General features: G+C 48.2%; 1 protein-coding gene and 1 long non-coding RNA gene across 2 annotated transcripts; one reads left to right on the forward strand and one right to left on the reverse strand.

Moving 5' to 3' along the window:
- The first annotated feature begins 386 nt into the window (after positions 1 to 386).
- LOC128314123 (uncharacterized) lies at positions 387 to 17,273 on the forward strand. Its single transcript, XR_008295564.1, has 3 exons — positions 387 to 729; positions 13,464 to 13,631; positions 15,833 to 17,273. It is a non-coding gene; the product is annotated as an uncharacterized LOC128314123 (long non-coding RNA).
- Positions 17,274 to 67,799: 50,526 nt separating this feature from the next.
- TNP1 (transition protein 1) lies at positions 67,800 to 68,389 on the reverse strand. Its single transcript, XM_015066613.3, has 2 exons — positions 68,210 to 68,389; positions 67,800 to 68,002 (listed from the first exon to the last, which is right to left on the reverse strand). The coding sequence occupies exons 1-2, from the start codon at positions 68,346 to 68,348 to the stop codon at positions 67,974 to 67,976; spliced, it is 168 nt and encodes a 55-aa protein (XP_014922099.1). The 5' UTR covers positions 68,349 to 68,389; the 3' UTR covers positions 67,800 to 67,973.
- Positions 68,390 to 71,179: the final 2,790 nt, after the last annotated feature.

Consider the following 71,179-nt stretch of genomic DNA (forward strand, 5'->3'; position numbering starts at 1 on the left):
GCCGGGGAGAGACGCCCAGATGGAGAACAAGAAGGCATGTTCTGGAAGGGTTCCAGGATCCCGTCAACATTGGCAGAAGGAAGGGCCCAAACTTCTCCTGAGCTGGATGGATGAGCAGCCTTGTAGAATGTCCTACCTGGGTCACAGGTGAGCCTGGGAACCGGGAGCTGAGTACCCTGTGTGTGCTCTTATGTGACTCAATAGCAGAATTCTCTGGGCCATGTGACCTGCCTGCTTCTCTGCTTCGACATATTGTTTTCTTTTCCCTTGGCTTCTGTTTTCTCTTGACAAAAGTTACTTTTGCTCATTCCAACTTTTTCTTGGCTGACCTAAGGAGAAAGGGGATTGCTGAGGCCAATGGGGGAGGGGAGGTCGGAGGCTCCACGTGGCTAGGCAGCAGCCAGCGCAGCTTGACAGAAGAAGGAGCTGGGAGCAAACAGTCATAGACTCGGGAGGGGGCAGGCCCGGTGGGCTGACCACGGAGCCTTTCCTATTTGAGGCTCTAATTCACAGGATACAGCAGCAGAAAAAAATAGCACATCCATGGCCTCCTGCTGATGTAATGTCACTGGATCAACAGAGCAGTCATACTTGTACAATCACACAGGCACAGACCCAGCGTGCGGGGCAAAGGAACCTCGATTCGGTTCAAGAAGCAATTATCGATCACCTTCCAGCAGAGACTAGACCCTGGGATACAGAGACAAGCTGGTGATCTAGCCGAGGCATGTAAATAACACTTCCTTCAGCACAACAGGGAAAGTGTTGAATGCGATACAGAGGTGGCTTGAATTAGTTTCCTACAGCTGCTGTTAACTAAGCACCAAAATCTGGATGGGTTATATGACAGAAGTGTATTCTCTCACAGTTCTGGAGTCTAGAAGTCTGAAATCAAGGTATCGGCAGGACCATGCTCTCTGAGGGCTCCAGAGGAGAACCTTTCCTTGCTTCTTCTAGCTTTTGGTGTTCACCAACAATCCCTGGCACCCTTTGGCTTCTAGATGCACCACTCCAGTCACGTGGCCATCTTCTCTCTGTGTCTCCACCTTGTCTTTCCTCAGTATGCGTCTGTCTCCGTTCCAAATTTCCCCTCTTTATAAGTACACCAGTTGCACTGGGTCATGACCCAACTGAGTGACCTCATCTTGACTCAATTACCTCTGCAAAGACCCTCTTGTCCAAAAGGTCACATTCTGAGTACTGGGGGTGAGGACTTCAGCATATGTTTGTTGTGGGGGCATAATTCAATCCATAACATTACCCAAGGAGGGAGTGGCTACCACAAGGTGTTGGGTACACGATGGGTGGAAACTTAGCGAAGGGTTCCCAGAGAGATGAACGTAGAAGAAGGCATCCTAGGTGGGCAGAACAGCACAGGCAAGGAGACATCAAAATAAAAACTCGGGATTCAGGGCAAGAAGGAAGTGATACCTCTTGGGATCCTGCTGTGTTCAAGTGTAGATACCGTCACTCCATTGAATTCTGACCGCATTGCCATTATTATCCCATCTGACAGAAAGCTGATGTGTGGAGACAGGAAATGACTGGTCAAGAGTCAGATTATAGTGTGATACTATGTGTGATGCTATAGTGGAGACAAGAACCCTTGCTTTGCACCGTATGTCCAGTGGCTTACTAATAGCACAAAGCTGGAGAGAGCCCTCAGGCCATGACCCACAGACGGAAGAATGTTTGGGGACAGTGCATTTTCTCAGGAGTGCCTGATATCATTGCTTTCAGGTGGGAGCCGACTCCACTGGGGAACTGCTCCTGGGCCAGCATCACAGGAAGGCCTTGGGCTGATGTCTGAATCTCCAGGGAAAGCAGCTGGCCTCCTGGAGGCTTATGGATCCAGGCAATAGCCATGGAAATGGGGCTGAGTGATCATGCCCCATAGCAGAACTCGGCTCAGTCTATATCCTTGGGTGGGGCAATCCCTGCTCCTATCATTTTCCGTGTGTCCAAGGCCTTAAGTAAAACGTGAAGCAACCAGGAAGCTCTGAATCTCCTGCCTCTGTGTCTTGCCCAGGTGCTCACTCCCACCTGCTGCGTCTAAAGTCTTAATAAATACTCACTGAGTTGCACTGAACAATCCAAGCTCCCCAAAGAGCTAGTGGGAAGGTCTCAGCCTTTGGAGGTGGAATACTGTGTTTGAACTTGGGTCCTCTCACTTACTGTGTGATCTCGGCCAAGCCAGGTCTGGCCCTCAGTTTCCCTATCTAGACGTTGGCATAACAATACTAACTGACAAGGGTGTAGTGGGTTTTGAATAAGATCACAAATGCTTTGCTAATGTTAAAATGCCGTGTACATGCAAGTTATTCATCGTAGTTAATACATTTCGGATTCTTCATGGAACTAAATCAGATAATCTCCCTCTGCCGTTCTTTTTCTCTCAAATAGGACCCTCAGAACAGAGGTCTACAAACTATGGTCCATGTGCCATGGCTGTCCTGTCTCTTGTTTTTGTACAGCCCATGAGCTGAGAATGATTTTCACATTCACAAATAGTTGGGGGAAAAAAATCCAAAGAAGAAGAACATTTGAACGTTTTATGAACTTTGAACTTCCATGTCCATCGATAAAGCTTTATCAGAATACGGCCCTGCCTATTCATTTATGAATGTGTCTGCTTTTGCACCACAGCAGCAGAGGTGAGCAGCTTCCTCGGGGGCCGTGTGGCATGCAAAAGCCCAAAGTATTTACTACCTGGTGTTTCACAAGAGTTTGCTGACCCCTTCCATAGAACAACGAAGCAAAGCAAATAAAAATTCTGAGCTAGAGCCCAATCTTTTAACATTCAAATCTGCAGTGTCCTTTTGCAGTCCTCAAGTCTTTGGGTCTCTGGGTCGCTCATATAGACCTGCCTCCCAAGGATGGCTCCTGGCCTGGGCAGGGTTGACAAACTGCGCAGGAGAGCCTGGGTGCAGGGTGGCCTACGACCTCTCCCTCCAGACCCGAGGGGCTGAGGAGGAAGGCTTGCCCCTTGGGAGACGTGCAGGTGCCTGGTCCAGAGCCCCACATACCCCATCCTGCCTGTTGCATTTGAGCCACTGAGGTTGCCCCACGTCAGCTGGTGGAGGGTCTGCCTGGTGACAGGTCTTCCATTTAGATATAATCACCTTTTTATACTCATGTAGCTTTCTGAATGCGTCTCCCCACCTGGGGCTTTCCCTGATGATTGAAAAGGGCTGAACCAACAAATGGTATTATCTCCTCTGAATGATCTCCGTTTATCACCTGGAGGAGCCCAGAAACTTCCACCTTAGCTTCTCTTTGTTGCAGCAACAGGTGCTCAGGAAGCCGGTGGGGGTGGGCGAGGGGGAGGCCTGCTTTAAACACCGGAACGGAAGGGGCAAGAGGAGGAAGGCTGTGGAATGCTCTTTGGGGAGATCTTTAGACACAGGATCAGCTTCACTATTCCAGAGAGAGCTGGCACAGAATCTTTGCGGGACTCGGGGTGGGGGGGTGACAGGTGACACCCCAGTCTTGTGAGGTTCTGAAAAATGTTCTATGATGGACCTGAGTGCTTTAGACAAAGTAAGGATACTAAAGAATGTTCCTTAAAAATTTTGAGGAAAAAAGATTCCATGGGAAGATTTGTTTTTCTTTATATGTTTCAGTTCTGTATAAATATTGCTGACTTGAGCCCGTTTTGAGACCATATTGTCTACCTAGTCCCATCTGATGAGAGCCCAAGAGACTCCATGATTCCGAAGTGCCAATTTTTTATTTTTTTAATGTTTTTTTAATAAAAAACTTTAAAAAAATTTTTTAATATAATTTATTGTCAAATTGGTTTCCATACAACACCCAGTGCTCATCCCAACAGGTGCCCTCCTCAATGTTAAAGGTATGAAACTGTTTAAACATACTACAAAATCTGGTATTGAGAAGTGTAGAACGAAAGTTTAGAAGAAGCAGTTTGGGTCAGGGATGGGCTAACTTTTTACGGAAATAGTGTAGGCTTGTGGGCATAGGATCTGTGCCGTAATTCTTTGACTCTGCTGTTGTACAAAGGCGGTCATAGATGGTATGTAAATGAAGGATCATGGCTGCACTCCAGTAAAACTTTATTTAGAAAAACAGGTGGTGCCCCAGATTTGGCCACGGCTTTAGTTTGCTGACCCCTGGTATGGAGTTTTAGCTGCTTTTTATTAGCACTTTCTGCTTTTTCCTCTTGGAAGCTTCCTGTTAGAAGGCACAGAGAATAAGTCAGTGGGATAACAGCAGGAGGAGCCCTTAAGGGGCCTAACGTGAGCTAGTTAGGAGTAGGCAGAAATGAGAAGAGGGGAAGGATATCTAGAGTGCAGGTGAGGTGGCGATTGCCAGCAGAAGGAAGAGGAGGAGCCAAGCAGAAGGAAGAGGAGGAGCCAAGCAGAAGGAAGAGGAAGAGCCAGGAAGGGAGGAGCTAGGTCCCTGGTGTGGCAGAGCATCTGAATACAGATGCTGACTCTGGAGCGGGGAGGGAGGAAGGTATCTGGTTCCTCGCTCTGTCTACGATCCTAAGCCACCTCCCTCTTCCAGCCTCCACAAGGCTCACTTCTGCTATGGTTCCTGGCCTTTTTGGCCATCCCTGAAGTCTCCTGGGATTTCTGTGTCTTTTATCCTGTCTGCATCCTTCACGTTAATCCCCAGTCTCTGCTCTCGCAAAATCCTTCAAAACTCTGCTACAATAGCCCTGGCTCCGTGATACCTTCTGAGACTCTTGACATTCAGAATGAACCAGCCCTTCTCTTTGCTTCTCTGGTCCTGGTATGTACCTCTACCAGCTCCAAATCCCATGACAGTGCAACTTATGTTTATGGCTTCCTCACTGCTTCCTTATGAGCTTTCTGTGTGCGTATTCTACCTATCTTTACAGTTACAGTGGATAGGTGGGGGGAAAACGCTTGTCAGAGAAAGAAAGAGAGAGAGAAGGAAAGGAAAAATAAGAGAAAGAAAAAAAGGAAAGAAACAGGTGTAAGATGCAGTTAATTCCAAACTACTCCATCCAGACTTTGATACATACTGTGAAATCCGCTTATCATTTGGACCTACAGTGTTCAAATGTTTACATTCTTTCACTTTTGCCCCCAATAAATACAATATCTTAAATAAAAAACCCTATTCGGTCCACTGCTATCCTGCATGGCCTTCCGATTGCTTTGTTCACGATGCCACCCCCCCCTCTTTTTTCACCCCAGGAAGTGATACTGTTTTTGAATAAGGGGACAGCATTGTAATGTGCAGTCTACAAGTGTATATTGTATGTAGTATATTGCAGGGGGATAGTCATAAATGGTAGAATTTCCATAACTCGTCCGGGACAGAAGGGAGATTTGTTGGTTCCTGTAACCAAAGCAAAGCGGGGTGGCGGGGTGGGGGGGAGGAAGTGTGAAGCCGGCCTGAAGGACAACTGGGAATGGGAAAAAGAGAAGAGAGCAGGACTCACTGTCCCTTATGTTGGTTTCTGCCCATGTGCCAACCTTCACACCTGCCATCTTTACCCCAAGGAAGAACTGCCTTTTTTTCCTGAGGTCTAATTCAAAAAGTCTTAGGGAGGCATCGGTGCACCTTGGATGATGTGCCTAACCTGTGACTGGGGAGCAGTTTTTCATAATTGGTAGCTCTTGGTAGAATGTAACTGTCATGAGGTGGGAGCAAGATACCTCCGAAGGAAGGCGGATGCATTTCTTGCAAGTGGGAAGGAGGTGTGCCAGGCAGATACAATAAGAGACACCTCTTCAGTTTCTTCCCTTCCTCCGTGCTTGGGCCCCAGCCGGGCAGAAACACTTGTGGACGGATGGGAGCCATTTTTCTTCCTCTGATCTCTTGTCCAAAATTTACCTCCAGCCTGGGACTGTCAAAACCCTTTTCCAGAGTAAATGCATCCCCTCAACCTTGATGGAATAAGGACCCTCCTTTTTCACAGACTTTGCAGGATAGAAACACTGCCATCAACTTTGCTCCTCCTTTTCTCATGTCTAAGCATGAAATAAGCGGGTCCCAGCCGTCCACCAGCCACTCAGCACACGTATGTCTGACGCCTCAAAAAAAAATAATAAAGTGACTTTCTGAAGAGCAGATTTAGGCTTACAGCAAAATTCGGTGGAGAGTCCGGAGCTCGCATTCAGCACTTATGTTTCACAAGCTGTTGTGCAACCAGTGTTTATTGGCGTTCTCTTATTTTTCTGCCCAACGGCGCTGCGTGGTAGGGACTCGGTGTCACCTGCACTTTTCCATAGGCGGTGCGGGGGGACGGGGCTTAGAAAGCCAAAGGGGCTTGGTCAAGGCCTCGCAGCTCTTGTGCGGCCAATCCGGGGTGTTGCTGTGTGCTCCGGTGGGGCGCTTTCAAAGAGCAGAAGGTTCCAAGGTGGGAAGGTCTGCCCCTTTAATGGCAGAATTCTCCTCAGCCCTGTTAGACGTTGGGAGAGATAGTGGAGGTCTTCAAAGGGCTTTGAGGACCTCCCTGAACTCAGCAAACAGCCCAGCTTCTGTCTGTCCGAGTCTGGGCAAGTCCTCAAACTTGTGTCTCCATGGTGTCCCTGGGAGCGAGTTTGGCAATTCAGTTAAGTGATGGGGGTCTCCCATGTGGCCCCCTCCCCACCAGGGATGCAGACGCTCTGACCCCTCCACACCCGGTTCATTGTCACCAAACGGCAAAGTCCCGGGCGGGCACAGCCGTGCCGGGTGTGAGGGGGAGGGTGGCTGGCAGGGCTCTCCACGTGCCTCCGGTCTGTCTCTTCCAGGACCAGTTCCCATGCCCAAAGGCGTCTCGTGGCTCGGCCCCTGAGGCCCGCAGGGTTACAGTTCCAGTTTCTTCTTTCTTTGGCTTCAGCACCTCCCAGCTCTGGTCTCTGGGGGTTAGGGTGTATGTGGCTGGGAAGTGGAGACCGGGGCAAGGGAGGGGGCAGTCGAGTGGAGTGGGTGGCTGGTAATATTTTCCAGTTCTTTCTAAAGTGTCTGCCTTCCCTTAACGGACACGGAAGTGAGCCAGCCGGCTGACTGCTCCTGCTGCAGGATTGGTTACTGCTGACATCATCTGGGCAGCCAGACTGGGGCTGGGGCTGGGGGAGGAGGGAGAAACTGAGCAGGGATTAATCCAGCCCTGAGTGAATGGATAGACAAAGGCGGTGGTGATCAGGTAACTCTTTTCCCAAGCACAGGCCTCGGGGAGGTGGAGGGGAGCCAAGGAGTCACATCAGTGCCTGCGTGGGGGTGCTCCCCAGCTGCTCTGCCCTTCACCCAGATTTCAGTTCCAGACGGTTCCACTCCGCGCCACTCCATCCTACCAGCCTTGGTTGAGAATCCCGAATGCCTCCGGGACATACGGCTGGAGGAATGACAGAGAGAGATCCAGGACTACCAGCCCCGTAGGCACCCCATTTCCTGGCGAGGCCCGGAGCTGTGCATCAGTTAGCTTTTGCCGCATGGTAAACCAGCCCGCAGTCCGCGGTTCACGGCATCGCCCCTTTGTTGCTGCTTCTGAGTCTGCGCAGCAGCTGGGCGGGCCTGCTGACTCGGCCGGGGCTCTGTGCGTCTCCCCTGGGCTTGCTCCTGTGTCCGTGGGCCGGCTGGTGTGTCAGCGGGCCGGTTGGTGATGCCGTGCACAACGGGAGCCCTTCTCCACATGCTCTCATCCTCTCATCCTCTCCCGGCCTAACTCAGGCTTAGTCATGTGCAGGGGCAGGCTTCCAAAAAAGTGAGGGGCAGAAGGCAAAGCCTCTTGAGGCCCAGGCTTGGAACACACATAACGCTGCTTCTGGTCACATTCTCCTAAATGGCTAAAGCCAGTTATAAGTCCAGGCCGGATTCAAGGGGTGAGGGGTGGGGCCCCGCCTCTTGATGGGAGGAAGGGCAGAGAATTACAGACACTTTTGTACTCTGCTCTAGATACAGGCGCTCTTATTATGCACAAAAGACTGATGGTGCTTGATTACTGCTCTTATCACAGAGCTTCCCTGCTCCTGCAGGGTGGAGGGGGGAAGAGTGGATTCTGACAGCCGAGGGTGAGCTGGGAGGGAGCTTAGAGAAAACTTCACAGGGAAGGGAGACTTGAAGGATGAATAGTATTTCAACAGTAGCAAAACCCCACGCCCATTCCTCTCTTCCTTTTCTATTGCATTCTTCTAGCCGAAATCCGGCCTGGGGTTGCCACCAGTTGCCCCCTGATCTGTTCGCAGGGATCCTGTCAGTGACCCTGTGGGAGTATCATCTCTGCCTCCTACGACTGGAGACAAGAAAAGCCCTAGCCAGCCAGTGATTAGAAGAAGGGAGGTTCTTTTACTCATGTTTTAGTCAAATTGCGACATTGCTCTCCTCTCTCTGTCCTCTTCTTAACGTCCCTCCTTATTTCTCTCTCTTTCTCCCATGGTGACTTCTAACAGGTACAGATCACTGGACATCAGCAAGCAAAAAGATAAGCCAACATTGCTTTCATTAGATAGCCAGTGGAAAAGAAAGAAGTCCATTTCTCTCATTTGGGGCTGGGATCGTGGTCATGCGCACTGTCCCATGTCCTGGCATGGGTACTCGATAAATTGCTTAGCTCAGTGCCCAGGGTGGAGTAGGTGGCTCAGTACAGGGGTGGGGGGCCTCAGAAGCAGAAGCAATGGCAACTATTGTGGCTAATGTCTTTGGAGATGGAAACTTTTGAGCAGACCTCTACTGTCTTAGAATTTTCTGGCAGGCTCTACCAGTATGATTGGTAAAAACAAAGACACAAATAAACAACTTTCTGTTTTGGCGCATGCTTGGGAAACTCCTGTCCCTTGAGATAAAGAAGAAAAAAAATCTCCAAAGGAAAGTCAGTCTGGGGTTGTACTCCTAGGGTGAAATCTACCCTTGGAGAAATCCTTGGGTCTCCCCTCCTTCTGTAGGCGGGTGATCTGAGCCATCTTCGAGCCAGCTGGAGAAGGGGGGAGGGCAGATGAGGGTGAAGCCTTTTTTGAGACCAGGACTGTTCCTCTGCAAAGAAAGGGGTGGTGCCCTCCCATCCTGCTCTGTCATTTCTCTGCCTTCGGCGTTTCCAGTGGCCTTGTGCTCTTCTTGGATACTGATCTTGGGGTGGGCTGGGGTCTTTGGTGGGGCTTCTGTTCAGTCTGTTCCCAGTCTGGAAGACATGGCCAAGAGTAGGATGTGAGATGGGAAGCCGAGGCAGCTCTGGCGACCTCCGTTCTTATAAGGCTATCATTTCCTTTTACATCGCATGTAGTGTCTAAATCTGAAATCTCCCATCCAGGTACTAACCAGGCCCGACCCTGCTTAGCTTCCGAGATCAGACGAGATTGGGCACGTTCAGGGTGGTGTGGCCATAGACCTAAATCTGAAATCTTATGGTTGCAAAAAGCAGAAAAGTAATTTTAGTTAGCATACAGGACACCTGGGTGGCTCAGTCGGTTAGGCGGCCGACTTGGGCTCAGGTCACAATCTCGTGGTCTGTGAGTTCGAGCCCCATGTCGGGTTCTGTGCTGACAGCTCAGAGCCTGAAGCTTATTTCGGATTCGGTGCCTCCCTCTCTCTCTGCCCCTCCCCTGCTTGCTCTCTGTCTCTCCTTCTCCCCAAAATAATAAACATAAAAAAAAATCTTTAATTAGCATAGACAAATGAGACATTTATTCCAGAATTGGGCAGGATGCCAAGGTGCCCCTAGAGATGAAGGAAGAATTGTAGGCATTGGGACTGCTTCTTGTTGCCGTTTGTCCATCTCTGCTTCGTGCTTCTCTCTGACTTTTGGTTAATTGTGACCAATTCCCAGGGCTTTCTCCTCCTGGGAAGTACATGACCACCAATGATCCCTGCTTAGCAACCTCTGCAGGAAGAGGGTGATTTTTTTCCCCCTTACCATATTCTTTGTTCAATCCCAGGGAAGGATTCTGTTTCCCTGCTTGGTTTAGGGACCACTGTTGCCTGAACATGAGCCCCTCTTCCTGGTCATGTCCTCATCCCTTCTAAGTAGGGCTTAAGGTTTTGTCATCATGAGATAGAGGGTGAGAATGTTTGCTGAACAGACAACCAATACGTACTCTCACAGACACAAAACAGTAGGTGATGTACTAATTTTGTCATTGCCAACAGAGCCCACAATGGCCGTCTACTTTGTGAGGACTGATCGGTATAACCCAACCGTTGTCATTCCTGCCTCCATCATCAGTGGCAGGTTTAGGTACAAGGCTGCCGTGTAATTTTGGCCACGGGAGTATAAGGAGGCATCAACTGGACCACTTCCGAGAAAGGTTCTCAGTTCTGAGGAAGGATGATCTCTTCTACAGGCCACTAACTGGTCTGCAGGGGATCCCTGGAGCTGTTGGACCAGGTTGCAGCTGTAAGGACCCCATCAAGGTTAAGGCTGAGATGCCAAGGATGATGGAGCAGAGTGGAGCCAGGTCCTTGAGGAGCTGATTGAGCCAGTGAATCAACTAACCTTGTAGCCACCCCTCCCCAAGGGCATTTTGCTTACGAGAGAGTACATTTTTTCTTAGTGTTTAAGCCAGTGGTTTTCAAAGTATGGTCCCTGGCTTAGAAACATCAGCACCTCTTGGGAATTTGTTAGAAATGCAAATTGTTGAATCTCACCCAGACTTACTGAATCAGAACCTCTGGAGTCAATCCCAGCATTTAGGTTTTAAGGAGCTCTCTAGGGGATGCTGATGCTGGCTGAAGTTTGGGAACCACCATTTAAGCATTCGAGGCCGGATTGGAAGGGGATTTGGTGCTGTTATTTGCCACCAAAATATTCTAATCGGGATTTTCCTCACAGCAAGGGTCTGGAGAGGACTTATGGTCAGTCTCATTGCACCGTCTTATTTCACACCTCGGGCTGAGCTTAGAAAGGACCCATAAAAAAAAAATAAAAAAAAATAAAAAAAAGAAAGGACCCATAAGCAAGGCGTGTAGTCTTTTGGCTCTGATGCTGTTCCTGAAGTCTGGGTCACTCCTGCTGTGAAGCCCTTAATCTTGTCACTTGTACTACATTGTAAGACATCTTGACTTTCCCTTACTTTGCTTTGGGGGCCACATAGGGTGAATTACATGGACCCTCCCCAGTGTCTACAATCTCAATATGCCTGCGTCCATCATGAAACAGGTGGCACACTGGAGCCAGGCATTTATTCATGTATTTTTAAGTGTTCATTTATTTTTGAGAGACAGAGAGAGAACACAAGCAGGGGAGGGGTAGAGAGAGAGGGAGACACAGAATTTAAAGCAGGCTCTAGGTTCCGAGCTGTCAGCACAGAGCCTTACATGGGGCTCGAACCCACGAACCATGAGATCATGACCTGAGCTGAGGTCGAACGTGTACTGACTGAGCCACCCAAGCGCCCCTGGAACCAGGCATTTAGAAGAGGGTTTAATAAAGGGACTATTTTTAAGGCCTGGGAAGGACAAAGGGAACCCAACCAGGGACAGCTCAAGGCCCCAGGGCTGGTAACAGTATCACAACCCTTAGGCAAAGAGAGAGAGAGAGAGAGAGAGAGAGAAAGAGAGTGAGAGAGAGAGAGAGATAGCAATTACTGGACCCCAGAGAGGGTAGCTGTAGTGGGTTGGAAGGTGCTCCCCTTCCCACCAAAGATTCATCCATATCCCAATCCCTGGAACCTTATGAATGTTACTTTATTTGGAAAGAGTCTTTACATGTCTAATTACGTTAAGGGTCTCAAGATGAGGGGGTTATCCTGGATTATCCTCATGGGTCCTAAATCCAATGACAAGCATGTATAAAGGAAAGGCAGAGGAAGTCTAAGGCAGACAGAAGAGGAGACAGAGGAAAGGAGGAGGCAATGTGGCCACAGAGGCAGAGATTCGAGCGATGGGGCCACAAGTCAGGGAATGCTGACAGCTGCCAGAGGAGAGAGTCTCCCTGAGAGCCCCCTGAAGAAGCGTGGCCCTCCTGACACCTTGGTTCCAGACTGGTTTCTGACCTGCAGAATGGCGAGAGAATATATTTCTATTGTTTTAAACCTCTCCGTTTGTAGTGATTTGTTACAACAGTCCCAGGAAAGGAACGCCTTGCACAGTAGCTCTGCGGCAAGGACCGCATGACACCTGTAGAGGATCCCGGTCAACCTGGGACAGGGCAGCAAGGAGAGAGCCGGGGTGAACACTCAGACTCTGCTTCCTTCATTCTCTGACCTCCAGAGGGTGCCTCCACTGGCCAAATCTGGACGAAAGCTCCAAGGCGCGGTAGCCCCTTGATGTGGGCCAGCGGGGTTGGCCTCCTGGGACTCAAGCACATGGAGAAGGTTGGAGAGAGGGTCAGGAGGGCCAAGTGGAAGCTTCCAGCATGCACGTTATTGCAGGAGAAGCACAACCAAATTGGAATCTTTGGACAGGCTTGGAAGGGTAAGGTGCAAACATTTACATACCGTAAACGTGGCAAGAATTAGTGCCTTGTGGAAGTTTAATCGACAACGACGTCGATGACAACAACAGCAATGAAATCTGCCTGGACGGCCAGAAGAGTGGACATCCCAGTGATGTTGAAGTAGCAGAAGATGGTCTGATGCTCTGGAGGGGAGGAAGTGACACCTTGTACACATCCCTGCTTGCATGGTAACCAAGATGCTGGAGGGATAAGGGCATGGAAGGAGTGTGAACAGCAGGTGTTTAAGAGGAGTGGGGAAACAGGGTGAGGAGAGGAGGAATTGGGGATCTACTATGCGACCCAAGCAAGACTTTGACATTTTTGCAAATTCTGACATTATGGTTCAATCAGTACTAGGGTCACGGTTGCCCCCTGTAAGACCCTCACCATTCCTTCTGCTGACAAGGGCGGACATCCTCATAAGACCTAGCCTCGAAACCTTGGAGGGTCCTGATTCCCAGAAAAGCACGGGGGGTGATTCTGTGTCATTTGGAGGTAGAGACACAGAGCTCAGAGGGCAGATGTTGGGTTGGGTGAATTAGGGGAACCTGAAACATGTCCTAGCTTCATTGTCCCAGAAGGAAGTTGCTAGGCAGGGTCTGGGGACAGGGCTGACCTCAGATCTATCCCAGCCACTGCCCTCTGTGACCCTAGGCAATGTATTTTGTCTGTTCTGTGCTTCAGTACAAAGGGAAGAATGAGACTCCCTCCTTCCATCTTGAAGAGACTTTGAAAAGAACAAATAATGGTAAACAGACCGAGGGGAATAAATAAATAACAACCAGTGATTTACCAAACAGCACACAATTATCTAATTACAGAGCAGGGAAGCAAAAGAAAAGCCTAGGGAGGTGGAGATACAGACAGCATGAAGGTGTGGGCTGCCGAGGGACTAGAAGGAACGAAGATTTATTAGCAGGAGAGACAACCTTACCCCTCTTTCCCTCCTCTCAACCGTGTTTGCTTCTGACTTCTAGATAGTCAAGGGGGGAGGGCGGTCTACACGGTTTCTTCACCCCGATGTGGGAGGAATGGGCCTGAGGGATTGTTCTCTAAGATGTGAACTGTTAGAAGCTGGCACCTTGTGATACTTCTCCGTGTACCTTGCGAGGCACAGGCATCATCGACGACGACCGTGGACCAAGTTGCCAAGGGAACTTGGCAGTCATTTGCCGAGTACTCCTGAGCCAGACTGGTGGGCATGTGTCCCCTAGAAGCCCTGTAGCCTGAGGAGAAGTTCTCGTGTGGTGTCTGTTTCATCGTGATCAGGACCCGTCTCTGGAAGGTACAGAACACCAGTGGGTTCCCTGTAGTCTTTGCATTTGGAGCGTGTGTGTGTGTGTGTGTGTGTGTGTGTGTGTGTGTGTCTGAAGGTGTCTGTGCCTGCATGTGATGCTGGGCCAGCGAGGTGGGTGAACTTCCAAGCACGAGATGGGGCCTGGCCTGGAGGCAAGGGCATGTACATGTGGGTGTGAGCCGACCCAGAGTCCAGGCCCAGGGACTCTGGGGGCCTGTCGCCTGCAGGGCTCATTATAGAGGAGACCAGGTGCTTGGAGTGTCCCCAAAGCAATACAGAGTGCACTGTCATGGGTTTGAAAAATATTCCTGTGAGAGATATAAATAAAGACTCCAAGCTCAAAGCCAGGGCTTTAGAAAGCCATCCTTAAACACAGGATAATTTATAGCCACTGCGATCCTGTCCCGGGGATGACTCAGCTCTCTTAGCCCAAGCAGGCCCAGCCTGCTCCAGTAACCTTTGGGTTTGGCTGAAAGGGAAGAGCTAAAGCAGGCTCCAAGGAGCCCAATGGGCTAACCACCCGGCTACCGGACGGCTCCTGCGGGGCTCTCTTCTCTTCCTTTCTGGCCAACTCCAGGGACGATATGGATGACCAGATCCTGGAAGCTGCGAAACAGGATAGGTGTGGGCGTTTCCAGCTGGCTGGCTCTTTGCAAGCCTCTGAAACAGATTCCTGTCCACCTCTGGGATCCGGTGGGTCCTGCTGCCCCCTGCCTGGGCCCACCTTCCAGCCATTGGCCCCACCCCTGGGAGGGGGCCGAGCTCCGAACACAGACCTGCTTCAAGCTGGAGTCATTCTTGGACTCAGAGATCCTTGAGCCCCGTAGAAAGAACCGAAACGAGAGTGCGTTTCCTTTTTATTTAAAAAATAATTTACCCAAGTCAAGTGCCAAAAAACAAAAAGGGCGGAGGAGAGGGGCAGATGGTGACGGACTTTAACATGGAGGTGAATTTGTGGAGGGAGGCAGTCAGAAATGAATTGGGTTTGTTTAAAAATTCTCCCTGCCCGGCACCGCTGCCCCCCCTCCCCTTCATTATATTTTTAGCCGACTCTTCGGCCAACCACGTCTGAGGAGACAAATGCAAGTACAGAGGGTGCTTATCGAGACCAAAGGGTGGTTTTTTTTTTTTTTCTTTCTTTCTTTCTTTCTTTTTTTCTTCTCCTTTTTCCTTCAAAACCTTCCAGGAGTGCGGAAAGGACTGGAAGTGCTTGAAGGTCTTTTCAGCCACATGCCTCACCCCAACTTGGAGCTCAAGAACATTTTTATGCCAAGGCCCATGTGCTTGGCTGTCCAAGTGCAGAAAAAAAGATCATCATTCCGGGCTATTTCAAAAATAGTTTAGCTCTTTGATTTAATTGCTAAACAGTCCTGAATCGAGTTTTCTCTGCTGTTAGCAGATGGATCAGTGCAATTGGCCTAATTTTAACCCAGGTCCCTGCATGTTGTCGGCATGCAGAAATTGTCGCATATACAAATCATTCTTAAATTCATAACCAAGTGTCTTTATTCAACATGCATTTATGAAGCCACTGTGTGTGTGTGTGTGTGTGTGTGCGTGTGTGCATGCTTCTATGTGTGTGTGTGAGCAAACAGGTTTGTTAAATATCTAAATGAGGAGGGGCTAGTGTTTGGGTGTGGGGTGTGACCCTCAGTGTGGTCAAGGGGCCTGACCTCTGGGCAGGGCAGTGGCCTTGATGCCTACCTCTGCTGTGTGCCAGATTTACTGCTAAATTATTATCCAGGAGGCGTGGCACTGGGCCAGGCCCCAGGTATTTCTTGCCGTACATGATGTATGTTTGTGATAGGCAAGGTTTTCTTAATTTCATGTGTGATAAATAAATACCTTTTAAAGAGAAGGAAATGTCTCCTTCCAAGAGGGAAGTTTCAAGTCAGCCAAGTTAAAACACACACACACACACACACACACACACATCCACGCACACCCCACATCTACACAAACTGACCTCATAAATGCTACAAAGCAGAGCACCTTGGTGGCCGCATAACTCAACCCAAAGAATTGTGGCCTGGCCTCACCTGGGCTCTCTGTAAGCACATGGGGTTTTCTTCTGACCCCTAGCTTGGTCTTCTGAAGTCTGTCTTCTGTTCCTTGTTCTCTTGCTGACTGTTCCTTCTGGGGGTTGTTTTTCACCTAACCTCAGTTTCTAAAGGTTCCTGTTCTTGCAGCTACCTGTTTTTCCACATTATCAAAATAAAGAAGATGACTGCCATCCTTTCATATGCACAGTCGGTCAGCCACGTGGACTGGTTAGACACACACAGGTTGATCAGCACATAGAGATCAATCAGCTCATATGGATTGATCAGTGCATAGAGACTGATCAGACCGCTGTATTTTATGGGAAGGAAACAGACTACAGAAGAAGTGAAGAGATACTCAAGGTCACATGGCTATTAGGTAGCAGCAACCTGGCCACTTATATTATGGAGGACCGATCTACGATAATTGTCAAATCAGAGTTACAGAGAAAATGCCACAAACTTTCCAATTAGGAACCCGGAAGTGGTGCTGGGGCGGAGTCAAGTTGATCTTCCTGCCCTTTTGATAGCCAAACGCTCTGCTTGGATCAACATTGGTTCACCTTCCAGTGGCTTCTTCTACTCAACTTGGGATTACACACCCTGTGTTCAGAGTTCATAGACCTGGCTGGGCTTGCTGAAGAGCATCTGCTCTCTGCAGTTCTGCGAAACCAGACAGAAGATTCTGGCCTAGCACACCTTGGTTCTGAAGGATAAGGGGAGGCCCTTTGGTGACAAGACCAGTCTTGGATTTCTGGTTTCTCTGAGAGAGAGAGAGAGAGAGAGAGAGAGAGGGAGGCAGAGGCCCTCTCTGCTGGGTTTACAAAGTGACCCCAGAAGCCCTGTTAGCACACACATGTTGCTCACCTGTAGTTCTTGGTTAAACCATCCAAAGATACAGGACACCATTTTGGGTGCAACAGGGGACTCACGGGGCCAAAACAGATACAAACCTTCCGTCCCATGGGTTAGGATTGGGAGAAAGACAAATACCTGAGAGTATCTGCTGCTCATATGAAAGGGACTATGTGTACACACACGGGTGATGGGATGGCCTTTGGCCAAAAGCAACACAACTCTGACCTGACAGACTTGTAAGATGGGCTGCTCACGTATACCTCAGCCCACGCTGAGGTCACGGGGACCTGTACACCTGACGGTCCTGGGAAAGGAAGGTCTGTAGTCTCTGGAGAAAATTCAGTGGGGCACAGAAGGAGAGGAGGAGGAGAGGGGCGGGGAGGGAGAGGCCCACCTTGCAAATCCCTCCTCCACCCCTCCCTCCCTTCCCCCACCTCCCTCCACCCCCACTTCAAGACAGAAGAGCCAAGGGCATGGGCCAGCCAACTCTGTGGCCTGTTTATACCCTGTAACCAGAGCCTGTTGCCGCCCAGGCTGCCTGACAGCTGCAGTGATAAGGGGACGGCTGTCGCTTCGAGAGGATGGCCTGTACTGGCGTCCATCTCGGGAGCAGCTTATCCCGATCATTTTCCCAAGCCGGGGGGTGGGAGTGGGAACAGGTGCGGCTGGCTTCCAGCTACCGCTCGGGGGCGGTCTTCCCGAATCCGAATCCGGGTGAGCTGGGAGGCCTGTATTGCTTTCTCTCCAAACCCCCTGCCTCCCCGTGGGGTTGCTTTCCACAGGGTCAAAGGAGGTGAGAGAGGAGTTCTGCGTGTTTTGTTGGTTTGTTTTCCTCCCTCTTTATCTTTGTCATCACAGAAACAGGAAAGAACACGTGGTGAAGCTCTGGGCAGGCAGAGTTCTAGAAACCGCTGCCAAATGCATCCGTCAGGCCGGGGTGCTGCTTCCCATGCCCACCGCCAGACCGTCCCCGCAGAGGCCAGCCTCGTCCTCCTCCCCATCTCGGTCCCCTCAGCCCTCCGAGGCCCCCCCCTCCCCCCCCCCCCCCCCCCGCCAGCCTGGGCTCCCTTGCAGGAAGCCTGTGGCAGTGAGCTGTCCCTGCCGGATCTGGTGATGCCACACGTTCTTGACACAGGGCTCAGCCAGTTGTGCGTCCTGACCCTTGTGGGTCGGTCGGTCTCTCTCCAGCCTCCAGGCCTCCTCCCTCCTCCATTACCTATGCCTCTAGCAGCTTCCTCGGACTACCCAGCCCCCGGTCCTGGGGGTGCACATCCACGCCTCTCAAGTGAGAGATTTGCAGATGGTCAACATGTTCCTTCCTTTGGTCTCCTGCTCCTCTCCCACTTGGGCGGGGACATGAGGGGCAGATTTTGCTCAACCTGGGATGGCCCACGACCTGGGACACTCAGGGTTGCCTGCCAAAGAGCTCTTTTGCTGTTCCTCCCTGTCCCTTCTCTGATGGCATTCGTGGCCGGAGTGGGGATGGAGCCCGAGGAGGCTGGCTGGGTTTGCTCAACAGCCGCCTCAGAAAAGAAAAAGTGAAGGCCAGGCTACAGGAGGTGGGAAAAACAGCAAAAAAACAAGGTCTTTACCCTTAAATCTGAGCTCAGGTCCACACATGGCCAGTGGCCAGTTGTGGGACCTCAGTTTTCTCATCATTTAAAATTGTTTTTAATGTTCATTTATTTTTGAGAGAGACAGAGCGTGAGCAGGGGAGGGGCAGAGCGAGCGAGCGAGACACAGAATCCGAAGCGGGCCCAGGCTCTGAGCGGTCAGTGCAGAACCCGACTTGGGGCTCGAGCTCACAAACCGCGAGATCGTGACCTGAGCCGAAGTCGGTCGCTTAACCGACTGAGCCACCCAGGTGCCCCAATTTTCTCATCATTTTAAATGAAAATGATACTTTACACTTCTTGGAGTAGACGCCAGGATCAGAGAAGATACTGGAAGGGAAGGTGCTGGGGAGATTGTTTTCTCCGTGTCTGGCTCAGAGAGGGTGTCAGCAGTGTTTGCTGCATGCCCGGGCAAAGAGGAAACTCTTTTCATCAAACTCGAAAGCTTCTGCACAGCCAAAGAAACCATCAACAAAACGAACACACAACACACAGCATGGGGCAAAATATTTGCGAACCATATGGTGGTTAAGGGGTTAATATCTCAAAACTATAAAGAACTCACACAACTCAAGAACACAACCCCCAAACAGTCCAATTAAAAGGGGAGCAGAGGAACTGAACAGACATTTTTCCAAGCAAGACATCCCAATGGCCAACAGGTTTACGAAAAGATGCTCAACATCACTAAGTATCAGGAAAATGCAAATCAAAACCACCACGGCAGATCACCTCACACCTGTTAGCATCGCTATCATCAAGAGGACAAAAGATAGGGCTGCCTGGGTGGCTCAGTCGGTGGAACATCTGACTCTTGATTTTGGCTCAGGTCATGACCTTGCAGTTCATGGGACAGAGCCCCATGTCAGGCTCTGCACTGACAGCGTGGAGCCTTCTTGGGATTCCCTCTCTCCCTCTCTCCCTGTCCCATCTCTCTCTCTCTCTTTTTCAAAATAAATAAATACACTTTTTTGTAAGAAAAAAAAAAGAAGACAAAAGATAATAAATGATGCTGAGGATGTGCACTGATGGTGGGAATGTAAATTGGTGCAGCCACTATGGAAAACAGTATGCAGGTGCCTCAAAAAATTAAAATAGAAAGACCGTATGATCCAGCAATTCCACCTGTGGGTATTTATCCAAAGGAAATGATAACAAGATACGAAAAGATACCTGCACCTCCCTGTTCACTGCAACATTATTCACAGTACGGTATAGATAAGATGTGAAAACAGCTGGAGTATCAGATTCATGGATGGACAGAAAACAGCTGTCAACAGATTCAAGGATGAAGAAATGTCTCTCTATACCCACAATGTATACAAGAGAATACTATTCAACCATGAGAAGGAAGGAATCCCTGCCATTTGTGGTAACATGGGTGGATGTTGAGGGCCTTATGCTTAGTGAGATGTCAGACAGAGGCAACATTGTATATCACTTACATGAGCCGTCTAAACAAGCAGAACACACAGACAAAGAGAGCGGTCGTCCCCAGGGGCTGAGGGGGGTGGGGTGATGGGAAAGATGTCGGTCAAAGGGAACAGATACGCAACGGGAAGATGAGTGAGTTCTGGGACGCTCGTGCACGGCGTAGTGATTATGGTCAACAACACTGGATTATATACTTCAAAGTTGCCAAGAGGCTCCATCCTAAATGTTCTCATCACAACAACAAAGTGATAATTAAGTGACATGATAGAGGCGTTGATAAAGCTACGGTGGTGATCGTCGTGCCATTTATAAGTGTTTCAAATCCATGCATTGCACACCTCCAACTAAATGTTTCGTGTCAATTCTATCTCAATAAAAGATAAATAAAAGAAGGAAGGGAGGGAGGAAGGAAGGGAGCAAGGAGCTCCCCGAGACCCCTGCTTTTTCAAGTAGTGAAATCTGAAACAAGGTGGACTTTGTGGCCGCTGAGTCTTCAGGTTCCGGCTCCACCGATTGGCTGTAGGTCAGCTTTGTAACTGGGTACTCACTGACAAGGGTCCCCCCCACCCGGCCTTTTCCTTCTTCTTGATTAGAGTCTAAGGCTGCAGGACAGAACCTATTGACCCGGCAGGTAGCACTTGTTTTAGGACTGACTGCTGGTTTGTGTTCTTGGGGCCTCCTGGGCACCGGTGGGATATCTCACCCGCCAGGTCTTACCTTCCCCTGCAACCCTCTCGCTCCCTGTGTGGATCCTCATTGCTCTCAGCTCGGTTCCCAAGCCTCCCGTGCCGTCTCCCTCTTGAAGGCCTTTGCCGCGTCTCCCCTGCGCCTGGAGCATTTTCTGATGCCGCTCACCTCCAGGACTCTGCTGGTTCCCATCTGAGTGACCTCGGTAGTCCCTGAACCCATCTGGGCGTCAGCTTCCTCCTCTGTAAAAGGAAAGACTAGACGCAACCTCTGGCTCCTTGGGGGGAGCTAACTGGGATCGGGAAAGGGAAAGCTTTAGCTAATTTCCTCGCTGTCACCAAAGACAAGCCCATCATCTCCCGCCTTACCTGCCCACGTCTCTGCTTTACTAAATGTCCGAGAAGGTATACAGAGTTTTGAACTTTACGAGGTCCTACAAGCATACACCCGCATAACGACATCCCTGTGGGGCCAGTAGCCAAAAGGCTACCGTTGCTTGACTCCTGCTTAAATTCTTAACATTTTTTTTTTTTTGAAGCAAAAATACATTTGTTTACTAACCAAGGGCTTGATCCTAATTACACAGACACTTGGCAAGAGTTGCCTGCAGAATGCTTGTGATAAAGATAATTGAACGGCTTCTTTATCTTCGCAGCTGAATCCTGTCGAAAGAGGTGATGAAATCTTTAGTCTGCCTTTTCGCAGATAGGAGCCCAGGTGACATCGCTCGTGGGCCCTTCCACCCCGGAGTCTCCCCCTTCCACTGGTCTTGTTGTAGTGTTTCCTTTCCCACCCCCTTTCCTGGCGCCAACGCGCCATTTGCAAAGTTGCCGACTGGGGTGTCTCTGCCGTCAGCTGCAGTTTCTTCCACGTTCTCTCCCAGTTTATAAGAAAGCTGAGTTGTTTTCAAAGGGCTTTTGGTTTTCACGGGGAAGCTCTTGTCAGCAGAGACGGCACAGTCGGGCTTGGCCATTGCTCCCACTTTTCACGGAGCACTTCCCACTCCTACTGCCTTCACATATTCATCAAAGTCTACACTGTGCCCCCAGCATCATCTTCCTCCCAGTTGTGGACTGGTGGCCCTGGTGGGCATGGCCGGGCTTTCAGGGTGAGCAGAGCAGGGTCTGGCTGGGGGAGTAGTACCAGAGGCCAATGGGAGCTGTGCCCTCCTGTTTGAGTTCTCAATGTGGGAGTTCACAAAAGTCCAGCCCCACCTCCCACCCCCCGCCCCGTTTCTGACTACTTCTCCTCCTGGATGGCTCTGTCCTTATTAAGTAGACCCGCAGATACAATCAAGGAAGAACAATAAATGGGTGATATTTGTTCTTTCACCATACCAGCTATTGGCTTTGACTTTGGGGGTGGGAGTGGGGAAGTGAAAAGAGATTTCCTTAGCAGTGGTTCTCAAGATTTTAGTGTGCAGAAAATCACTGGAGTGCTTTCTAAAAAATGCCGATTTCCCAGCTCCCTCACCCCCACTGATTATAATTCAGTAGGTGTTGGGGAGTCTGGGTGGCTCAGTCGGTTGAGCGTCTGACTTCGGCTCAGGTCATGATCTCACGGTTTCTGAGTTCGGGCCCCGCATCCGGCTCTGTGCTAACAGCTCAGAGCCTGGATCCTGCTTTGGATGCTGTGTCTCCCTCTCTCTCTAGCTCTTCCTCTCTCTCTCTCTCTCTCTCTCTCTCTCTCTCTCTCTCTCAAAAATAAATAAACATTAAAAAAAGTTATAATTCAGTAGGTGTTGGGAGGAGCCCTGGAATGAACTCTTTGAGAAGCTCCTAGAATGGTCTGAGGGAAGCAGTCTAGGGAACCCCATGCACAATCGTGAACACCTGAAAATGTCTTTTGCTCACCCCATGGTAAGTGTGTTATTCCTAGTTGTCTTCCCTGTCACATCTGACCTGGGTTGATCTGCTTAAGCAGGGTCCTTAGAACTTTGCAGTGGTTAATGGTGCAGCCAAGGAAGCTTGCGTTGGGTGATGTTAGCTGTTCCTAAGCAGGATTCATTCCTACAGTCCTCAAATAAGTGTTCATAATCAAAAAGGCACGATTGCACATTTGCTTTGTCAGCTAACATGAGTCCCACAGATGGTCTGTTCTCCCACGGAAAGTTTACTCGAGGCTGAAACTCACAGTCCCAAAGGCAGGCTCCTGTTACACTGATAATCAGCATTAGACCGTTCGAAATCCCCTTGGCCAAAGGCTGGACACCAAATTGCTGAGGGGTAGGTCCCAGAAGGCATCCTAAGAACAGGCCAAGGTTTCCTTGGGTCCTTAGGCCAAGTGGGGACTGTTTCTAAGCTACATTAGCCAATCTGTGTATTGTGAATAGCTTTCATTTCACAAAAGAACCCATTTTCATTATTCCTCATGCTAATAAACAAGTCACTAATTTCACCAGTAAAACCCAGTTTGGGCCTACAAATAAACAAAGTCTTAGATGTGCTCAAGATCTTGATCCTGGACGAACTTGGAGTGGCTGGAGTCCCTTGGATGACTCTGGAGCCCCCATAGGATCAGGCAGAAGCCACCCTCTGCAGGACCTCCTCTGAGCCCACACTTTTGCCTGGTTCCTTCCTTCCTCTCCTGCTCCCCCCTTTTCTTACTGGCCTTTCTGGGGGGCACTTCTATTAAAAATCCTTACGTTAACAGCCCTCCTTTCAGGGTCTGCCTCTGGGGAATCCGATCTAAGACAGAGGGCTGTGCATTTCAGAGAGCAAATCTGAATCTCCAGGAGCTTGTGAACAATGCAGATTTCAAGGCCTAGTCCCAGAGACTGTAGTTCGGTAGGCTGGGGCCCAGGAATCTGCAATCTAGCCACCTCTCTGGGAGAGCCTGCTGTTTGTGGCCATTGGCCTTCATTTTGAGGACCATGGCTGCAGCCCTTCTAGAAGCACTAGTTACTCCAATAATGGGTCGACTGCTAGCTTAACTTCTGCAGCCCCACCCTGTCCTGACGTCTGCTGATCCCACAACTCCAAATGGCTTGGCTTCAACCAGGAACAAATTGTTGTCACCGACAGTCCAACTTGCAGTCCCCTGGTGTCAGGCTTATCCTCCGGGCCTGGGTCAGTTACACAGCTCCAGGCCGGTGGGGGCACTTTTCAGAGACCTGTGTGGTCGAACATTGGAGAACCATGAGACCTCTCCTTGGCTCCCATTGTCCTGTTCTTTTGGGCACCTGCTCGAGTTGCCCGGTTTTCACTTCCTGGTTACTCAGTCACACACACACACACACACACACACACACTTTATCTCAGGTCTCAGGGGCACGGGGTGGTACAGAACTCTGAAACAGTCACTTCTGGCGGTAAATACAGCAGTTATGCACACAAGCATTATTGTCGCATTCCCTAGGTTGGCTCTGGGCTCCATCACTTAGCCGTTGTGTGACTTCGGGCAAATTATTTAACCTCTCTGTGCCTTCGTTTTTTGTTTTTTTGTGTTTCCATAAAATGGAAATAAGAGCGACCACCTCTGAGAGTTTACTTGCTGCCGATCAGTGAAATGCCTGGTACACGGCGATTGCTCGTTGAGCATTAGCTGATCTCATTGCACGCGCCGAGCAGGCTCCCGATTCCCAGCCGGACAAGTCATGTGGACCCGATGGCATGTGCTTTGTCCCTTCGGTGCAGTGGGGCCGCGTGGCTCCCAGGTCCTTGCGAGGCTGGCTCACTTCTCCTGAGCCTTGGGCGCTCTCTGTGGGCTAGCAGTGCGGCACTGGGTGGAGGGAGGGGTGGGAAGCAAGCTGAACAAATGTTCTGTAGCTTTGCATGATTATGTTGGACTGTGGACAGCAATGCAGCAGCGTGGACTGTAAGGAAAGCCAAGGGGGCAGAGGGAGTGCTGATCTGTGTGGAAGGCAGCCTTGTCCAACACACTCACCCAGACATGCCCACGCACATCCACACAGGCTCACTTTCACACCCCCCTCACACACACATTCTCACGGACTCACGTAGACATGCTCACACCTTTGCACACTCACTCACAAGTACCCTCTCGCGCATGCTTCTGTGGAGTCGACGTTAAAGAGGTGTGGGTTGGGACTGGGTGGGGGTGGCAGGGGCTGGGGAGGGAGGGGCAGGAGGCATGCAGAGAAATTTCATGGGGCCACTCTGTGCCGGGCTGGGGAGGTGACGGGTAAGGCAGACTGGATTCCCGTGTTTTCTGAGTAAGGTGGCCACGGGCAAAACCGATCCTGTTACAGAGACAGAGAATTGAGCCCCCGGCTCGGGAGTCGGGCAGACTGTGGTTGGGGCGGGGAGGCTGGGTGGATGGTGTTGGCCCACGAGACTGCACCACCACCAGCAGGGGTAGAAAGAGAGAGCTGTGTGAAGGTGCCAGGCTACGTGCTTTAACCAGGCATCTCTTCACTCTGCTCAACGACTGGTGGGTGACGCTACGATCCCATTCTGCAGATGAAGAAACTGAGGCACCGTGAGGTTCAATCACTTTCTCCAGGTCCCTCAGTGGGGCGTGAACCCAGGCAGCCTCCCCAGGGTTGTGGCGGGAGTGGCGTCTGAGCCACTGTCTGAGGCCCAAGCGTGGGGGGCGGGGACACGGGAGGCAGAGAAGGGGCACGCCCGTGGGAGAGTGGATGTTCCAGAGAAGGGAAGGCAGCCAAGGGAAGTGGGGGTGAGATCTGGGAGAGGCTTGAGTATTTGTTTCAGGAGTTTGGCTTTCCCTTTGCCCCCGTGGGCAGTGGAAGGAGCGGAGCTCTGAAGGATGATGTGGATTTTAGGCAGATGATTCTGACACGATGGATAGAAACGGTCAGAGATGAGAGAAGGAAAGCCTGGTTTGGAAGCTCTTACGGGGGGGGCGGGGGACACCTGGGTGCCTCAGTTCATCAGGCGTCCGACTCTCGATTTCGGCTCAAGTCATGATCTCACAGTTCGCGGATTCGAGGCCCACGTCAGGCTCTGCGCTGACAGCATGGACCCTTCTTGTGATTCTCTCCCTCTCTCTCTGCCCCTTCCCCAATCTTTCACTTTCTCCCAAAATAAAGAAACAAACTTAAAAAAAAAAAAAAGAGGAAGCTACTACAGGGAGATGGCCCACGCGAGGAAGAAGGGAATCGGATGAATCCAGTGTCAGAGAGTTCAGGCCCCTGCAGGGGTGAATGAAGCAGGGCTTTCTGACTGATGCGGGAGGTGGCCTTGGGGGAGAAGGAAAGGAGAGGGAAGTTTCTAGCCAGCAAGCTGGAAGGCTGTGGGGCCGGTGATGATTCCAAGAACACAGAGGTCATGGGTGGAAAAGACAGTGAGGGGCATGGCACGGGTGTGCTCATTTGGAGGGGTGCATTTGGGGAGCAGGCGCGGGGGACACTCAGCCACAGGAGGCTGTGCCGGCCCTGGGGCCCGTTGGGCAGGCACGTGGGGCGGTGCCCTGAGGACAATGCCCTGGTGGAGGCCGGGAGAGCTGCCAGCCTGGGCGCCCGAGGGGTCAGGCAGGGAGTATTCCTCTGGGAAAGAATGGTCAGTGTGTGTGTGTCCTGAGACTGCCCTTCCGCATTCCCTCCCTCCCAGAAGCAGGCTGTCGCCCTCAGGGCCTGCTTTCTTCAGCTGACCTCTTCCCCAGGGTCACTGACAAGACCCGAGTTCCTGCTTCCAAAGTGGGGTTCTCTCTACATCTTTGTTGGCTCGGGAGAGCCAGCAGTCTGGGGGGTGAGCCCTTCCCTTAAGGGCAAACAACTGTGACCGAGCCAGAGCTGGGAACCGCTGGGACGAGAAGAGATAAGACCCATGGCCTTGACATTGGTCAAGGTCTACACCCTGGCCAGCCCTGGGCAGAGCTCTGTGGATGCAAAGATGAATGAGACCCAGTCCCTGCCCCCAGGCTTCAGAGAGCACGTGCAACCCCCCTGAGACCATCGGGGTGTAGATGTCATTGGGATGCCAGTGGTGGGACCAGAGAGAAAGGACTGACTGATTCCTTCTGGGAGCATTATGGAGCACGGCCCTGAAAAGAAACTTTTTGAACTGGGCCAGGGATGGTGAGCAGGGTTTGTTAGGCAGGCAGGAGCGAGGGTCAGTGGAGGGCTGTGGTGTAGAGTAGAGAGGGCATCGTGGACAAAAGAAATCATGTGAAGACGGTCACAGACCTGTCGAAGTATAGGCCAGCGAGAACACGAGGTTTGGTGCAGAGTGTAAGGGCGCAGGAGGGTGGGTGAGGCGGGACATGAACCTGGACAGGTAGGTTGGGGCTAAACCATGAAGGATCCGGCGGCTTATGTGAGTTTTGACTACGCTCTCATAGCACTGGGCAATAGAAGTTTCTGTGATGGTATAAATGTTCTATATCTGCACTGTCCATACGGGAGCTGCTAGCCCCACGTGGCTATTGATCTCTTGAAATGTGGCTCGCGTGGCTAAGGAATTATATCTTTATCCTACCTTATTTACATTTTCAGCTTAAATAGCCACATGTAGCTTGTGGCTACTGTATGGGACAATGCATCTCTCAGCGATGCAGAGCAGTTGAGATGGGGTGAACAGGGACCGGTACAGGAGGGTGGTTGACATGCAGAAAGCATATAACCAGTAATTGGTCTCGTACGGTGTAGCAGATCATCCATACAGAATATAGTCAGGAAGTTTCCTAAACCAGCACTTGCCCACCACACACTTCTATCACAATAACAGCTTGCATGTCCCCCTTTCTAAGAATAGATGTTCATGGCAGTAGCCTTTGAAGACTGGTCCCTACGGGTCGTGTGTGCGAGTTCTGTTTGTGACCACATCTAAGCTCCTTCCACGACAGAGCAGTACAAATACGAAGGAGGTAACACAATCAGAGGATGAGGGAGCGGGGTGAGGCCACTGCGGGGGTGATGGAGTTTTCTCTTGACTTTGTCAAATGGCAAAATCCAGCGTGGACCTTGGACCTGTCACTTCCCACCTGTGGAACTAAGCATCTTCATCGATGGAACCAGGAGGCTGGACAAGGTAACACAAAGGTCCTTTCTGCCCCACTGTTGGGAACTAGGACTCAGTAGGAGCCGTGTTCTGGAATCCTTACAGCTCAGACAGGTGCCCAGGCGAAGGTCATGTGTAACTTCTGCGTCTTGTCCAGAGGCACAGGCTGGGAGACAGATTCAAGGTTCCCGCATGGCAAACGAAGTTTTGTACAATTAGCTTTGTCCCCCCCAGGGATGGGGGATGAACTCCAGGGATTCTGGTGGGATTGTCACTCTGTCTAGGCTAAGGACCCGCGCAGGAGAGAAGCTTTTGATGGTGCAGGGGCTGAGGAGGCCTCGCTGACAGACAGATGTCGGAATCCTGGAAATGTTGAAGCTACAAGGAAAATAAATACAGACAGTATTGTTTGTTAAGCGCCTTTAGCATTTTTATTCTTAAACTTAAAATAGGGAACATTTACTAACACACGCTCCCTTAAAACAATCACATCTGGTATATTTTGAGACGAAGAGTCTACCTGAAAACAGCAAACAGGTTTGTGGGACACAACAACAACAAACCCACTGGCTTTGGACATTAACATCCTCAATTTTAATGAAAATTAGTATTTCTGTTCTCGCATTTTCTGTAGGCCTGCACTTTTGGTGTTGTTGTAGATGCTCACCCCATGGAGGGGTGTGGTGGGGACCAGCCTCAGCACGGATTTGCTCGGTGTGGGGTCATGCCAGTGTTGGGCACAGGAGACCTTCCCTGGGCTTTGTGTCCCTGAAGAAATGGACATTCTATGTCCCATTTCATTTCGCCCTGCTGCATTGTCCCCAGCTTGCCTCTCTTGTCCTCACACAGAGTCGTCACAGGTCATTGTTCGTAACTGAGCTACTTCTGTACCCAAGATCCTTCAGGCAGAGAGATATAATCTTAAAGGAGACTGCGGAGGGGGTGCTGGATCTTAGTACAGCATACTTACTGTGTCCCATCATGCACTGCACAGAGGGTCGCCAAGGAAAACACAGGATGCCCAGTCAAATTTGAATTTCAGATAAACAATGAATAATTTATTTACTATAAGCGTGTCCCCAATATGGCGTGGGGCATACGCTTATTCAGTGTTTATCTACAAATTCAAATTTAACTGTGCATAATATTGTTTTGTTAAATCCGGGGAACCCTCATTGTAGATCCTCTTGGCCCGCCTTTTACGCCACTGCCGTGGCAACCAACTCAGAGCCCCTGACAATACTTGTTTAAGCTGCGTCTTGTATCTCTTGCTTCTCCCTGGGGCTTTTCTGATGTGACTGTGTAAACCTTCCGGGCACTGGCATGGCTATAAACCAGGAAGCGTGAGGGAGTTGGCCCTATGGGACAACCTTTCACCCGTGATGGATGGAAGCCTGTAGATAAACGTTCCTCTTTTTCCATCCTGCTGGTGCATGGAATTATGAGGTACATTCCATATGGCTCTTCAGAGGGTGCCGGTGGAAAGGAGCCTCAGTTTGCTGCAATGATGACCAGCTCCATAATGCACCCTTGGGTTAGCCTGCCTACCTGCCTGCCTGCCTTCCTTCCATCTTTCCTCCCTCCCTCCCTTCCTGCCTCCCTTTGCCACACCCTTGTTTCCTGGGATCCCTTCAAAAACTAAGTCCCTGCACTCAAGCCCTTGGCTGTCTCAACTCTTGGAGAGGAAGCTCAGGTTAAGAGAGGCTTACGAGCTCTAATGGGGTGTCTGCTGGAAGGAGAAATTAGATCTCAGAGCTACATAGAATTTTAGCAAATTTGGACTGGAAAACTCTTGGGAGATCATGTAGCACACCCAGCCCATTTACAGAGCTGGAAATAAGCCAGAGACTTACTATCCAAGACTATCCTCCAACCCTATTAGCCCAGGGATAATCTGGAATTTCTGCTCTTCCTGAGGCGAACTAATCTATATAAAAGCACAGTGCTTAACACACAGCAGGTGCATGGTAAACATAACACGGGGCAAGGAGGGGATGAAAGTGTGTTGTGAGTGTATAAAGTGTTTCCATATGTCTCTGTGGCAAGTCCCTGCCTCTGGGAGCCTATCTCTCTCCACCTGCTGCTGCTCCTCTGGGCTCTGATTTGCACAGATAATGTCAAGGGAACTCAATAAGATTAGACGTCGAAGGGCAGTGCTTAGGGAAAACCTTAATGGAAACCCTTGTCCTTCATTTTTCTGCACCAGGGCCAGAGAATTTGGACACAGGAAGCCAGTGTCCCCTAGGAGTTGCTTGGAGCCTCCGTGGGTCCCCCCAACTCAAATAATTTAGTTCAGTTCCACAGATTTTTGTGCCAAGAACTGCCTAGTTTGGAAGAATTCACAATAATTCATAAGACTGATCTACGCCCCAGGGAACTCGCTTATGGTCCTGTGGGTCATAAAGGCAGGCCTCCTGAGAAGGAAGGCATGGAGCAAATTAAGCATGCCAAATTCTTGAGGTGGGTGCCTATAACCTTTAAGAAGCACCCGGGCGATGGGTATTGAGGAGGGCACCTTTTGGGATGAGCACTGGGTGTTGTATGGAAACCAATTTGATAATAAACTTCATATATTGAAAAAAAAAAAAGAACTATGGAAAACAAAAACAAAAAACAAACAAACAAAACAAAACAAAACAAAACAAAAGAAGCACCCGCACCGGGGAAAACAAAAACTAAATGGCACGAGAGGAGGAAGAAAGGCCGTATTAACTGCTTTCCCCGTGACCAGAGTTTAATCCCCAGAGCAATCTCTCTGCATGGCATATTGATAAACTCATGTTAATTGGACCTGTTAATTGGAAGTGGCCTTCCTAAGACGCATGCATACCAGAGAGTGGGAAGGTAAGTGCCACCAAGATTCAAAGATCTACCACATCGAGGATATTTTCAGAGGTTCGACGGTTTGGAGCATACCTAAACGCACCCCCCTCCCCCCCAAAGGAAAACCTTGGGCCCTGTGCACTTAGCCATCATTGCCACCTCCCTTGGGGCCCTCACGCCAATAGACTGCCAGGCGAAGACACGAGTTACTATACTGGTGGGGGTACCAGACCCTGACCAACATGAGGAGCCATGGTGGCTTCTGCACAATGAAGGACAGGCAGGAGTGTATCTGAAATTCATGGGACTCACTGGGCATCTCTTCATGCTCTGGGTGAACGACCAACCACCCCACCCAGGGCCCCAAAAGAGCAAGGCAGTTAAAGGGGCAGGCCCTTCTCTGAGGGGCTTGTGATGTCCCACCAGGAAAGCAACCCGGACCAATCAAAGTGCAGACGGAGAAGGAGGGACTCTGGAAAGGGTGGTGGGGGAAGGGGATGAGAAATATTGATTTTGACTCAGGACAGCTGTAGCTGTAGGCACCATAGCTGATTTCACTAACCTTATTTCATTAAGTCTCTGGGGAGACTGTGGCTGGACACTACCCTGCAGGAGACTCTGTGTTAGATGAGACTTAAGGGAGAGAGGATATGAGCAGATCTGAGGGGTACAAGGGGTGGATTGTATCTGTCATATGTTGAGCATCACTTTTTTTTTTAATGTTTTTATTTATTTTTGAGACAGAGAGAGACAGAGCATGAGCAGGGGAGGGGCAGAGAGAGAGAGGGAGACACAGAATCCGAAGCAGGCTCCACGCTCTGAGCTGTCAGCACAGAGCCCGATGCGGGGCTCGAACTCACGGACTGTGAGATCATGACCTGAGCCGAGGTCGGACGCCCAACCGACTGAGCCACCCAGGCACCCCGAGCATCACTTTTTGTCCTCTGCACGGTGACCGCTCCCACCGAGACTTTGACCCACTTCACAAAGATGTGTTCTGTCAGTGCCTTACCGCTTGTCCCTATCGTGTGCCTCTTGCTGTCTGCCCTAGGTTTTCTGATGGCACCATATAGGACACACATGGGGATCTACTAGGCAGTCTCCTTTATGCAACCTGGAAGTGCAGGGCAATTAGCACCCTGGGCTGAGGGCAACCAAGGGAGGCTGGGACCTGATGAATAAATACTTCTCCCTTTTCTTCCTTCAGACAGACAATTCTGAGGTGTGATTTACAAGGTTTTCAACTGGATACAGGAGCAAGAAGCAGTTCCCTTAACAGTGGCCAATTTGATAACACATCCTAGCATTGGCTCTCTCCTCTTCCCTGTTTCAGGTCCCCTATCCCTTACTCCTCATCCTGGGACCACATTGCTGAATAAACTCCTCATACCTAACTCTCTGTCTGGGGCTCTGCTTCCTCTAGACAACCCAGGCTAAGACGGATTCCCAGGTTTGCTACTTTGGAGCTGTGAGGTTTTATGTTATTTACTTAATCTCTTTAAGTCTTATCTTCCTCCTTCTCCCAAGCGTGAGGGAGATGCTCCCTGAAGCACTTAGAATCCTAGAATTAGAACGAAGTGGGGCTCTGTTAGAAAGGAAGAGAGGGAGAGATGGTTGCCGGTAGGTGGCTCCATCAGGGTCCTGGGAGTAGGAAAGAGACGGTACACCAGAAGGAATTAGGTTGAAGAGTTCCGCAGAGGAACGATACAGTGTAGACAGGGTTGAGGGAAACCAAGAAGGGGTGGGGGAGTGCACAGAGACAGAAACAGTGGGGGTTGTTCCCCCCCCCCCCCCCAGCCTGCTGCTGTCAGCTAGCTACAGGAGACAGGTGCCAGCAGGTGCTATGGTTTTGGCAGAGGGATTCAGCCACTACCGAGCTCAAAACCCACAAAGAAGGCATCAGGGGGACAGACAGCCTGACCTTTCTTTCCTCCCGCCCTTCGTCTCTCTCGCCGAGAGCTTGCATAGACGGAACCCAACCAGAAGCCAGAGGACAAGGAGGCCTGATTGATCCAGTCCACACAGGCAGCCTCCTGGGGCACAGAGGTGGTTGGAGGAGGATGGAGAATGGCCCTGAGGGGGCAAAAGTGGAGAGTATCTAGTCTAGCGGAAAACAGGCATCTATCTCAGTAGCTTTACTTAAAATACATAGCTATAGGAACGCATGCAACCGGCACGGACCACTTGGGCACACAGCGGACTCTTCTTGACAAGCAAATAACTCAATTGCTGAGAACAGAAGTGCATTAGGGCATGAGAGGGTGGCTCAGGGGCTGTGAGCAATCGGCGTGCTGTGGGCTTTTCTGGTTTGCTCAGAAATGGAGGGCATTGGTTGAGTCTGTGTGTCTGTGAGAAGGTGGGTTAAGGGAGCTTTCCCATTTCACCCACCTTCCTTCCTGGGGTGGGTAAGAAGCAGAAGAGGCTCTGCAGATACAATTTAGTATAGTTTACTAAGTCCTTCCTCTGCACCTGTTACTGAGAACTGGATGCTGTGGGGAGAAACAGAGGAAGGGGGAGAGATGACCTCAAGCCTCCTGGAATTTGCATTCTAGGTGGAGAGAGAAGTTCCATAGATGAAACAGAGGAATGGAAAGTAGAAAGAATTGAAATGCTAAAGGGGGGGATCCAGAGGAATCACAAGGAATTTGACTAAGGGGGCACCACATCCAAATCGGTGGTTTCTGCTCAAGGGGCTCCCACCTGGGTGGGACTAGGTTCAAGCCCTCACACATGCATTTGGGGACCAGGGTGTGCCTAATCAAAACGGGGCAATGGGACTAAACAGAACGTGTCCTATTTGGACTTTCCGTTTCCTCCCTTTTGGGTAGAGTCTTCTTGGATTTCCTTGTCTTCACCGTGTTGCGAGCTCATGTAGGTCTTCCTGGGCCAAGGCTGATAAAGAGTAATAGGTTAGAAGAGGCATTTGGGAATTCTCTGCTCTTTACAGATATGGTGTGTGTCTGGGGCAGAGGAGGAAAGCCACTTGCAAGCCTGTGTGGATGGTGCGCCATTTCAGGGGTGGTGGGGTAGATAAGCGAGAGGTCCACCTCCTTCAACGTCCAGGGAGAAAGTGGAGCGTTAATCCCCTCCGTTCTCCTTCAAGGGTTAGAGCAGGCTTTCACGAAGTATTTCTGTGGGACATAAAGTCCCAGGGAGTGATGATAAAAGGATTTCTTGGCTGAATAAATTGAGGATACATTAGATTAAACAAAGTTAGATAGGGTTCCTTGCTGCAAGATCTCGAAGTCTTTCAGATGATGCTGTATTATGAAGTTCTTGCACGGGGTTAGGTTGGGCATACAGCGATTCCCAAACTTATTTGACCAAAGAATCCCTTTTTAATGAACACCCAAGGTTATCTTTTGAAACATTAACATTCTGAGGAGTACTTTCAGGAATGCTTAATAATGGTGAATTTGCATTTTAAAAGGGGACCCCGTGAGAGAGAAAACAACGTTTAATGCTACAGGATTTCTGCTGATATGTAACATTTTAGGTGTCACGGGGCAGTTGGGAAAATTCTTCAGCCTTCCTGGGGTCTCCTCTTTCCTCTCCTGGGCTGAAGAGTGAGTGAGGTTGAGGGAGGGGAGAGTGGGTGGGGAGAGCGCTCGCTGAGAGACAGAACAAAAAAAGCCAGCGATAGGGATTCAAGAACCTCTTTCATAACGGGCTGGAAGGACAAGGGGAAGGGAAATGTAGGACTTCTGAGATGGGGGGCCTTGGAAGATCTTGAGGTGATGTTCTTCTTCCTTAAAGAGCCTTTCACTTTGCCAGCCCCAAGCCAGCATGCATATTTTATCATTCCCCCTGCTCCCCCTCCGGGAGTAGAAGAGAGACAGAAGGGGCAAGAATCTGTTGCATCTAGAATATATATTTTTACCAGGGTTTCTAATTCAAGGAATTGTCTAGCAACTGTAGCTCAGGTCTGTGAGGAAGGAAGCTCCCCAACATATCTGAGAGGCTAGAGTATTTTTCTCAGTGTTTTCAGTGTGATCACCGTGAGAAATGGACAAGAACAACTCGATTTGCCTTAAAAAATAACAAGATTCAGAGATCGCAGAAACCCCCTAAGCCCGGGCCTGTGAATGACATGTATTAAGTTGAGCTGTTTAAAATCTCCCCTTTTCCTAGGTCAGAAATGGTTGAACATTGGCAGATTTGTATATTTCAGACTGTAGCTGACAAATATTTACAGGAAAGCCAGAAGGGAGAAGTGTGTGTGTGTGTGTGTGTGGGGGGGGGGGGGGGTGGTGGCTATTGCTGGGAAGCTAATCTTATATGTAGCAGAAATAATCAATAATCTCCCTGCTGATAAATAGATGGAAAAGGAACACTCTCTTGGGCGTATCTCCAAAGGGTGAATAACGGATTAGAAGTCCATGACAGGTCTAGACCCAAGAAGACAAAGAAGGAGGATTACGTATGCAAAGATTGAGCACACCTTTGGTCTCTGGGTGAGGGGCATTGAGACCTAGGTCAGAGAGTGAATTAAGCCATAAGCATTGAGTGACTGAGACACGAGAAAGAGCAAAATGGAGGAGTTAATATTATCAGGAGAAATTAAACCCAACCTCTGGCCTGTTTCTACATTTGTCTGCCCGGATCCAAAGTGTTGGATCGTAGTGTAGGCCTGAGTTGGGGGGTGTGTAGAAAGACATGGTTAATGAAGGGGAGTGTGATCAGCTTTGGGGAATTGTACTGGAAGTCTCCATCCCCATTACCTCAACGAGTCTTTTTGGAGAATGAATATATCTGTAATAATGATGTTTTCTAGTTTCCAGGATACTTGAAAATTTACAACATACTTCACAGATATTAATCTGATGCTTTTTTTCAAGCATCCTGTGAGGAAGGTATTGTATTCCAATTTTCCAGATTAGGAGATCATGGCTCAGAAAGAAAATTCCCCAGGGATGGTAACTGGCAGAATCAGGCTCAAATCTGTATCTTTGGACTCCCGATAAACTACTGGCTTTGTTTGATCACTTGGAGGGTAACTGAGGCCATCTCATAAACCAGAAACTCCTAAGGTAGAAGCAAGTGTCCAGATACTGATGGGGGCCAGGCAGGTAACAGGCATGATTGAAGCTGGTTGGATATAGGACAATAGGGAGTGGTGGGGACTGTGGTTCAGGACTGGTGAGTCCATGCCCAGTAAAGGGGGGGAATCACTGCTCAGCTCCAGGTGATTATTACCAGGAAGAATTCCAGCCTGACTTTTTGAGAGAAGCTGAAAATTTAATTAGATATTTGGGTGCCAACTATGCATCAGGTACTAGTAGTGAATAAAACGGATAAAATTCTCTGGCTTTTTATGTGAACTTGTCCAGTTTTTAAGTGTTGGCGACTGATAGAAAATTTAGAAAATGTTGTCCAGGCCAAAAAAACCCAAAAAAAACCAAAACAAAAAACACCACATCTGTGGGCTATATTGGGCCTGTTGGCTGTCAGTGTGTCACTTCAGTTCAAAGACTTTGATGGGACCAAGTGGTCTCCAAAGAGGGGACTGGGCAGTCGGGCCGACTAGGGCCAGGGAGAAAACTCTCAGCACTTTTATTCATGTTGTTTTGTTATGTTGTCCTTTCAAAATTCCCATTTTTGTGAATGCTGTTGTATATACATAGCTGACTCATATATAGCACATACATATCCTCATGAATATTTAAATAGATATTATTTGTGTATATTGGGGATTCGTGATCAAAGTATTTTATTGATAGGAATGTGGACCAGAAAAGGTTCAAGACCACCAGGATAGTCCTTAAAAAGTAGGTATTTGTACTCCCCCTGCCTAAAACAGGGCCCAAACTATATAATCTCTAGCTTAGTGCTCTGAGGGCTTCGGGGATTGACTCAGCTCGAACCCTCCTCTGTTCCTTCTGTGAGAGCACCATCTTGTGAATGACAACTGTGGGCACCACTGAGTGATGGAAGAAACAACTGCACGATGGGGCCAATTCAGACTAGACCAGCGTTTTAGCCATCCCAGCCAGAGATAGGGGGCTGTTGTGGTCATGACTGTTTTTACTAAGAAAAGGAGACATGTTTGGGGGACTATAGCTGTATTGGAGAAGCAGAGACTGAGGGGTAATTTGATGCTCACCCTTCAGTGCCAGGAAGGTTATTATAGACAGGCAGGTGATCAGACACTCGTCAACTTCCCTGAGGACAGAACACAAACAGGGAGATGTAAACTGCTAATAGGGAGATTCAAGTTACAAGTACAGAAGACATTTCTGACAGTGAGCTTTGTCTGAGTCCTGTTCTAAAGCCTGCCTTGGACACTGTACTTGACATCTGTCAGTATAGTGGCAACATCGTGTCCTGAAAAGGAGCTAGGAAATGAGTGCTCCAGTCCTGCAGAGACATTTTGGTCTCCATGACCTTAGACAATGCCAGATTTGTCCTTGTCTGGATCTCATTTCATCTCTTGGACAAAGAGGAAGGGCGTGGTTCATGGTCTCTTGAACTTCTTCCTTCTTCAACCTTTAGTCTCATGCTAGGAGTCTAAGTCAGAAAATGTTTTCTCCTGGGTCAGAGCAAGTTGTTTCTAACCCAGGTCAATATACTAGCTGCTGTAGCCAACAAATCTGAAAACATACCATGGCTCATACGTGGCAGAAGTTTGTTGTTCATAAAAAGTGTAAAATGTGTTTTCCTGATTGGCAGTCCACTCTTCCCCAAGTAGTGATCAGGGATCCAGATCTTTCCACCTTGAAGTTCTACCATCTTGAATATGTGGTTCCAAGTTGGCCATGCTCATCTATACCAAGCAGATAGAAGGAGGAAGAGTATAGACAACTGAACTTGGGATATTTTTATGGGCCAGATTGAGAAGGTATGCATTAATTCTGCTCAAATTCTATTGACTAAACATCACATGGAAATGCTAAACTATAAGGAAGACTGGGAAACAGTTTAACTGTGTGCCTAGGAAAAAGAGGGAGTGGGTTTTCAGTAGGAACCAGTCTGTGCCACAGAGAAGAAAGCTTAAAAAGAGAAAGGGTTGTGTGGAGTGGAAGAGAGTGAGTTGGGAGAGATGTCAATTATCCTCCTGTTTATAAAGGACTTGGAACAATCTGATGAAGAATGGCAGAGCCTGGACTTAAAAAGATTTCCTGGCCCATAGAGAAGAGCCCTGAGTAAAACTCAACATAGGTTCTAGTTTTGGCTATATATATATATATATATATATATATATATATATATATATATTTAATTTTAATGTTTTTATTTATTTTTGTGAGAAAGAGAGACAGAGCACAAGCAGGGGAGAGGCAGAGAGAGAGAGAGAGAGAGAGAGAGGGAGACATTGAATCTAAAGCAGACTCCAGGCTCTGAACTGTCAGCACAGAGCCTGATGTGGGTCTTGAACCCACGAACTGCGAGATCATGACCTGAGCCAAAGCTGGGTGCTTAACCAACTGAACCACCCAAGCGCCCATAGTTTTGGCTATATCTTGACCCGAATAGAATTTACTTGACTATTATACCTCAGTTTCTTCATATGTGAATGGCAACCGAAACACTTAACCTAATTATTTGACACGATGGTCTTAGGAGTCATGTGTAGCAACATCATGCACATTGTGAGAAAAAATACAAGAAGGATTACAACAAGGAATGAGCTTTATTCCAGCTTTCCCATTTTCTTCCTAGTAGATTCAGTCTCTTTTCCTCTCAGACCCTGGTGCTCAAAGTCCTTTGGCTTCTGCACTTCTTTGTTTGAGAGATGCGGGAAGTATGGATTCCCCTACTTCTCCGCCATGTTGGCCCCAAGTTCTAGTGTGGAGGTTCCTCAAAATATTAAAAATAGACCTACCCTATGACCCAGCAATAGCACTGCTAGGAATTGACCCAAGGGATACAGGAGTGCTGATGCATAGGGGCACTTGTGCCCCAATATTTATAGCAGCACTTTCAACTATAGCCAAATTATGGAAAGAACCTAAATATCCATCAACTGAAGAATGGATAAAGATGTGGTTTATATGTACAATGGAATACTACTTGGCAATGAGAAAGAATGAAATCTGGCCTTTTGTAGCAACATGGATGGAACTGGAGAGTGTTATGCTAAGTGAAATAAGTCAGGCAGAGAAAGACAGATACCGTATGTTTTCACTCATATGTGGATCCTGAGAAACTTAACAGAAGACCAGGGTGGGAAGGAAGTGGGGGGGAAGTTACAGAGAGGAAGGAGGCAAACTATGAGAGAGTCTTAAATACAGAGAACAAACTGAGGGTTGATGGGGGGTGGGGGAGAGGGGAAAGTGGGTGATAGGCATTGAGGAAGGCACCTGTTGGGATGAGCACTGGGTATTGTATGGAAACCAATTTGACAATAAACTTTATGTATATAATAACAAACTTCAAAAAACAAACAAACAAACAAGGAATGAGCTTTAATTGCAGGTAGAGAAAATTAAGTTAGATGAGATACTACTTCCCCCATGGTGGAACAAGGGAAGGTTTTAAGGAACGTGTAAATAACTTTATGAAACAATTTTGGAACCAGCAGAAGAACTCAGACTTGGGGAATGGCTTGTAGGGGGAAGGGAGGAGACGTGGATGTGAGTCATGGCTCTACATGGAAACTGCTGTTTGATTTTGAATGAGTGAGTTACTTCCTCCATCTGGGCTTCAGTGTCCCTCTTGTAAAACAAAGGGATTGAAACAACTTTACTCAACTCTCATTCCCAAATCTATTCTTCTGTGTTAATCTTGGAGTGCAGGAATCAGAAAGGCCTAAAGCAGCCATGCTGATGACCGCGGTGCTGACAGGTGGGTGCGAACCACATCTGGTTGTCAGGTGAACATTTGAACATGGAAGTCCAATAGATGCCTTGAGCCTTCCGTGTCCATCCTCGGCATTATGGTTATCTTCCCTCTTCCAACTTTTCTTCCTGTGGCCTTCCACGTTTCAGTAAAATGGCAGCTGTTCTGGAAATGTCGTTGACGCCTCATCTTTAGTCACAACCTGCCTCTCACTGACCAGTGGGGACTATCACTCTGCCTTCAAAATCTACTCCAAATCTCATCTTGACCCGCAAACACCTTAGTGAGCCACCGCTGCTTCTCCTGTGTACTGGGCCAACTGCTCTCCCTGCTCCTGACCTTGCCTTCTTCCATCTGTTTTTCACACAATAGTCAGGAGAACTGTTATTCCCTCCATGGAAAATCTTCCAGTGATTTCTCATCACCTTGGGGAATGAAAGGCTGAACTCCTTGCCTCGCCTGCTGAGATTTCTGACTTCATCTCTACCACTCTCCTCCCTCCTGTCCCCTTCCCAACTTGGCTGCCACCATTTTAGCCCTTCTTCAAAACACTGGGCTCATTTCTGTCCCAAGGCCAGGGCGTTTGCCGTCCCTACTGCTTGGGGCACCCTCCTTCCAAAGCTCTGGCTCTTTCCCTGGCTCCATGGAGGTCCTAGCTCAAATGTCTCTTCTTTGAGGGGGATTGATCACCCACCTCCTCCATCCTCTTCAGCTTCCAATCCATCGATTTCCCCTCATCCTTATCATTTCCCCTTAAAGTACTTAATGCTCCCTGAAATTCTTTTCTTACTTGCTTGCGTATTTTCTGTCTCTTTCCACTAGAATGCTAACCCCATAAATGCAGGGACTTCTTCTATCTTTTGTACAACTATGCCCCCCTTGGCTTATATAGTGAGCATTCAGTGTTAATTGAGTGAATGGGTGAATGAGGAGAAACTGACCGTAGGACCTCTGCAGAGATCACTGCTGCCAGCGGCCAACATTCTTCAGCAAAGCAAGTAGAGGTGGGGATTCGGGTTTAATGGTCGGGGTGAACCCGGGCCAGACTTCCCCAGCCCAGGGTGGTGGCACTTGAGCAGGGCGCAGGTCTCTGCCTCGTGGCCCTGATCAGATCCTGGTGCTGGGAGCTCTGTACTGCCCCTCCTTTTCTCTTTTTAGGAGGCACTTGGCTGGCCTCCCAAGGGGCATGTTTGGCTTCTTCTTTAAGCCACTTGCTCTTGATGTTGAGAAGTGACTAAGCAGATTCTCCGTCTCCCAGTGGCCAGCTGCCAGCCTGTGAGTTGACGCTGGCAGCTCAGACTGGTTTGAGTGGACACGTCTTCCTTCTGGAAGAGCCCCCTTCCTTTGCTTGCATTCAGAAAAAGGACAAAATGGACACCACCGTCACTGTCTTCTTTAAAATGGCCCCGCTTATCTCCTCTGGGTGGGGCTATAGCTTGACTCCTACACAAGAGAGGAAGACAGAGATTCATGTGATTCCCACTCCCCGGGCTCACCGTCCAAGTCATGCTGGTTGTTGCAAACTGACTGGTCGAGAATGTTCAGATGGTGGCATGTTAATGACACCATTTTCTGCATCCTGAGCACTTGTTCTGTACCGAGCACGATGCTAACCTCTTCAGGCACGTTAGTTCATTTGAGCCTGACAATGATCTTGGGAGCTGAGTGCTACAACTTTATAGGCAAAGTAAAGAGAGGCTAAGGAACAAGGCAACATGGCTCATACATGGAGGGATGCATTTAGGCACAGCCTCTTCTGGTTCCACACATGTGTGCTTGTTCCTCAGGGCTGTGCTCTTCCACACCCCGGCACAGATCATCCCTAGAGCTGCACACAGTGGGAACACAAAGGAAAACAGAGGAAAAGGAAAAGTGATTTTTCTGATTTTCTCTGCCACCATCTAGTTAGTTCATACTAGAAAGACCCCTGTCAAGTTCAGTGGGAGGCTAACAGGCTTAAGTGGAAAATTGGCCTAGAAGCAAACTAAATTTGGGAACTACTGGGCGTAAGTAAAGTTAGGAAAGACTTTGAAGAAGCATTAATGTGTTGACATTGATTGTAAGTCTTTAAGAGTGGGGTAGATCATGCTGCCATTCTTAAATGTAATGGACCAGGGAACAACCCCTCTCCCCCAGGAGTATCTCGGGATTCTAGTGTTCATGAATACTCTGGAAATTGCTGAGCTCTACTAATATACTCATTGACCTGTCAAAGTGCTCGGGCATTCTTCTGTCCTTCCTTCCTTCCTTCCTTCCTTCCTTCCTTCCTTCCTTCCTTCCCAATATCCATCCATCCATCCGATACCTACCGTGTTCCACGCACCATACAAGGTGTTTTCTCCTATGTCATCTTATCTACTCTCACACCACCCTGTTTTATAGATAAAGAAGCAGAGAATCAGCAAGACCACAAGCCTGGGTAGTGGGAGGGCTGATGTTAAAATCCCAACGTACTGATATTCCTTCTATACTTCAGGGTTTCTTCCTTCTGTTGCTTCTTCAAATTCTGAGCATTTGTCAAAATCCCAACTCAAACCCTGCTTTCTTCAGAAGGTCATATGTCCCTTCCTCCCCACCCACCATATGTGTAGAGATCTGTCTCTCTCCTACTCTCTTCGAACCTGCCATCTCTACTGGAATACTGCACCCCATTTTGTTAGATGGTTGTGAGCAGGTGTGTGCGTGTCTGGGATCTCAAGCGAAGTTCAAGTCGAGCACTTGGCGCATACCAACTCCTTAAATTGGCGCATCAACCTTTGGAAGGAAGTACTATTGAAGGAACACAGTCTGTAGGTGAAGAAATTGGTGCACAGTGAGGTTCAGTCACTTGTCGAAAGTCACAAAACGATTCAGTGAGGAAGCCTGGCCACAAAGCCCACATTCCTTCCACAACTCCATTCTGCCTGTACCTAGTTCAATCCCTTGCTTCACAGCTGGGAGAAGTGAGGTCCAGAGAAGGGAAGCGACTAGCACCAAAGCACACAGCTTGTGACTAGCAGCGCTAACACCGTCTGTAAAGCCTTAACACAGGAGCCTTTTCTCCCCAGCAGGCTGCCTCTCCAGGTTTAAAACTGGTCCCAGCCACTGCTGCTCAACAGCTCCTGTTCCCGGGATGCCGTGGAAATGGTACCTTGTAGCTGCAGGGACAGCAGAAGCCTGCTAGCCTGCTCCCTGGGGAACAGCCAAGGGAGGTCAGCTTACTGGTCTGCAGACCCAGCACCTAAAATTAACCAGGCAGCAAGCCCCAAAGAAGCCACACAGCCTTGCAACAGCCCAGGGCCAGATGCAGGTTCACGCTCCCAGGTTCCCCTGGCATGGGGCTGAACACAGCACCCAGTGTCTGCTGCTTCTTCCTTTCATTTTAGAGAACGAAATTCTTCAAATTCATTTAAAAAAATGAATTCCCATCCCTCTAGGAATTTGGGCCGGCAGCAACTGAGGGAACTGGGGTCAGGGAGACCCTTGGAAAATGATAGGGAGGGGGGAAGAATATTCTCCAGATTCTTGGCTCCCATATTTGAATGTTTATCAGAATCACCGGGAGGGCTTTTAAATATCGTCCAGGTTTCATTCCAGACCAACAGAATCAGAATCTCTCATTGAGGCCAGGGACTGCAGCGCATTCCCCAGGTGAGTCCATTCCAGTCTGGGTTTGTGAACTGCTGCCCCAAACATGTTCCTTCCATTTGCTGGTCCACTTGATTTCCAGCTCCCGTTCTCATTTTCTCACTTGGTCATGATTTTTTAACGGTGACACTTAACATTCTAAATTATCCCTGTCTATGGCATTGTGGGTTGGCATCGTAAAAGCACCTAGTGGGCTTTTTGGGTTTTTTTTTTTTTTTTTTTTTTTTTTTTTTTTTTTTTTTACAAATGAGGATTTCAAGTTCTCTCTTTCAATAGAAGTTTAGGAAGGTTCTGCTCTCCAAGAGTAGTCTAAGTCCCTGGAGGAGTCCGTTCGGAGGAATCTGAGTGCTTAAAAAGTCTGTCACCGAGGCCCTCCCCTCGGTATCTAAGGCAGTCTGTAAGGGTTAGAGGTTGCCAGGGTAACTGAAGATGGCAGGAGACAGGCCATTGTATTTAAATTTCCTGAAACCCCCTGGCTGGCAGCTGAAATCACCTGTTGAAAGATGAGAGTTTCTTTTCTTGGTGAAGAAGAGGTTGGACGTTAAAGTTCCTCTGGCTTGGGAGGAGTCTGGGGTTTGAACTGCGTGTGTAGTGGGGACTGTTGCTTTCTCTTGCCCAAGGTGAATAAAGAGGACTCAGATAGAATGGGGGGCCTTTCTAGCTCATCAGACACACACACACACAAAGGCTCTTTCTTTGGCAAACTGAAGCACAGGTGGCATTATCTAAGGTGACAAAAGCCACACTAGCTGTGGTGAGACCCTGGATGGGTGTTGACATCAGGCCTATCTGAACTCCTGGGCTGAAGTTCTAGATGGATGTTCTCACCTGGGGAGGAGTTAGCTCCCTTACCGGGGTTCTGGGGGGGGGGGTGGAGAGCAAGGCCACAGTGGCTTCCATTCTGCGCCTTCTCCTGGCATGATAGGGCAACGGAAGGAAAGGGGGGGAGGATTTTTGTCAGTTGAACACCTACCTCAACATCGGGGGTGTGCTAGCTGCGGGGAAATGAAGTCGGTAAGACAGACTTGATACATGCAAAGAGTTGGTTGTCTCGAGGCTCATGTGAGCAGAGACGGCAAGGAATTATAATTTTGTTTGCTGGCTAGATTGTTGTGATTGGCTGTGCCTGCCATGGCTGTGTGTGTCTGTGGGGAGGGAGGGACGGGTGCCATTTGCTGTGTCTGGTTCAGGATACACCATGCCACGATCTTGCTGCTCAAGGGAGCCTTGTGTGCACTGTGACCTGGCTCAGGAAAGACCTCCAAAAATAGTGCCATTCATGCTGCCCCAAAATGGATGAGGAGTCCAGGGAGGCAAGACGGGGAAAGCAAGACGGGATAGAGGGCATGGCTGTTTCAGGGTAAGCCAACGGGCCCTCGTGTGAGCACGACGACGTTTCCCTTTTGTAAACTTCCTCAGACCCCTGGTGGCAGTGCTAGGCCCTGGCAATACATGAAAGGGGCCACTTTTTTCTTGGTGGTCCCCTGTTTTGAACCTTCTAGGTCTTTTAGAAATTCCTTCCCTGGGACCCTTTGTCTCTGAACATCCCCCCACCCCCGACCTTTTTTCCAGAGAGAAAAACTGTTAGACACATAAATTATACCACTAAAGGTAACTTAAAGCACTTCTAGAATGATTTCTATTTAAAAAAAGGTCAGAGAGAAAGAGAGGGAAAGACATGCTTAATCCAAACAGTGGATGTTGAGAATACAGACAACACAACATTCACCTAATTGGATAGATTCTTTGGCTCAGAGGTTGGCAAACTTCTTCCGTAAAGATCCAGATAGCACATATTTTCAGCTTTGTGGGTCATGTGGTCTACGATGAACTACTCAGCTTTGCTATTGCTCTGAGAAAGCAGCCATGGAGAATACCAGTAAATGAATGGGATGTGACTGTGTTCCAACAAAACCTTCTCTACGGACAACTGAAATGTGGATTTCACATATGTTTCATGAGTAACAAAATAGATTTCTCTGCATTTTTCCAGCCTTTTGAAAAAGTAAAAGAGACACTCAGCTCACGGGCTGTACACAAATCGAATTTGGCCCGCAGGCTGGGGTTGGCTAGCCTATCACTTCTACCGCAGCCTAAGACGAGAGGCACCAAGACTGGATGAAGTCACTTTGCTGGGAGAGTCTCCTTGTATAGTCTGACAATTTGTCTATTTATTTGGTCAAATACTTATTGAGGACCTACTATGTGCTCGGGGCTATTCTGGGTACTGGGGTTTCAGAAGTGAGCGAGGCAAAGTGCCTGCTCTAGGTAGCTTACAACTCCCTAGGCATAGGGAGAAAAGTTAGAGCCTGGAGGCAAGGATTTGAGTTTTGGACTCAGTCCTTGCATCCCAGTCTTGGATCTCTTAGTCACAATCTTGGGGACAAGGCACATTTGTAGTACTGAGCACAGGTCCAGTGATCAGCTTGGAACTAATGCCCTGGGAGAGCTTTAGTGTTCTGAATTTCCAACTAAAATGTCCAGCCCCAAAATAAAATTGAATAAAATAGCTTAAAACCCAAGACCTTTCAGGCTCAGCATACTCTGGCAGAGCATTCCAGTGGGATTCTGGGATGGTTTTCAAGAGCCGTGGCTTCTCTTGGACTTTCCCATGGCCTATTCCAAGACAACCACTGTGCTGCAGATGTTCCCCCAGGACCAGGTCATGGCAAAGGCTCATCACAACAGCAGCTACCTCTGCTGCCAGGGCTGCGAGGCCAGTGCTCACATGGGCTCTGGCAATGGCCCTTGTCCTCTGGCTGCCATCTATCTCCAGGCAGGTGATTGAGAAACTCTGTGAATTCCTTCTCTGAGAACAGGCATCCTCTCCATGACGCGGGAAAACAATATGGCTGCATTAAGACAGGGAGGAGCTATACGGTGAGTAGAAAATGGCTCCCAGCCCGTGGGCCCTCATGATTTACAGGTCACCTGCTCCACATCCAGGCCCCCTTGTTGTGTGCTTTGAAGACAGGGTGGGGGAGGGAGCCTGGAGAAGAGAAGACAGCAGAAAAGATAGGGGGTGTGCTATGGTCCTTGCTTCCAAGGTCTGTATGGTCTGGCTAGGGGGGAATTTACATGAGGCAGAAAATCTCAGACAGCACTGCCTTTGTTCTCTCCTGAAACTCAAACTGGCCTAGTCATCAACAAGCCTGTGACCTTGATGTCTCTCCAGCAGCCAGTGAGCAACTTCATTACGTGATTCCATGATTGCAGAAAGGGTTTTCATGTTGTCAGAGTCTAAAGTTTGAAAACTCCTGCCTTCTTCTCCAGGGATGTCCAACTTCCGTTCATCCATCCCATCTATCTTCTACCCCCTTACCCCCCCGCCTCTTCTATGATCTGGCCTATGAGTGTTCTGTCTTTGCCCAGTGCTCATTGGTGAGTGCCATCCCGGACCAGGTTCCCAGGAAATCAGGGCAGAGGATGTGGAAATGAGGAGAGAGAGGAGGGACGTGGCCCCTAACCTGCTGGGTTTTCATTAGGATCCTCCTCTATCTACTGTTCTGCCTACCCTGTGCCCCAGATATTTTTTTTTTTTAGCAATTCTAAATGTGGCTGGTTGGTTATCTTCATGGCTTGACCATATGTATTACACATCACACATTTATTCATTCAGAAATTATTTGTTAAGTGCCTGCTGCACACTATACACAGTGTTGGGCATAGACGATTGGGTGAAGTAGACCCAGAATACTGGTCCCAGATGCACCTTCTCCTCTAGAAGATAATCTACTCCGAATCCCTCATTTTTATTGTGGAGGATTTTGAGGCTTAAAGTGGGGCCATCACTTATCTAAGGTGACACAACGAGTTGAGGGCAGAGCCAGGATAAGAACACAGAAACTCTTAACCTGAGTGAGACCAGGTCTTCTTACAACCAGACAGCAGAAACTATATTTCTATACATTTGCTCAGCATTGGAAATTTACAGAGCATGTCCGATCTCCATCTCTCTGCAGGAGGGGGCAGGCATAATATTTTTTATTTATACCATTATAAATAACCTACCCATGGTTATTCATTTCTTCAGATGGATAGATTGAGGCTCAGGAGGTTAACTATTTGAATAAAGGCAATATGGCTAGAGGTGGCAGGGCCAGGGGAAGAACTTGGGTCTTATGACTCTCAGTCACTCATGACACAAAAATTTCCACCTGTACCAGCCACTCACGCCCCTCTCTCCTCTGTGGCTCTCTGGCCACCCCTGGCCAAGGAGGACTGAGAAGAAACCCTGACCCATCTCAGCAGTATGGCCAGTGCTATAAGAATGCAGGGAAGAGGAAGTAACTGACAGACCATCAAGGGAGGGGCAAAGAAAATTTAGGAAAGACCGAGAGCACTGAGAGAGGTGAAGGGTACTGGTGAGACTGGAGAAGAAAGAGGCATAATATGGGGAGAATCAGATCAGGGAGAATGGATGTTGCCAATAATTGTGACAGCCTCTGACATAAAAATGGAAATAGTTGGTATGAATCAACGCAAGTGCTGTGGTAAGGGAGGAGAGAGCACACAATGTGGCTTGGACCACTGATAATCATGGGTGTTATAAACCCTGCCTGTGATTTGGTTTCCAAGGGTCCAGTGACCCAAAGTGCTGAACTACCTAACTTCACCTTTGGCTTCTGATCATATTCTTTCCCACCAACCCCTCTCCCAATGGGATCTGGGAACTGCAGGCATGTGACAGGCATGCTCCTGGAATTCTGTTTGTGCTGATGAAGTTCTTTACATCAAGGAGAGTTGGCAAGAGAGAAGGACAATATCTGAGGCTCTCTTCATTGACTTCTCCCAGGCTATTGGGGATTCTAATGCAGGAGTCATTTCTAGAACTGACTCTACTAGTAATCCATCCATTAAATTATCAGTTTTTAGGGGACACCTGGGTGGTTCAGTTGGTTAAGTGTCCGACTTTGGCTCAGGTCATGATCTCATGGTTTATGAGTTCGAACCCCATGCTGGGCTCTGTACTGACAGCTCAGAACCTGAAGCCTTCTTTGGATTCTCTCTCCCTCTCTCTCTGCCCCTCCCCCACTCACACTTTGTCTGTCTCTCAAAAATAAATAAACGTTAACAAATTAAAAAAAATCATCAGTTTTTAAATCCAATTTTCTATCAACTAATCAGTGAAAACGTAATGACAACTTCTCTGCAGCCATTCTTTGATCAGCTGATTTGGGGGATAAGGAAAAAAACATACTTCCAAGACTTTTCAGCTAGTGTGTGAGCCTCTGGGATCAAGACTGATGCCAACATTATATGTAACTATTCACTTGTTTGCTTGGTAGACTATGGAGGCTCTGGAAATATGTTCCCCACTTATTATCACCCTCCCAGTGGCTCTGCATTGTATGGGCAGTTTATGACTTATCCATCCATTTGATAAATATTTATTGAGCATATACTATTTGCTAGATATGGGGATGAAATAATGGTAAAAGTATTCATGGCCTGTGACTTCAGAGAGCCTATGTTTAGTGAAAGGAGACCTGTCACACCTAAGAGCAGAATAACTCAATTATGAGAAAAGCTGGGGTGGGAGCAAAGATGAGTGAGACAATGTAATAACATCTGGAGTACTGTGGGACCCAGCATATTTAGATGGGGTGGGCAAGGAAAGCCCTGCCATGAGGGTGGGGCCTGAAATTTGACAATGATCAACTGTGAGGAACATGGGGTAGGGTGGCAGAGAAGGAAGGGGGCCCAGAGAAAAGACCACGGGTCTTTCAGGTATCTACTGCTATGTGAAAAATTACCCCCAAACCTAGTGGCTTCAGAATGACAATATGTTATTATCTGTCACAGCTCTGTGTGTTGACTGGACTTTGTTTTGGTCAGTTCTCCCTGGGGACCCCCTTTGCAGTTGTGGTCAGATGGCAGTTGGGACTGGAGTCATCTGAAGGCTCGAATGGGCCGGATACTCAAGACAGTTTCTTCACCTATATGTCTGGTACGTGGGCTGGGCTGGGTTGTCTGGAACAGCTGGAGGCCGATTATCAATCTCTTCATGTGACTTCTCCAATATGGCTGGCGTGGGCTTCCTCATGGCATGGAGGGCTTGGGATAGTTGGACGTCTTATGTGGAGGCTGGCTTTCTCCAGCGAGCAGGAAGGAGGAAACTGCCCATTTGTTAAAGACTAGACTGGGGTCTGATCTAGTGTCATTTCTGGAGGAACCTGTTGATCAGTCACAGATCAGCCTAGATTCTAGGATGTGGAGGATTAGAACAAACCGGAATGGCTGGCTTATTCAAGGAGGGATTGATGGTGGCCATTTTGGAGACAAACTCAGGCTGTGAGATAAAAAAGGCTTCTTGTGTTAGTGGACCAGAAAGACAGCCAGTACTGCGAGAGTGTAGTGAGGGGTGACTCAAGAGGAGGCAAGAGTGAAAGGCAGAGCAGGATCCTCATAGCTAAGCTAAGGTGAAGAATTTAGATTTTTACAAAAGTGTCATGATAGCCTCAGTATCCTGCTTTTCAAGGGATGCTGATCATAAGGGGTATCTTTTCTTCCTCCTTCTAATCCCCCCCCTCCCCCCCCCCCTCCCCCCGCTGTCTGCCATTAGGTTGTCCTAAAGCCCAGTACAGGTCATATGCTCCTGCGGATCCCAAACCTTCAAGGAGTCCCCAGTACATCCTGAAACAGGCACTGGTTTTCCAACCTGGCTTTCAGGGTCCTTCTCCAAGTTGTACAGTTAAACATGTTTTTCACATTTTTGCTCAGCTTGATCCCTTGTTTCCCCTGAGAGGTGACTTTTGTCTCCCTGCCTCCGTGCCTGGTCATATCAGTCACTTTGCTCATGATACCCTCTCATGACCTTATCTCTAAATGTCAAAATCCTACCCTCCCTTTAAAAGTAACCTCCAATATCACCTCCTCAAACTGAGTGGGACCCCTCGTTCCTGGAAACTTCCTAGTTCTTGCTGATTAGAAGGTGTAGTTACAACTATATGTGTCTAGCTCTCACTTTCATGAGCCCTTCCCCACTGACCGTAGGCCTCTGTACACAGAAAACATGACTCCCTTGCTACTTCTGCCCGACCACCCCCTGTCTCGAGCACAGCAGTCATTCAGTTGATGCCTGTTGAATGAAGCAGTGGTTTCTCTGGGACACCAGCCGCCAATTGTCTCTCCCTTTCCCATGGCAAATTTCAGCATTCAGCTCCCCGCAACCCCTGGTCCATGGCCCCAAGCTTCCTGGCAGGCCTTTCCCGCAGGACCCTGGAACTGGGTTTCCCAGACAGCCCGGCCTGCACCCGCCAGTGCCGGCTCCCAAGGAGATAGAGAGCTTCTGATTCTGCAGGCCCCCTGGCTCCTCTCTTCCAGCTGCCCTTGCACTTGTTTTCCTTGGCAAGAGGAAGCCCTCGGTCACCACTTCATCTTCCATTTATAGGCATATATGCATCTGTGTTATTCTTTTCACAAAATGACAGTGTTCTCTGCTCAAAAAAGAAGGAGAGGAAAAGAGTTGAGGGCTGTGCTAAGCATAGAAGGCATCTGATATAAAGCTTCCAGGGCTTCTGGCAATAGTTCTGTCCATATTGGAGGCTGGACGGCACTCCCCCTGCCTCTACTGCTCTCTCATCTATCCTCAGTCCGTACCTTTAGTTCCTCAAACTTTGTTGGCAGGTTATTGTGGATGAAAGAAGGGCCAGACCAACAGGGAGTGGACGTGCCAGAAACTCTTGTCAATGGGGCAAGAAAATGGGCGTGGCTTCCTGGCTTGAGTCCCTGTCTGCAGGTCCTCATGTCCTTCTGAGGCCAAAGTGCTATGTGGCCAAGAGTCCAGCTCTGTGGGTTCTGGGTTTGCCCATCAAGCAGGTATGTAAAAAGGAGGCATAATTAGCGGTGAATATTTATGTAGTGCTTCCTCTAGGCCGGCCACTGTTTTAGGCAGTTTTAAAATAGTGACTGGTGTAAACCTCTCAAGAACCCTATGAAGTAGTTCTGTTATTGTCCCCATTTCACAGACGAGGGAACCAAGGCAGAAAGATGTTAAAACACTTAGCCTAAAGTTCTACCAGTGGTGAGTGGTGCACCTGGGATCCGAGTCCAGAAAGGCTGGCTCCAGGCTCTGTGTCTAGTCACTGATTATGCTGCCCTAACAGCTCATCAAATGAAGATGTTTAAATACCCTCACAGAATCACTTAGTCCTTACATACCCCAGTGCACTGGAAACAAGCGTGTCAGAGGGTTGTGGGCAAGAACTTGGACGGGTCTGAACCAGTTCTCAGCACAGGTAATTCAATTTGGTTCAAATTCTGACTTTCCCACAGATTTACGATTCTCAGGCTAGTGTTTTGCACCTATTTGGAAGAGTAGATTAGCAAAAGGATTTCCTGGTGTATCCAAGAGCAACCTGTTTCTCTTGGCTCCAAGTCATGGCCTGGGAACTCACCAAGTAACCAATCAATACATTTTTTTCTTTCCTGCATTCATTCATCAAACTTGGATATGCCTTGTGTGTGTAAGACGCCACATGGGCATGAGAAGGATGAGTGGAAAAGAGCAAAATGGAAGGAAATAGACAAGGTCTCTACCTTCAAGCTGTGCATTTGTATGCACCTGTATTATGTCAGTGTATTACACTGACAAGTAAACCTGAGAACCCAGCTGTGTCTGTCTACATATTCTTTTGGGTCATTTGGTACTCTATGAAGTGTTAAGTGTGGTGTATTCCATTGGTTCCCTGGAGTCTAGAGTGCCTTGCATTAACAATACCTGACTTCAAGACTTGGTATAAAACCACAGCAATTAAAACAGTTGCATTGGTGAAAGTATAGAAAAATAGATCAATGGGACAAAAAAGACAGCCCAGAAATAGACCTGCGCAGATATAGATAACTGCTCTTTGACAAAGGAGCAAAGGCAGTACCAGAGAGCAAAGATAGTTTTTTTCAACAAATGGTGCTGGAAAAACGGAATATCCACATGCAAAAATGTGAATCTAGACACAGACTTTACACCTTTCATAAGAAATAAATCAAAACGATCATAGATCTAAATGTAAAACTCAAAACTATTCAACTCCTGGGCCTCCTGAGTGGCTCAATCGGTTAAGCATCCAACTTCAGTTCAGGTCATGGTCTTACGGTTCCTGAGTTCGAGCCCCACGTGGGGCGCTGTGCTGACAAATCAGAGCCTGGAGCCTGCTTCGGATTCTGCGTCTCCTTCTCTCTCGGTCCCTCCTCTGTTCATGCTCTGTCTCTGTTTCTCAAAACTGAATAAATATTTAAAAAATTAAAAAAAACTATGAAACTCCTATAAGATAGCATCAGAAAAAACTTACATGATCTTGGGTATGACTAAAAAGCAGATGACTTTTTAGACACAACACCAAAGGCATGGCCCATGAGAAAATAATTATTAATAATTATAACAATAATCTGGATTATAATCTGATTGCATTAAAATTAAAAACTTCTGCTCTATAAAAGCCAATGAAGACAAGCCATAGACTGGGAGAAAATATTTGCAAAGGGCACATCTGATAAAAGATCATCACCCAAAATATGCAAAGAACACTTCCAGCTCAACAAGAGGAAAACAAACAACTTGATTAAAAAATGGGCCCACAACTTTAACAAAGGTATACCTCACCAAAAAAGAGATACAGATTGCAAATAAATATATGAAAAGATGTTCCACCTCATATGTTATCAGGGAAATGCAAACTAAAACAACAATGGGACAGCACTCCACACCTACGAGAATGGCCAAAATCCAGAACACTGACAACACCAAATGCTGGTGGGGGTGTGGAGAAATAGGAAGGCTCATTCACTGCTCATGGGAATGGAAAATGGTACAGCCACTCAGGAAGACAGTTTGGCGGTTTCTTACAAAACTAAGCATACTTTTACCATACAATCCAGCCATCATGCTCTTTGGTAGTTACTCAAAGGAGTTGAAAACTTAGGTCTACAAAAATTTCGTACACGGAAGTTTATAGCAGCTTTATAACTGGCAATTATAAACTATATATATAATACTTTATATATATATCTTTATATTATATATATAATTTATAATTGCCACAACGTGAGAGAAACCAAGATGTTCTTTTGTAGGTGAATGGATGAATAAACTGAGGTTCATTCCGACAATGGAATATTTTTCAGTGTGAAAAGGAAATGAGCTATTAAGCCACGCAAAGACACAGAGGAACCTTAAATGTATGCTACAAAGTGAAAGAAGCCAACGTGAAACGACTACATACGTGTGATTCTGATTATATGGCATTCTGGAAAGGGTAGAATTATGGAGACAGTAAAAAGATCAGTGGTTGCTAGGGGTTGGGGGTTGGGGGTTGGGGAAAAGGATTAATAGGCAGAATACAGAGACTTAAAGTTCAGTGAAAATATTCTGTGTAATGCTATAATAGTAGATACATGTCATTATACATTTGTTCAGACTCGTAGGGTGTACAACCTCAAGAATGAACTGTAATATAAACCGTGAACTTGGGCTGTTACAATGTGCCAATGTAGGTTCATCAAGTATAACAAACGTACAACCTGGTGGGGGATGTTGATAATGGGGGAGGGCATGCAAATGGGAGCAGGGGGTATATGGGAAATTTTATACCTTCTTAATTTTGCTGTTAACCTAAAACTGCTCTAAAAAAAAAATAAAGCCTTACATTTCATGATCCCACAGATGCGGGATCACTGAGTGTGGAGCCTGCTTGGGATTCTCTCTCTCTCTCTCTCTCTCTCTCTCTCTCTCTCACTCTCTCCCTCCCTCCCTTCACCCCTCTCCCCCACTTGTGCGTGCTTTCTCTCTAAAAATAAAAAAACAAATAAAAAATATAAAGCTTTAAAACCAACTAACCAACCCACCCACCAACCAACCCACCCTGGGGCTCTGAACTTGAAAAAACCACTTTGTATCTGTTACAGATACTAGTTGGTTATCTCACAGCATCCATTTCCCTTCCTCTTTCCCCAATGCTCCAGTTTTATTTGGAAATAAATAAGCCTGGTGGGACTTGGACAGTGGGATCCTAGTCAAATTGGCCCAGTGGGAGCTTAGTCAAATAGGACATCCTACCTGCTGCCAATGATGATGATTTCGGAAGTGGTTCGCATCTTAGAGTAGTCAAGTCTGAGTGAATCTCAGGACTTTTGCTGGGAATGCTGGGACAAAGATGCTCCTGCATTTCTTCCAGATGTGAATGAGGAAGCTCATAATCTTGGGAGCTCCTGGCCACCATCTTAAAAACAATAAGGGAACTAGTGTTAAGAGGAAACCGAAGTTAGGTCAGAGATAGAAAGAGAATAGGTTCTAAGTGAAACTGCTGAAGCCAGTATACCTGTCACCTTCTTAATTAAATGAGCCAAGACATTCCCTTTAAAATTTAAGCTATTCGAGTCAGATGTTCTTTTACATGAAGTCAAAAGAGGCAGCAGGTAAAGACATCGCCTCTTCTGGCCACATGCTATTCTGAACGTGAATGGACAACTCAGCCTCTTTACCTTCACGGATGCAGGTGGAGCAAAAAGGAATTAAAATGCACTCTGAAAAAGTTAATTCTTCTTCTGTGTCTCATTTCCTCTTCTAGAGTACACCAATGCCACCTCCATGGCTGCCAGGACCTGTTGGTTATTATGTTGGGCTACATGGACAAGTGTTCTCAAGATGATGGAACAGAAAGCAGTAGAGGCAGAGATTCTGTATTTACATGTCACTAGCAGCTTTTCTTTCCATGCCTACTATCTTTAGGAAAGCAGAATCTTCTTCCCTCAAACTTTTTCCTGGACCTTGAGAGTCCTCTAAGATTCGTGGGGAGGGGTGAAGTTTAAAGGGGAAGGTGTGAGGAGAGGGGTTGTAGAGTGTGGGAAGGAGGAAAGAATTTAGTACAAATGCCAGAGATATCTCTCAGGGATTTCTTTCCAATTCATAAGAAGATAAACTGAGGCTTAGACTTGGATCCTGTTCCCATGACACTGAGACAATCCGGGAGGATTACAGAAGTTTGAGCTCTGGAGTCTGAACTCCCCAGCCAATCCTCACCCTCCAGATGACCTCTTTGCCTCCTCCTAAGTCCTGTGCATTGTTTCCCCCTGGAGCCAAACCAGATGTTCTAGAGAAAGCACTATGTCAGCATTCTAGACAGAAGGGCCTGGTCCCCTGAGATGCTGTTTCCTCGACTCACTGTGCTTGGTTGACTCTGGGTCCAGGTGCTTCTAAAAGTCAGGTGACAGGCTTTTAGGGCCTCTTGGAGTTCCCTTCTGAGGAACACAGAAGCAGACGTGATATGGATTGTCGTGAAAGTTGAAAGGGGACAGAGGGCTGAGGCATGGCCGTCAGTAGCGGTCGGTAAGAGTCTCAAAGGTGGGAGCAATTAATAAACGGTGTAGAGCAGCATTGTCCCCTCTTGCTTCAGCTCCTGGGGTCCCAGTAAAGGTCTCGGCTGGGCCTTTGTGCCCCAGTAAGATCTCTTGTCTTTCACTGCAGGACTGAAGAAAGTGGGGATAACAGAGCCCCAAGGAAGAACTGGCAGGGGGTCGGGCGTGAGAAGAGTGTAGAGTGGCGGTGGGGGGCATGGGAAAAGATTTGGGAGATTGTGTCGGGAATTGTCACAGATGCATAAAGTTTGAGAGTTGAAAAGCATTTTTAGAGAGCATCTTTCCCACATGCCTCTTCATAGGAGAGGAGGCTGATGGATTTCCAGAGAGGGAGAAGTACTTGCCTAAAGAGTCATTGTAAGATACTGACAGGGATCAGGAAAAGGACCCAAGCCTCTTTACTTCCAGACTGAATGTATTAATTATCTATTGCTGTGTAAGGAATTACCTCAAAACTTAGTGACACAAAACTATGAGCACCTTATTTCATAGTTTCTATGGGTCTTACCTGGGTCCTCTGGCTCAGAGTCTCTCATAATAATGCCATCAAGGTGCTAGGAAAGGCTGCATCCTCGTTGGAAGGCTTGCTCGGGCAAGGATCTGCTTCCAAGTTCATTCAACACGTTCACTTGTCAGGATTTTGTTTTTCACAGGCTGTGAGACCAAGAACTTCAGTCCTCCATCGACCAATGGCCGGAAGCCTCCCTAAGTTACTTGCCATGTTATCATTCTCTGCGTGGCCCCTTGCAACACAGCAGCTGGCTTCCATCAGTCTGAATAAATAAGAGACGAAAAGAGAGTGAGGAAGACAGCAGCCTTCAGGCCCGGAGTCTTTTCACACAGGGCAGTGAGGAAGGCTGTCTTTGTGACTCAAGGTTTCATTTAGTCATCCGGGCATAGAAAGACTGAGTTTGCAGCCAGGGCCTCATGAAAGATCTTGTGAAAATATTCCAAATCTCTTGTCCTCAAACTTCTAACCCAGAGCATGCTGCTGTTGGGTGAGACATAGGTGCCCCATCATCCTTCTGGGTCCTCATTTCTTTTTCTTTTTAAAATTTATTTTATTATTATTTTTAATGTTTTTAGAGAGGGGGAGAGAGAACACAAGTGAGGGAGAGGAGGAGAGAGAGAGAGAGAGAGAGAGAGAGAGAGAGAGAGAATCCATGGGGCTTAATCATACAACCCTAAGATCATGACTTGAGCAGAAATCAAGAGTTGGATGTTCAACCTACTGAGCCACCCAGACATCCCATGGGTCCTCATATTTTTCTTAGCTAGGACACATGTGCTCACAAATCTTCCAGTCCAATTAGCTCTACTCCAACACAGGGACATATTAGACAGGGAATATTATCCCCTCCCCCTGCCAAGAACTTTTTCTCCTGGAAATCACATTTTGAGTGCAGAAGCCAGTCTTTGTTTTCCATTTATATTATTAAAATCCTCACTTGAACAATTTCCTCAGAACAAAGAGATTGTCTATACTGAAGGGCTGTCAATGTTTCCATCTTGTGCCAGATAGAAATTGCTTACAGCTTGAAGAAATTAAAAAAAAAAAAAAACTAATTACAGAAGTAATATGTAATAAAACTCAAACAGTATAGCCAAAACTAAAGTCTTCTTTATTCACCCCTTAATTTCATTCTTCTCCCCAGAGATGGTCACTGTCAACAGCTTAACGCAAATATTTAAAAAATGTACAAAATTGTGTGTGCATGTGTACGTGTATATGTATGCGTGATTGTGTGTGCTGTAAATATACACATATGCATACATATATGTGTGTGTGTATACACACGCAGACACGCACACACCTTATTTTTACATATAAAAATTCAATGTTAAATTTAAAGGGGACCCTACCTTAGGTATTATCTCATTTGCTTCTTCCCACATCTAATAAATCTTAGAGATCTCTCCATACCAATACGAACATGTATATGCGGATCTATGCGCCTATACATATGTGTCTACATTTTAACTGCTATAGAATATATCATGGTATAGATGTCATTTACTTTATTTGTCTAGTCCCCTAGGGTACTCATGTGAGACTCATATTAGACTTTATAGCTGCCTCACTTTTATGAAATCACTCTCTGATAGAGTCTTGTTCACTTTCAGTGTTGCTATGACCATTATTGAACCCTTCTTGTGTAGAAATATCCATATTTTTCTAGAATAGATGTCTACCGGTAGAATTTCTGGGTCTAAGAGTTTGGCCTTTTGCATTTTTAGTGGATTGGCTTTTTTTGTTTTTTTTTGTTTTTTTTTTTGTTTTCCACTTCTACATTTCAGAGTGAAAAATCTCAGGGTCTGAGTTTTTGCCTGGACAACCCAGATGCAGCCCGCGGCTCCTCTCACAGTTTATAGGTGCCTACATGACTCGGTCGCATTATTTAGTTCATCACAGTTTTCTTCCTCAGGCTAGATCTTAGAACCAGGACCTGGCTCCTCACTCATGTTCTAACTCTAAAGCTTTCTTTGAAGATGAATTAGCCTCATGATACTGCTCTCGGTTTTCTGGTTAAGGCACAAAATCTCCGTACACACGCTATAAACTGGGGGACGTTTTATAGGGCACACAGGTTGGTACAACTTAGCACAACCAGAATAAAAAATGTCAGGCTTCTGTTTCAGTGGCTGGCTATCTCTGCCCCCTCTCTTAGTCCCGAGGCTGGACGACGCGAGGTGGTGTTCTTTCTAGTGGTGCTGTAGGCACAAACCTTCCCAAATTCAGGTCTAAACTTTTCTCCCGGCTGCCACTTGACCACAGCAGGCTGGTTGCTTAGTGTCAGCTCCACTAGCAGAATGTTCCGCATTCCTGTCTTCCCCAGACCCGCACCCTGGAGCAACTCCTTCGAGTTTGCTCTCTCTGCTCAGATTAGCATTCGTCTGAGCTTTGATGGACACCACTCCCCTGCCCCGTCTTCTACGGCCCTGAGTCTTCACGTTGCTCTGACAGCCTACAGTTTTCTCAATCCCCACTAGATCACCAGCTCCCAACTCAACCCTCTTCAGATCTAATCTGTTTTCTCAAAGACTAATTTACAGTGACAAGGTGGCTGCCTTAGCCGACAGCCCTCCTGCCTCCATGAAAAACTGAAGGTGTAATTGAGAAGGAATATCTAGTTAATAAATTCATGTATGTAACAAATGTCTTTTTGTGTGATTCAGGTGGATGTAGGGGATACTCTGGGCGGGGAGAGAGACCCAAACCCAAACCGTGACCTCCAGCTTCAGAAAGCATCCAATCAGAGAATTGTGAATAAAATCGTGACTGTGAAAAGGGCTATCGAAGACGGTGCGTGTGTGTTGACAGTGTAAAGGCGGACATGACCTAGTCCACAGTGGGAGAAGGGCTGGTAAGAGGGCTGCCCTAACAACCCCTTCTACTCACCGTTCTTTTCTCTTTTTGTCAGAATGAGGGCATCCCGGGATCCCAGGCTGTTTCACTGCCCCTTTTCAGTCCGCTGTGTGGCCTTGGCCCTCATTTTTTTTTTTTTTAATGTAAACATGAAAGGCTGTTCTGTAGTCCCTTCTAACTGCAACGTTCTTCTTTCTTTTTTTCCATCTTAAGGGGGACATACGCGGTCACTGCCAGCAGCGTCGTCTCGTCCATCTGTCCATCTCTTCAACACGATTGTTGAGCAACTATTACAGGCCAGGCACTGTGCTGGGGGAAGGACACACACAGTGACCTATGAAACATCATGCTGCTTGCCCTCATGAGCGTGTTCAGGCCTTGAGTGCCAGTCTGGGTTCATAGAGCCCTTCCCTTCTCTCTTTAGCCAAATGGATACATTTAGAATTTAATTGTTGTGGACCCAGCAAAACTGGGAACTCCTGGTGTATACCCTGCAGGGCCTAGGACAATAGTCTGTGTCTTTCAGGTACTTAACACACTCTTGGTGAATCCCTGCTTCTTCAGTGTTGATAACCTTGCTCGCCTTAGGGGCATATGCCCTGAAACGCACAGATGGGACCAGGGACCACTCTTTCAACGTAAGTACCACCATAGCATAATGGCCTTTCACTCTATAGACATTTCTGGAACAGTGGATGCTGTTCTGAATGGATGTAGAAATGTACAAATAAAATACAGTTCTGGGTACAGAGTAGACATCCAATAAACCCTCACTGATTTAGTGGGGAGGACATTGTCCCACCCTGAGTGGTCCCGTAGTGAGCGACATGGATGAGACAGGCTGATGCTGGTCAGTCTTCAGGGAAATTATGCTTCTTTAGGGCCTTGAGACCGTATCCCAACAGCTATATTATTACTGTATTCAGTGAGGACTTCTAGAAGGGCAAACACAGGAAGCTAGAAACTGAGACGTGATAAAGCCCATTCATTTCTGGCTGGGTTGATTAGGAAAAAAATTCTGGAAGCTGTGTTTTAAAATAAGGGAGGAATGTCAGCAAGGTGACAGTGAGAAATGAAAGAGCTCTCTTTCCAGAGGGGAGTTTCCCCTTCACCTCCGGCTTAATTACCGTGCAGCTGAAACCATAGGAAGTCAAGCAGATGTGAAAAGAAGGTGCCTTCTTGTCTCTAGGAGTCTTGGGGTCTCACCCGTCTGCTTCCCAGCTGTTTGGTAGAGGTGAGGGATAGTCTGCACTGTGGGCAGAGAGGAGCAGAAGATGGCCTCATCTTTTTTTTTTTTTTAATTTATTTTGAGAGAGGGAGAGAGAGAGAGGGAGAGAGAGAGAGAGAGAATCCCAAGCAGGGCTCCCTGCTATCAGCGCAGAGCTCGATGTGGGGCTCGATCCCACCAACCGTGAGATCATGACCTGAATCGAAACCAAGAGTCAGATGCTTACCTGATTGAGCCACCCAGGTGCCCCCCAAGAGGAACTTCTGAGGTTCTATGACATTTTGAGAGCCTGCCTTTTAGTTGAGGAAACAGAGGCATGGAAAGCAGGACCTCTTTAAGTGCCATAGCTTTAAAAATGAGTTTTAATTAATTAAACTGCAAGCTGAAAGAAATGGGGAAGAAACATCTTCTCTTTTTCCACCTTCGCTCTTTGTCTGCACCTGTTGTTCCCAGCTCACAGGGGCGCCTCCACCAGCCCTTGCAACACCGGGGCCTGGGCATCAGGCCAGCCTTTCTTAGATGAAATCCAGGCTGCCAGATCACCCCACCCACCACACTCCCACCACCCCCCCCCCCCCCCCGGCCTGGGGCCCACCCCTCTCCTGGGAGACACAAAGGGCTTCTGTGACTCAGGCTAGAGCTCACGACCCTCCTCTTTCTTTCCAGCAATGGGGTGAGGCTGTGGGGTGCATCTCGAGGCTGCAACCCTCACCTGACTTGCTGGGTTGCAAACAGCATGGATGTTTCTGTTCCTCAGTGCCTCCGGCCACCACTGAGACCTACGTGCCTATTTCAGTCCTATGTAGACCTTATGCAGAAATGTCAGGGGTCCCTGTTTGGCTCAGGGGAGGGCAGGGGTGGTCTGGAGAGGAACGGGTATTTACAAAGCACTCGTGATATACGGGGATCAGTGCAGGTTGCTTTGCATATGGATCCTCCTGGTGAACCCAGAAGGAGGTATTCTTAACCCAGAAATTCAGCTAGTGACAGAAATTCAGAGAAGTTACAAAACTAGTTCAAGGTCCTGTAACTATTAGGCAGTTGTAGCAAGACCGAGTCTAGAACTGGCTGATGTCAACCCCTTTGTTTTTTCCTGTTAGGGTTCATTGCTTTGGATTTGAATCGAATGGCTCCGCTTTTACTAGGTCAAGGGCGATGAGAAATGTCTGTGCCTACTGCACTCTGTCTGCCACTCCCAAATATCCTAGCCTGCTGTCACATGCCCCTTCACCTTGGATTGACGTGGTAGTCTGGTGTCAGGGGTCAGGAGACTAGGGCGATGCAGGTGGCAGAACAGAGTTCTAGTTCAGCTTCTGTCACTATCTGGGCCACTGTAAGTGTGTCTTTTCTAGTCTGGAGGACTCAGTTCCTCCACGTCTGAGATCAAGGTGGTTGAGTGCACAGACACCTTGCACAGATTTCTTGACTTCTTGTTTCTTATCTCTAAAACAGAGGTCATGAAATACTACCTAGTCCCTGAGGTTGAGGGGAGGGTGAAGCTAATATGTATAAAGATCTCAAGGGAAAGCGTAAGTGTATTGCTATTATTATTATTCCTGGAGGTAAAACTTCCCCAAAATCTATTAATTTAAAACAAATATATAGGAAACAATATACTGAGAATTTAAGCTGTGTGCCTCCACTTTGAATTTTTCTTCTCTAATGTTTGTCTTCGTGTGTGTGTGTGTGTGTGTGTGTGTGTGAGATAAGGAGTGGGGAAAGGTGAAGGTGGACGGTGGATTTTGTTCATTTCTCTGTAGTGCTTGCTTGGAACAGACCCCGGCTTAGTAGGCTCTGCTCTAAATGAAAAAGGCAGAAAGAATGGGGCAACACGCCATTACCAAGGTAAAACTCCAGGTGACCCGAGGCTAGTTCTGTCCAATAAAAATATAATGCCAGTCACATTTGTGATGTTCAGTTTTCCAGCAGCCACACTTGAAAATCAAAAAAAGGGATGGGGCGCCCGGGTGACTCAGTCGGTTGAGCGTCCGACTTCAGCTCAGGTGATGATCTCACACTCCGTGGGTTCAAGCCCCGCGTCGGGCTCTGTGCTGACACCTCGGAGCCTGGAGCCCGCTTCGGATTCTGTGTCTCCCCTTCTCTCTGCCCCTCCCCTGCTCATGCTCTGTCTCTCTCTGTCCAAAAATAAATAAAAACATTAAAAAAATTTTTTTAAATAAAAAAAGAGAAAAAGTAAAATTAATTTCAGTTATTTTATGTAACTGACGACGTCTAAAATGTTTCAATATACAATCCATGTAAAAATTATTAATGAGCTATCTTACATTCTTTTGTTCCCATTAAGTCTTTGAAAGGCAGCCTGTATGTTACCACCGATGCCCTGTCACTTCGAACCAGCCACGTTCCAAGTGCTCGGTAGCTACCTGTGCCCCGTGGCCCCCATACTGGACGGTGTAGACCCAAACCCGAGGGAGCTTCTCTCTGCTAAATCAGCCACAACGTGGCTTGCTGCCTGGATACCTGGAGTGGAAGGAGGGAAATCATTCTTCTTGGGAGTCAGGCAGGGGAAGGCCGGCCTCCTTTACACCCCAAATTTGCATGTCTGTGTTCTTGACTTTCATGGAGATCACAGTCTGCCTCCTGACACTTCCCTACAATCCATGGCTCCCGGGCACGTTTACTTTTGCTGAGGTGTGAGCAGCAGCACCTGCATAGCTCTGTGACTCTCTATCCTTGCCATCCTGTCTGCTGCTGTTTCGACATAGTGAAAATGTTCTAGGTGGGGGAAAAAAACGGAGCTGAGAATAAATCCCGCTTCCAGTTCTGGCCATGAAAGTACATAGGTTCTGAGTAAATTCTTTGAGCTAAGATGGCAGTTTCACAGGAAAAGCTGCCTTTTATAAAAGTGTTCACAGATTAAGGGATTCCAGAGAGTGGCTGTTGTGTGCTCGCTCAGATGCTATTTTAGCCTCCTGGCGGGTGCCCGGGAATTGTATACACTGCAGGGAAGGAGTGTTTTGCACTCTGCAGTGGGCATCGTTGCACCTGACCGCCTGGTATACATCTCTTCTTCGGTAACTGTCCTCCCATTTTCCTTTCAGGACCAGCCCCGCCCCCCCACAACCCAAACTTGACCATCATTTTCTCTCTCCTGAGACCCTGACTTTTTTAGGGGCGTGATGTAAGAATGGAAAACAATTGGGGCCACTGCACTGCGAAGAGAGTGATTTGAGTCTCTTCAGCTTCCTGCCTGGCTCCCATCGTGAGGCCCGGTTGTTCAGTTTTGCCGTCCATTCTCTGAACGGTTCTTCATACTTCCAGTACATTCCATTTACCCCTCTTTCAGGTTATTTCTGTTGCTCTCCACCAAACGCAAACGGATGCCTACTTTGAGCAGCAAGAGGGCTGTGGTCTGGCTCGGGCTCTGGAGCCAAGGGCAGCAAATAAGTAGAAAAGGAAAAGAAGAATTAAGTAGTCAAACCAGGGGTGGCATCCAGGCGTGGCCAGGGTGGGAGAGGACTCACTGTTTCCTGCGCTTTTTCTCACCCCTTCGCTCACTTCCTTTCTATGATCTCCCTGGGAGATACACTCCCCATGTGCTGCCCTGAGGTGGCAGAGAAAGCCCTTTATCCAGACTCTACGATGCTTTGTGTTCCTAGGAGGGAAGTTGCCAGCCACTGCTGGGCGACATTTCTTTAATCTTCTCCTTTCGAATCTTAGGACTTCTTATTGTTGGAAGGATTGGAAAGGACTCTGAGAGAGCCCCAGAGAGGGGGCCGTGATTGCCTTGCAAGTGTGGGCAGAGCTGAGCTTCCGAAGAGACTTCTGTGTCTCTTTGCCCCTCACCTACTCATCCGCACCACCTGGGAGCTCCTTAGAAATTCGGAATCTCTGTCCCCACCCCCACCCCCACCCTCAACCTGACCTGCGAACTCGGAATCTGAATTTTCTCTGATTCCAGGTGGTTCTACGCATGTGAAAGTTTCAGAAGCTTTTTAGATAAGCCGGTGTGTTATTGTTCTTCTGTGTTCCTGAAGGAACCAGTAAGTCAATACATCAAGGTCCAGTTTCCAGCCCCTTCTCTTCTTGAAAGCTTCCATTTTGAGTCACTTTTGAAGAGGACCTCGACACATTGTAAAATTCCATCTCTTTGACTTTTCAATAAAAGCCACCTGTGTGTTAGGCCCGAGGACTTTACAGCGAATTAATTACAGACATACTTTCCTGTTGCAAATGGAACAACTTAACATGATCCTAATCACTGAGTTTATTAATCGGTCCCCGCTCCTTTTGACTGACATCCATGCTCAGATTTTATTTTTCATAGCATATTAGGTTAACAAGTGGATTCATCGACTTGTTTCCCGAGAAACAATGGCTGTGCGTGTGTCCGGATGCGATCCCTCTGTCCCTCACCTGTGGATGGCTTCGCTCTGGCTCCAGGACTTTACAATCTAGCTGGAGAGACGAGATCATGCCCAACTCCTACATTTTACAGGCGCGCAAAGCAAGCCATAGAGAGATGTGGGACCTGGCCTAGACTAAAGGGTCAGGAGACTGCCTGCCCAGAGATTCCTCACTCACGCTTCTGCCTGAGCCAGGCTGGTTTACGGTGTTGGTGGAGCTGGGCCACAGGTCGGGGTGAAATGGCTCCAGCTGTAGGAGAGGAGGCATGCAAGGCTTGGACTAGAGCAGGACTGATAGATCAAGGTCACAAAACAGGAGGACTGGCCTTGATGGAATGTAGACGCTGGCCCCTTTCCCTGGTAGAATGCTGCACGGAGACAACTGTCGCCTGTCCCACTTCCGGGACACTGAGCTAAAAGGTAAGAATGGCTGCAGGGCTCAGATGAGGGCGAGATCTCAAGGTCAGACTGATGAGAAGTTCGAGAGGGAGAGTGGCTTGGGGGGGGGCGGGCAGAAGTGACAAGAGACTCTCTCGAAGAGAAGTAACCTACTTCCCCGCTCTTCAGCCTGGCGAGGTGACTGAGACCGGGGCTCCTGGAGGTTGGCCATTAACACCCTGCTCCACTCGGTTCTTTGCCCAGAGTGCGCCTGGAGAGCGAGCGCCCGGACTGCGGAGGCAGGCGGCGGCTCTCCTCCGGTCTTGAAGGACAGGACCTTTGGGTGACCGGACAGCAGAGCCCCAGGCCACGTCTGACTTGTACCGACTACCCCCAGGGCACACAGAGTCCCCTCCCAGCTGCGGTTTCTGGACCTTCACCTCTTCAGCACAGCCTTGAGTGTTTCTCCAGAACTTCCTGTTTGCCTGCGGCCGCACAGTCGCGCCGGTCCCACCCGGGGTCATCTGGCGCGGCCCAGGGCAAGAGGTGGGGGTCAGCCACGCTCTCCCCACGGTTCCTCTGGGTTCTCTCCACCCACACACACATGGGTCCTGTGGGACCACTCCCGTAGCACCCTGAGGCCAGTGAGGCAGAGGCCCTGTATCCAAGTCAGCTCACAAGAAGGTCAAGGTGACCCAGAAGGGCTTCTGGCCAAGATCTTTAAATTTTTTTTTTTTTTTTAGTTTTTGACTTTCCACAAAGGCCAAGTAAGTGACTTCAGGACGTGACGTTCCAGAAAAAAACTGGAGAGAGGAGAAAAGTCCCCCTTGGTTGGGGAGATATAGCAAAGGCACACAGAGGGCGAGATCTTCGAGCGTCGCATGGTCGAAAGACCCCTGTGCTGGTGACCTACATGGGCCTGCCTGGTGGGTGCTGGCCTGCAGGAGATGTCAACAGAGAGACAGAATGAATGTTCCTGGAGGGCAGGGACTAAATCAACACTAGTGTTGGAAAATCTCCAGCATGTGGGCCTGGAAAATGTTCTTACAGCAAAACAGAGTTTTCCTGGCGGCTGCTATTCCTTCCACAACCTGCCCGAGAGGGCGGAGACTGAAGTCACCAGGCAAGGGGTCTGGCTGCCCTGCCTAGCCTGGGGCTCTACCCCAATTAGTTAGATTGTTTCAGTGTTGAATTATTGAAATAGAACATTGTACTAGAACGTTCTGTCTGGGGATAATCGTGTCTTGCAAAGATGATGTGCCAACATGCTGTTGAAGCTGAGGGTTCAGAGCCTTGAGTAACTCGGTCTGGGGCCTCTCTGCCAGTCACTTCCGAAGGGACTTTGGTTCGTGACGGCAAACAAGAGAAGACAAATAGGACACTAAAGAGGAAAGCTTCCTTCAAAGTCATGTTAGCCACCTGACTCTTGATGCCCTGAGAGGCTGGGCCTTGTGTTCTGTATCACCTGGGATCCCTTACCTGCTGGCTTCTGGTTGAGTTTGGCCAGTGGAAGCACCAGGAGGAGACTGGAGAGAAATGTCGGGGTTTTTCCACTCTGCTCCTGCTCTGCCGGTAGCTGCAGCCTCTATTTTGTTCTTTTGCTCCTTCAAAGCTGCCGTTGCTAGGCTCCAGGGGTCTTGCCTCTGTGAACAGTCTCTCCGGGAAAGGCGCTCCTTTGAGCCCTGTGCAGGGTCTGCGGGATCCTGCGTGCGGGATCCTGCCAGACACAGGCCGACCTCCTCCTGGTGAGAACATGTTTCTCGAGGGAAGAAGTAAATTTCACACTATCGGCATTATCGCTGGGCTCGCGTCTTCCTGACTCTTAACTTCTCCCTGTGGGAGAGGACCTTTCAGATCGCTCTGGAAAAGGCAGAGCAGTGGGCGGGGGCAAAGGGGTGGGCTGTGCAGGGAGGCATTTGCAGCAGCGAGTGGCAGGGCTGTGAGCTGGGCACTGGGCAGGGGCACAATGCGGGGAAGGGAGGCCGGGGATCACAGACATCGCAGGGGCCTGAGGTCCAGCAGGCGGCCTCCAGGTGACGCTAACTTCAGGGTCTGCCTGAGCTCCTGGCTACCGAAGCAGCCCGGCTGGGCAGGTGGGGATAGAAGGGGGTAAAACTGGCTTCCTGCCCGATGGTGCTTTGTTCAACTCCTTCCTGAGCACAGTCTTGCACTGCCCTTAGTTGGTCTCTAACATCCAGGGTGGCAAAAGCTGACATGTTGCAAGGAGCTTTCGGGCTTTCTTTACACGGAGGCAGAGGAGCTCTCGGAGGGCGCAAGAGAATGGGAGCCAGTCCTTTCTGATTAGGGATGGCAGGGCTTTGTGCAAACCCGGAGACAAAACAAAAGGAATATTAGAGGAGCTGAAACCATAGAAAAGAGCGCGTTTATATTTTCTCTCTACAAAATTGACAACTGGAGGGAAGTACAAGTTTGAGGAGTTAGAAGTATCTGTGTGCCTGATGGTAAGATTTTGCTCTGGAGCAGTGTGCAGTAGGAGACAGGAAAAATCTTTACCCCATGGTCTAGACATTTTCTGTCTCGACATCCTTCGTTATTTTTTTTATAGATGTAAAAAAAATGGTGATCTTCTATCCACAAATTCTGTTCTACCTGGTAGAACAGAAACCTACCAAAAACCTGGCAGGATGTCAGAATTTTGTACAAGAGAAGAAAAATATTCAAGAAACAAATTGCATACAGCTCTTTATCAAGAGAAGAATATAGACCGTTGATTTGTTTTGGAAACACATCATGCCATGCACATTACAAGTTCAGAACTGTGTCACTGATATACCAACAGTTTACAGCCCATAAAAAGCTAACCTGGTTCAAAATGCTGATTAAGTTTCTACAAGCATTGTTTCCATTTTGTTTCCATTTTACATTTACGTGTTGGCACGAACGGTTTGTAAACAAAAAACATTTCTGACCACCTTCATTGTATTCACCTTCTTACCTCCATGGGGCTCACACTCAATGGTCTCACCGAAAATACACAGAATTCCAAGACACTCCCTCCCCAGCCTGGGAGGCTCATGGCTCTTCTCATTCCTTCTATCCTTTCCTGGTGGCTTGGTTTAAATAGGAACTTCAGTTCCACCCTGTGTCACCCTGGTGCTGTCTTCCAACAGGAGGCATTCGTCAAGAAAATATCGCCTAGGAAAGGTCAAGGAAATATCCCCTTCCGAGGGGGATGGGTGGATACTGAGGTGTCGCCTCCATGGCCAGAGATAGAAAAGGTCAAGGTAGAGTTGAAGGAATGGTCAAGGTAGAGTTGACATTCGTATTGCCTGAACGCCATAGGCTCTGCCCGGGGTATCTCCCCATCCCTAACAGCCTGCTGGTCCTGCCCGTTAGCCCACATAATCAGATAAATTAGCATGGAGAATTCTGTATCCACTCCTGGGACGTGACTTTTAGCTTTAGTTTAGCCCATGGTTTGGGGTTGTGCTAAAACCAGAACTGTCTCAGAAATAGCGGTCATCAGTGCCAGTCTCCAGGTTCTAGCTCCTTCTCAACACCTGAATACTATGATGGTGCCCCGCCAGTGCTGAGGCCCACGGACAGAGTCAAGGACAAACTACAGTGATATTTTCCAAGTTATGTCGAACGGTTTCACACCTGCCAATTCTTTCCCAAGTCTGCCCAAGCCCATTTTCCAGCCAAAAGATCAAAAGGAAACCTTTCCAACTTTTCAAAGTTTTATTGAGATGTTGAGGAGAAACAGCCAACATATACATTCCTCATTTCGTCACGATTGGCATTTTACCCACACGATAGGTTCTTCTCTGGCTGTCGTCCTCTCGTCGCTGCCTGGCATTGTGTGAAGTCCACCAGGACAGAGCCCGCGGGTGGCATCACAAGTGGGAGCGGTAATGGCGATTGGCTGGGAGGGAAGGACAGGTTTACAACAGGGACCCCAGTTAGAACACCCCCATTCATCCTCTTCCCGCCTCAGTGCCTGGAACGGGGCTGGAAATGAAATTCTCAGGCTGAGATTCTGGGTCCTGGAAAAGCTAACTGGATCCAAGAAGGAGGGCCCATGGGGCAAGTCCCTCATGTTTGATCACTCCCTTGCTTCTCTCTTACTCACAGTCATCTCCCCGTTTTCTACTCTTCAGACTGCCCTTCCGGTATTTTCTTTTGCTGCCACCTCTCTTGACTCCCTTGTGAGGAGCTCGGTTCTTGCCCCTCCTCATGCCATGACTCTTGAATTTGCGGCTGGTCGACATTGTAACTTCTGCCAAAATGAGGGGCTTTGCAAGACCCGGAGGCCAGGAGTCTGGGTATTTAAGGCCTTAGCCATTGTGACCCTGAAGGGGTGTGGCTTGACAGGTGGGTGGGGCTCCCCGGTGATGTCCCTGGCCTTTGTTACACTTCGGTCATACATGAGAAATAAGGTGGCCCCTCTAATGCAGCTCTAGACTGTCCTCAATTTTGAGGCCTTTTTTAATATTAAATAAGGTTTCCCAGACAGGTATCATTGAGCAACTAAGTTTCAGCTCTGCGCCAGGCATCTGGGGAGTACAAGAGACCATTAAAATAGGTATTTCCTGGAGGCGCCTGGGTGGCTCAGTCTGTTAAGCTCCTACTACTCTTGATTTAGACGCAGGTCATAATCTGACCATTTGTGAGTTGGAGTCCCGTGTGGGGCTCTGTGCTGACAGCCTGCTTGGGATTCTCTCTCTCCCTTTCTCTCTGCTCCTCGTGCTCTCTCTCTCAAAAATAAATAAATAACCCTAAAAAAAATAGGCATCTCCTGCCAGTAGGAATTTAATGGCTGTTGAGTGTGTGCACATGCATGTGTGTTTAAGTCTCTCACAGCATTGGAACATCACAAATGTACTTCCGTAAGGACGTGACTCCGGGAAACCCAATTCAACATGAGCAAAACATAAATACTTCTCTTTCTTCTAACTGTGACACTATGGGCTGAGTACTTTTGTAGGACTGTCCTGTACATTGTAGGATGTCTGGCAGCATTCTTGGCCTCAACCCGTAGATGCCAGCAGCGGTGACAACCAAAAATATTTCCAAACATTGCCTCGGGGGGAGGGGCACAACCACCCTGTGTGGAGAACCATTGGCTTAGCCATTTCAGAAAATTCAGTCATCAAATATTTGTGATCAGATAGTATGTAAGATGGTTATGGATAAAACCAGACAGACTCTTGTTTTCATGGCAGCTTTCAGCCTCATCAGGGAGAAAGCCATCAGAAATCTGCACAAATCAGTAAATAATTACTTCCCAGCATGGTGCAGGATAATTACATCAGACACGGTGGAGGATGTGGTTGGAGAGAGAGGCAGAGGCCAGACTAGGCTCCAGTGCATTGGGAAGCCACGGAAAAATGTTTAAGAGGGTGATGTGAGATTAGAGGCTGCTGGGTAGAGGCTGGATTGGTGGGGAGGTAGCGTGACTAGAGGTCACACCATAGTAATGGTTCAGGAGAGAGAAATACTTGATGCTTAGGCCTGGGCCAGAAAGGGTGCTGATCAGGATGTATAGATGTAGACAGGAGATACAGACTTGGTGATGGATGGATTGGCTTTGGTTGGTGAGAGCAGAGGGTGTAGAAGGTGTGGCTTTTGTTTCTGTGTAATACTTCGACCTGGATGCTGGTGCCACTCACTGGGCTAAAGGCCAGGCATGGGGGCAGTGATCATCATGCATTTTGGTCTAAAACTTTTTCAGAGTTGAGGTGCCTTTGAGATCTCCAGATAGAGATACTGCATGATTGCTGGGTACCTGGGTGTGGAGCTCCAAGTAGAAGTGTGAGCTGGGGATGTCCCCGTCCCCAGCTTCCCCAGTAACAGATTCAACATCCAACCTTTTCTTCTTTGTCCTTCATACCTTATACTCATTCAGTCCCTTGGAAAAACATTTCGATGGAACTTGATCATTATTTTCTCTCTCTCTCCCTCCTTCTCTTTCCCCTGCCACCATCTCATTCAAGAACCAAACACCCTGCATGCAGCAAGTTCTTAGCAAAAGTTGGGTGAATAGAAAAGAGAACTCGTTCAAGTTCCATTCTCTATATTTCTGATGTCTATGGAGACAAAATGACAAGTCATGTTTTGAAACCCAGAGTCCTTGAAAAGCCATTATAAGTGACACTTTCTATTATCCTGTTTCCAGACGGGTTCTGTTGGAGTCTTTGATTTGTTCAAAGGGGGAGGAGCTTCAGGAAACAGGACCCAGCCTTCCCTTTTTGTATCTTGGGACTTTCTTATATACCTCAGCCTAGTTCCTTTTACAAGCAGGCTCCATGAAAGCAGTTTAAAAATTGCGTTCGTTCCTATCTGTTCCCAAGGCCTTGAACTGTCCTGCCACAGAGCGGGAGCCCAATAAGCATTTGGGGAGTATTTGTGGAATAAACTAAAAGTCCTTCTGTTTTTCTGACTATCTGATTCCTCCCCATTTTGTCCCACCTCTCCAGGGAAGGCTTCCCCAACTTTTCAAATTCTCATTGTTTTTCGTAATTTGTCCGAAGCCCGTGGTCCTTTAATACTGTTCTCAAAGTCAACCAAAGCTAGGTGTGTGATACCCTGTTCTGTTTCCCACATTGCTATGTGGTGTGTGTGAGTCTGATCTCAAGAGGAGGCCGCGTGTCTCAGTTCTGGTCCTGACTGTTGCATAAATGCCACTTCTCTGGACTTCAGCTCCTTTATTTTTTGTAAACAAGCTGGTTGGGTTAGGTGATCCCTGATGTTATCTGACTTTTACAGTAGGCTTCTTGTAGTCAGAGGCTTTGTTTTTTTTATTTCTACTGCATTTCTCACGGGCACTGACGCAGTCCACAGTAGGTGATCAATAAACATTTTTTCATTCTTGCTACTTGGGGATTATGAAGACAGACAGTAAGACACAGAGTGACGCTGAATACCACATAGGAGCATTTCTAGACAGGGAAGGGTGAAAAAAACATTGTTTCCATCATAGGCCCTGTTGCTCCTGAGGCTGCTAGCTGGCTAAAGCATTGGCAGGGGAACTGGCCTCCTGAGTTGGAATGACATTTTCTGGATGGTCCTGGAGAGTGGATAGTATTTCTGTACCCAACAC

The sequence above is a fragment of the Acinonyx jubatus genome, chromosome C1 (assembly GCF_027475565.1).
Source record: "Acinonyx jubatus isolate Ajub_Pintada_27869175 chromosome C1, VMU_Ajub_asm_v1.0, whole genome shotgun sequence".
NCBI lineage: Eukaryota > Metazoa > Chordata > Mammalia > Carnivora > Felidae > Acinonyx > Acinonyx jubatus.

Coding starts and splice junctions, on each gene's coding strand:
- TNP1 (XM_015066613.3), bottom strand. CDS start 68,348: ATGTCGACCAGCCGCAAATTCAAGAGTCATGGCATGAGGAGGGGCAAG. Junction 68,003..68,209: donor TAGAAAACGGGGAGATGACT/GTGAGTAAGAGA, acceptor CTTCCCTCCCAG/CCAATCGCCATTACCGCTCC.